At 52.8% G+C, this 52995-nt stretch overlaps 3 protein-coding genes across 5 annotated transcripts; all 3 read right to left on the bottom strand.

The window, feature by feature from the left end:
- Positions 1–2636: 2636 nt before the first annotated feature.
- Positions 2637–17550, bottom strand: TOR4A (torsin family 4 member A). Of its 2 annotated transcripts, none has more exons than XM_074923964.1 (2): positions 15679–17550; positions 2637–5466 (listed from the first exon to the last, which is right to left on the bottom strand). In XM_074923964.1, exon 2 carries the CDS (start codon positions 5425–5427, stop codon positions 3859–3861), a length of 1569 nt encoding a protein of 522 aa, XP_074780065.1. In that variant the 5' UTR covers positions 5428–5466; positions 15679–17550; the 3' UTR covers positions 2637–3858. The 2 variants fall into 2 exon arrangements, with proteins under 2 accessions (XP_074780065.1, XP_074780064.1); XM_074923963.1 differs by lacking the exon at positions 15679–17550 and adding an exon at positions 9359–9450.
- Positions 17551–17685: 135 nt separating this feature from the next.
- On the bottom strand, positions 17686–29212 carry ANAPC2 (anaphase promoting complex subunit 2). The gene is made up of 13 exons (XM_074923960.1): positions 28756–29212; positions 27504–28126; positions 26854–26986; positions 24393–24567; positions 24126–24245; positions 23050–23167; positions 22787–22968; positions 22496–22637; positions 21002–21077; positions 20208–20411; positions 19383–19512; positions 18848–19083; positions 17686–18160 (listed from the first exon to the last, which is right to left on the bottom strand). Exons 1-13 carry the CDS (start codon positions 29182–29184, stop codon positions 17948–17950), a joined length of 2781 nt encoding a protein of 926 aa, XP_074780061.1. The 5' UTR covers positions 29185–29212; the 3' UTR covers positions 17686–17947.
- Positions 29213–30211: 999 nt separating this feature from the next.
- Positions 30212–51229, bottom strand: TPRN (taperin). Of its 2 annotated transcripts, none has more exons than XM_074923962.1 (4): positions 49120–51229; positions 34807–34987; positions 34422–34549; positions 30212–34051 (listed from the first exon to the last, which is right to left on the bottom strand). In XM_074923962.1, exons 1-4 carry the CDS (start codon positions 51154–51156, stop codon positions 33989–33991), a joined length of 2409 nt encoding a protein of 802 aa, XP_074780063.1. In that variant the 5' UTR covers positions 51157–51229; the 3' UTR covers positions 30212–33988. The 2 variants fall into 2 exon arrangements, with proteins under 2 accessions (XP_074780063.1, XP_074780062.1); XM_074923961.1 differs by having other exon boundaries at positions 34422–34552.
- Between the last annotated feature and the right edge of the window lie 1766 nt (positions 51230–52995).

Raw genomic sequence — 52995 nt, forward strand, 5'->3', positions numbered from 1 at the left:
GACCTCTGACCTGAGCCCAGCCCCAGGAAAGCCTTCAGCACAGACCAGGCCAATGTGGTCACAGGTTCCATCCTGTGCCACACACTCACTATTTCAGATTTACTTTTAGCATCCGTTATCATTGCTGTGCTCTCGTGGGCAGGAACAAGCAGCTGTTCCCACATCCTCACTACAGACCTGTTTGGAATCACTCTGCACATTCCCCAGGGTAGATGTAAAAAGGGAATTTGGCCTAAACACCACTCTGGCTCTGGGATGCAGCTGCAGGGTGCAGAGTACCTGCTGGTCTCCCCATGAGCCTCAGCCGGCCCGTGGCAGGGAACAGTTATTCCAGTGCTGCTTTAGTTACAGAACCAGCCGTGTTTTGCTCAAGGCCAAATGCAATGCCATGCCCCCAGCGGGGCAGGAGCTGCTTTCCAGAAATCACACAACTGGAAGGTGTGCCTGACTCAGGAAGACCTCCTGCCAGCTGAAGAAGCCTTTCCAGTGCCACCTAGAGCCACCTCTATAGCAGATGTATGTGGCAGCTCCCACATGCCAGCCAGCCCCCATTCACCTGAGGGATCCAGAGGAGCTGGATGAAGGCACAGAACAGATGTGCAGCCACAGCAGTTATTTTTATCCCTAGCAATATCTCCTACAAAGTTGTATTTCTACATCTTTTGATTACAAAGAAGCTATTGAGAGTAAAGAAAGGCTGAAGAGATCCCTTACAGATGGGTGAGGCTATGGACAACACACTCTGCAGTCCCCTACTCTGTTGGGTGTTGTACCCCCTCCTGAGTGCACAGTACATTAGGAAGCAAGGGTTAGCAAAAGGAGGGTGACCCGTCCCAGTGGACTGATGTCTAAGCTGGGATCTTGGGGGAGACTGGGGTTGGGGACAATCCGAAGAGCCATTTGAGCTGGGATCCAAGTCCTGGGGCAAGTTGAGACTGGGGACAACCCAGTCAGACAGCCTTATCTTCTGGCAGGGGAATTCCTCTCCATGGCCTGGAGGTTCCTGTGCTTTCTGATGAAGGCCTCCAGAGGTACAAGATGCCACATGGGCTGGGAGTGTGGGGAGACACATGTGCATCACTGGGCAGATTGAACTCTCTAGAACTGACCGAGAGATCAGGAGGTCTTCATGCAGCAGAAAGCTGAGCCCCACTTCTTAGCACTGAGGAGCTTTTTGGAAGGCAAATACCTTGGCAAGTTTTCAAGGTGCACAGGGCAACTGTGCACCCCATGCCTTTTGCAAAATAGTCTGGACAGCTTTGCTTTGGGAGGGAGTTGATGTGCAGAAGTGGGGTGAGATGGAGGGAAGCAAGATGGCACAATATGTCCCCCATCTCTCCGAGCAGAGATTTGAAGGGCCTTACACTGCTGAGCCTAAGGGTGCTGAGCTGCTCACGGTGAGCCCAGAGCAACCCAGCATGCAGCTTGTGGGGGATATGAAGGCACGGGCTGGTGTCTCAGTAAAACTCAGGCAGGGGTTGGGACCCCTTGTTTAGGGCAGGTGAATCTTAGAGGGATGAAAACAAGCTCTGCAGATGCTCAGCTGCACTCGAAGTCACCCTCCCCTCTTGCACGGGGTGATGGTTTGTGCAGAGGCACCCAGGGACCTCTGCCACAACTAAACACCCTGTGGGTGGACGGCAAGTACCAACATCCAAAACCAAGTCTAAATCCCCTCCAAAACATCTCAGGCATCCCCACAGTTCTTACAGCCCCTTGCATAGCCCTTGGAAGGCTGAAATCCTCCCTTGTGAAGGCAGCACTGCCGTCAGCTCTGCTGCCTGTCCTGACACCATGACAAAAGCCATCTGCAACCCGACGCCCATGGGTGCCTGCTTCAGCAGCGCCCCTGCAGCACCGCGCTACAAACACTGGTGACATTTTCAGCTCCCAAGCCCAGGCAGTGTGGGTGACGCTTCTTACCTCTCCTGGCATACGCCTGGGCTCCTCTCCCAGAAAGGAGACCTTGGTAGAAGAAACCAGAAATAACCCCTGTCCCTCTCTCAGATGGAAGAGGAGGAGAATCCTGATCCCTGAGTTGCTCCTGTTTCTTATCCAGGATAAAAACATATTAACTGTCCTTGTAGTAAAGTCTCACTAAGCTACAGAAACCAGCTCACACACATGGCTCTTTGTGAACACTTGCATCTAGGAGGTGGCTTAGTTTCATTCAGAGCCCTTCCCCTAAGCCATGCAAGAAGCCTTCCCTGCTCTCTGCCCAGCTGCTCTCATGGGCTATTCTGTAGAGAAAAAAGGCTTCTTCACTGGATAATTTCAAGAGAAGAAACCATGACAGGCTTTCCAGCCCAGCATCATCTCAGACAAGACGCTTCCCCCGTCTCCAGCCTAGTCCCTGCTGTGCCGCTCTGGGGGATGGAGGAGCTGTGTGACACACAGCTTTTGGCACCGCTGCACTGTGTGGGTTTTGGATCTGGCTTACCATGAGCGTACCTCGAGGAGCTGCACACACACTGCATCAAGCTGGTCTGAAAAAAACTTGCAACAAAGCTGTAGCCCTTGCTCCCAAGCCAAGTCACTGGGAAACACAGGCATAGCAGTGAAGCTACATTGGTCCAGAATAGAAATTTCGGAGGAAAACCACATTTCAGTCAAATAAAGGAAATGTACTTTGAATTATTTTATTCAGGATAGTTTGGATTTATTCCTGACAATAGCTCTGGAAGGAGGAGTTTGTGATGGAAGTCTTTGGAGACAAACAATTAGAAAGAGGCAAATCAAACAACCAGTGCAAACATCCACAGGATTATGTGTCTGATAATTCACAGCAAATTGTAGAAGGGCATTTAGGCACAAAACCAAAACCTGAAAAAGCAATGTTATAAATACCTGCTCAGTTTGCCTGCTCAAAACAAGGGCGTGTGCTTTTCCTGAGGTGCTCCCAGGCAGCATGCTCTCCCTGGGGTCGCAGTGGCAAAGAGCCTCTTCTTGGCCTTGCAGGACTGGGAACAAGCCCAGGATTCCCACTGCACTCAGCCCAGACAGCCCAAACTGTCTTTTCCAGTGTGTGTTGCTTAATATATGTCAGTTGCTATTTCGGGCTTTCTAGATAATGAGCGTGGTGAAGTGTACCCAGAAACAAAAAGCAGAAGAGCCCTCAGGAAGAGTTGCCACCACCAGACCTGAAACAATCCGATGGTTATTTCTGCACCAGCTGGCACAGACAGGCAGTCTTCAAGACGAGCCCAAACAGACTTGCATGGCAGAAATCTCGCTGGAGGTGCCAAAGGTGAGCTCAGGTATGAGCTCAGAAAAGCAAGAACTCAGGAATGGGTCCAGAAAGCTGTCTCTGGAGTGTGCAGTCACGTAGGAGGCTAGCTGTAGCTCTGACTGCCCACGCATTTGGGGGACAAGAAGTCACAAATTATCTCAATTCTTCCAGTGTCCAGTATGGCCTCTGCTCTGCACATCACCAGCCTGGACCAAGAAAAGCAAAGAGCTGAAGACTGTGAGCTTGGAGAAGGAGTGAGACACAGCAACGTGTACTGCAGGGACAGTTAACCCAGTTACCATTTCCTATTCCTATTTATCGGAGCATCTCACAACTCCTTAATGACAAAGTAGCACGTGAGGAACAAAGCATCTCACAGTTAATGGGAGGTTGCCTGAGCTTCGTTCCCCACCTTATTCACAGAACATTAGGAACAAGTGAAGCATCTGGAGGAGAACAGAGACCATGTTGCAGAGGAGCCCAGGCTGCTGTCCCTCTACCTTGACAAGGACAGAGTCAGTGCAGGCCTGAGAAGGGACACCTTGACCACAGCCTGCTGTAACGCACTCCTCCATAAGCCCAGAATTTTGTAAATCCTGAGAGCAGCAATTAGCCTCTGCAGAAAATCACTACAACAGGTTGACTTTGGCCACAACCTGCTTGCAGCCCATCTTGGAGTACTGCTTGTCCCCTGTAGTGTAGTAACTGAGTTGACTTGCTAAATTTTCAATATGCTTCTGGTCGGGATACAGCCCTTCTCCCCTCATCTCCTCTAGGAAGCAGTTTATGACGTGACTCTTCTCTAGAAGAACAAATGGGACGATGTCTGCAGATTTCCAGAGGGGGTGGGCATCAATCAGTAGAGGCTGGATGATGCTCAGCAGTTCTTCAACTCCCCTTTGCTGTTGCAGAAGCTCAGCAGATGCATTTTGGATAACAAACTTTGTTATTTCACCACCTCCTATGTTGCTTATTAAAATGTAGATGGCATTGAGGAACTCATTGGTTTGATTGGGTTCAAAGAATCGGCTGAGAGAATCCAGCAGGACTGGAGACATGAGTTCAACCTCATCCAGAATAAACAAGGGTATCTTCTCTTCCATTTCAGCTCTTGTAACCATGTCAGAAATCTTCTTAGACAAATCTGTTTCACAAGTAAGAGGAGCCACCCCATTAGGGCAGTGATGCATAACAAAGTACTGAAGCACAAAGTCATTGTCCATGACAGAAAGAAAATGTTTGGCCAGCAGCCAGCCAACATGACTCTTCCCAACTCCTGTTGGGCCATTTAAAGAGATTACTAGAGGCTTGTTGTGTATATGGGTAGCCAGATAGTCTTTCAGTAATTCCATAATACTTTCCACAGCAAGCTTCTGGCCAAATACTTCCCGGTGCATTGTTTTCTCCAAACCATCTAGGTCATATTTTTGGAGGTTATCATCCAGGTTCTCTATTGCATTGAGAATCTGGAAGAAGATAATGACAATGAGCAAGAGAAGGCAGCGTTTTGCCTTGCTCTTCTCCTCTGTTGGAAGGTATCTTTTTGTTTTATCTGGATACAGAACTATCCTAGATTTCCTTCGATTCTTTTTCCGCCTGCATTTTTTCATAGCATACTGCTCCACAGATGTGTCAAAGGTGAAGTACTGGGAAGTTTCAAAGCTGGTCTGATTAAAGAAAGACATAGAGGGGCCATACAGGCTAGCGCGGTTCAGTGAAAGCTGCCTTTGAAGCACCCTCGCATGCACAAGCTCTGAAGACTTTTCTCGAGGGAGCTCGAAATGCAGACGACTTTTCTTTTGCACCCGGTATTGTCGTCTCAGGCGGATGATTGCCCGCAAGGAAGAAGAAATAGAAGATATTTTCTTTGAAACAGCAGGGATTTCAGTATCCGGTAATTCTTCCCCGTCACTCTCACAGCAAGATGCCTCTCCTTTTGCATCACTCTTGGCACAGGGCATTTCCCCTTCCTCATCACTGTCAGTGCCGCGCAGCTCTCCTTCCACACTGCTCTCAACACAAGGTGCCTCTTCTTCTGCGTTGGTCTCAGCACAGGCCATCCCTCCTTCTGCATCACTCTCAGCACTGGACACGTCTCCTTCCATATCACTCTCCACACAGGGCCTCTGTCCTCCCAGATCCTCCATAGCAGAGGACACTTCTCCATCCACCTCAGAACAGGGCAGATCTCCATCCATCTCATCCGGTTCTTACAGCCCATTCACATAATCTTCATTCTGAAAAGAAAAAAAAAATGTATAATTAATCTTTGCAAGATCAGTGACCAACCACACTGAAATTAGGCAGGTATCCCACTGTCTAACTGGCAGAACGATTACCTGTAGCAATCAGCAATTGATTGCTGAGGTGGCAGAGAGAGACTTTCAGACCTAAGCTAACTTTCTGGAAGATGCTCTAGACATGCAAAACTACAGATGAAATTCAGTGTAAATAAACGCTAATCAATGCATATCACAAAACCAACCCTGCCTTCACATACACAAGGAAAGTTTGGAGCTGGCTGGAGCCAAAGCTGGGGGCTCTGCTACGTGTTGCCATGAGCGCGAGGCAGGACACTGAGCAGACAGAGCCACGCTCAGAACCAGAGCTGCCCAGTCCTGTTTCCTTACATCTGCTAAATTAAAGCAAGACACAAAACCACACCTCTGTGCCAGCATACACACACACACACACGCATGCACGTCCACACCCCTACAGGAAACAGTCACTCGTACACCCACAGAGACCTTTCAGGGTGTGGGAGTGTGTGCGGGAGTAACTCCCTGTGGGAACGCTCTCGCCACGCAGGTTGTGGTGGCATGGCATCATCTCCTAGGGTGAACTTCTCCTGGCCCTGCCGACGAGCACGCCAGGCGGAGCCAGGCACTGCAGGCAGGGAGAGGTGAGGGCAGCGTCCAGCCAGTGCTCAGCCCTCGGCCCGCGGCTCCCCAGGCTGCACCCGGACGGGTTGCAGAGAACCAACGTGGTTGTGGCTAAGCCTGCCAGCAGTACATGGCTGTGGGGAGAGGAGGGCACTGCCCCACAGCACCCTGACCCTCCTAACCCTTCCCTGCCCCCTGTGCCCACTCACTCGCACCCCTGGACATGGGGTGTCCTTCCCAGACGAGACCCTGGAGCCATGCAGGAGAGCGCAGGACATGAGCACCCCTGGGAATAACCATCTGCACGGAAAATGCGTGGACAAACCTTAGTCAGCAAAGGAGGAGGAGGAGAGGCTGTGCTCTGGCAGCAGGACCTGATGACAAGAGGCACGGACCCAGCAAGGAAGCCCCCAGGAGAAAACAGCTCTGCAGGCCTGGAAGCAGCCACGCGGCGCAGGACCCCGCACACAACCACCCCCACGTGCTGCAGTGCCAGGGATGGCTCCGTCCCTGCCCGGCACCAAGCTGGTGGTGGCAGGAGCTGTGTCACGGTGGGAGGGCATTTCCCCAACGCCTCCAAACCGCAGCGGCACTGACGCAAGGGGCAGTTCTGCTCTGACACTGCCAACCCCGAGAGCAAGAAGCCAGCACAGGCAGGACAAGGAAAAGCTGCTTTCGTCAGCCGCCCAGAAAAATCAACCCTAGGTCTTGCCAAAAGCACCACATCTCTGGGGAGGAGGAGGAGGTCCCCAAAGGGTTTGTTATTAACTCGCTTCAGTTCAGCAGGAAGTTACCAACCTGCAAAATGTCATGGTCCAGCGAAGGTTTTACTTCCCCCACCATGAGGCTGACGCAAGCAGCTGCCCACCAGCACGTAGCGAGGGAAAGGGCGGCTGGGGAAGCTGCGTGGGGAGTGAAAGGCACTGGGAAACGCTCCAGGCCACCTCCTCACTTCACCCCGCTCCTTTCCCAGCTCCTCTGAAACGCGGGGACACGCCAAGCAAAGCCTTTGCCTCTGCCCCGGTGACAAGGTGATTTCTGGCCCATGTGCCAGCAGCCGGCGCACTGTGGGAATTGAGCCGAGCGAGCGGCTCCCAGTGCTAATCACTGATGAGCTGTTGCTGTGCTGCAATTAACCTCGAGTGCTAATTGCAGACCATGTGCAGGATTTGGCCGTGCCCAGAGCAAAACCAGCCAGACAAGATTCCTGCAAGCAGGCACAGAGGCAGCAGGGGCAGGAGGGCTGGGGGCCACCACCACCCAGGATGCCACCAACACAGATGCCACCGGGAACCCCGGGCTGTCCCCACACCACTCTGGGGTCACACCCTCGCTTCTCCCCATCTTGCACCCTGCCTTGATCACACAGTGCCCAAAGGTTCCCAAAGGCTGTCCCCAGACCAGCACCAGCCATGGTCCCCAGGGAGCAGGGCTTGGGGACAGGACAACCCTCCGGGCCATCCACACAAACACACAAGGAAGCTTTCTCAGCTCCAAACCTATGCAGGTGTAGAGGGGGTTGATTAAATGCCAGGGGGATCTGCGGGAGTTTGCAGGAAAGGGTTTAGGGAGCAGAAGGATGTTGGTAGGGAAGGATGAGCCATCCCCAACACTGCCCCACAGATGCTGCCGGCACGCAGCGGGGTGCTGCCCCCCACCCTGCCTGCAGCCCCAGCTGAGGCACGAAGCAGTTTGGCTCCTCGCAGCTCAGAGCTGACTCTCCTACCACCACTGTGTCTGCGCAGGGAGCCCGAGGGCCCTGCAAGGCCTGTGGAAAACAGCGAGGACCAAGCACTCGTTAACCAGGAGATGCTCAAGACCCTCTTTCCCAAAAGCCAAGAGCCCAAACAGCACATCCATCCCACAGCATGGGGTGCCCAACCCTCCAGATGAGCTGAGCAAGGCAGGGTGGAGGGACCAAATCCCATTCTCAGCAAGACATCTGTCCAGTCACACATATAATAATCCTATTAATACCATGACTCAGTTCCTAATACCTGCTGGTATTTATAGAGGACTCAGATTTTGTCAAGAGCAGCCCCCACTTGCTCAGCATCAGATCAAGGCCGGGTCAGGCACCTGTGCCAGCCTGGTGGCACTGCCAGCCTGCAGAGATGCCTTTTTGGCAGCTTAATTAGATATTTGGTGAAAACAACAGGGAAAAGAACCCAACAATTAGGTCTGCAGCATCACAAGTGCTGGTGTAAACACCGTTAGCCGCTGCTCTGCTCCAAGTCCAGCTACACCACGGGAAGACTTGCACTCAGCTCTTGGAAACACTCCTGAAACACCTCCAGTTTTCTTCCTTTAGTTCTTCCCTTAACATTTGCATTCGCATATCACCCTGCTCCTACCAAAACAAGGTTTCCGCAGCAGACGAGCCTGCATGAGCAGAGGGAGGCAGCCGGGCCGGGAGGGGAGCGGGCCGGGGCAGACAGCGTTCAGGGACAGAAAGTGCCCGGTTTGCAAGAGACGTCAGCCCCACACCAGCTGGAGAAATATACCTCCGGTTAAAGTGCCAGCTGCTGAATCCCGGGGAGAGCCTTAGAGAAGAGGGAACTGCACCCCAAACTCTGGCTCTTTGGGGTTAGCAAAGCTGCTGGGAAAAGGGACCAGCTGGAAAATCCCGAAGGCTGATCCCCTCCCCAGCTGGAAGCCAACCCCCTCCATCCAAGCCTGAGCGTTTCCACGGGGAAAGCAGAGGCAAACAGCTCCCTGCAACGGGGGCCATGGATCGAGGGGGGTCAGTGGCTGGGAGCAGAAACCCTGGATGCTGGCAGAGGCACCCCAAGTCGCAGCTCCCCAGGAGCACCGCTTGGAAACAGCCTGAGAAACATGGTTTGCTTCACAGCTCAAGCTCAGGGTGTGCTGACGTTCACTCTCCCCCAAAAAAACAGCACAAGGGTGACAGCCAGGGCAATGCAAAACCACCCCCCCGCCACCCCGAAAGCCTGCTTGCCACTGAACCCCACCAGCCCCGCTCCCAGCCCAAAGCGTCGGCCAGGCCCCAAAGACGGAGACCGACGGGAAAGGCAACGAAAAGAGGGGAAGAGCCCAGAGCATCTGAAATCGGTGGGAACAGGAGGGTCCCACAAAACTGGGGCAGTTTTTGGTGGAAGGGGGCCATCGGGGACAAGCAGGAGGCAGTGGTGGGGACAGAGCTCGAAGTGGCCGAGGCCAAGGGGTGCCCCAGTGACCCCCTGCGGATTGGGGAGAGGAACAGGGGAGCGGAACCAAGCACAGTTACCCGCAACGTCTCCCTCAGGGCCAGCTGCTGGTGCTCCCCTTCAGGCGCCGAGCCCAGCCTTGGACGGGCCAGCTGCTCCTCTGCCCTCTCCTCTCTTACCCGTATAAAAACTCGACTGCGGAGAGGAAATGGCGAGGAGGAGTGGCCCACAGCAGCACTTCCTTCTCCCTGTGCTGCAGGACAGCCGCCGCTGCCTGGTTTTCTCTCCCCCTCTTGCTCAAAGCCCTCCTTGGCAGCTGCCGTCACGGCGGCATCGTGCGAAGAAACACGAATCCTGGGCAGCCGCAGCAGGACAGAGACAGGGCAGAAGGATGAGCTCATCACCCACGCAGCCTCGAAAGCCCTGAGTTTGGGTAAAACATCCCCACCCTCTGGGGTGTAATTAGCCCAGAGACTGTGACTGGTAAAGGTCAAAGTGGTGATGCTGTGAAGAGGTTACATGGGCTGACCCAGTGCTGGTGCAGCTCAGGGACAAGGTTCCTGGCCAGCAGGAAAAACACGGAGAACAGAAAATAGAGCAAATCTAGGAAAAAATAGCGAATCCATTAAAAAAATAGTGAGCATTGAAAAAAATAGCTTGTCCAGAGCAGTTGATTTGCCTGTCCTTGGGTAGGTCCCTGCACTGCAGCAGCTCCTGCTGTCCCTGGCCGCTCCAGCCCCACTGAGGTTTCTGGCCCCTTGGCAGCCCCCAGCCCCGCGGCAGAGGGAGGGGGGAATAGCTGGGCCAGGCTGCACGGCTGCTGTGGGACCGACCTCTGGAAGAGGCGGTGTGGGCACCCCGAGCCATCGCTGCACAAAAACTCCTTGGGGAAAAACCGCTTCTTCCATCAGCTGTGCTAACAGAGGGAAGAAGGAAGCAGCAGGGTTCTTCTGGGCCCAGCAGTGCCAAGTCTCATCATGGTGGCTCCTTCTCACATCCATCTGCAGCTCAACTTTCCTTTAGCCCTAACAAACCCACCTCGACCCCCCTCCAACCTCTCACCTGCGCTTTCACAACCTAGCCAAGGCTTTTCCATGAAAAACAAGTCTATTTGGGAAAGCCAGAGCATCCCCAAAGTGACCTCTTACTGGTCTTTCCAGCTCCTAGTTTTGGATAAACCCCCAGCTGGAACCACTCCCCGCAAAAGCAGCTGCCCAAAAAAAGGGGGAAAAAAACCCAACTTGGGGTGTTTTGGAGCATCACAGCACAGATCCCACCCTGGCTGCGATGCACACCAAGGTCCCTGCATGGTCCCCCCAGTCCAGACATGCAACATATCTCCGACCCTGTGCCAGGCAGCTGGATGTGCCTCCACTGTGGCCAGGGGGATTTGCCTAACAAATCCTTGCAAATGTGGGGATTTCTGTGTCACGAAGGCGCAGGAGCTCAGCTGGAGGACAGCCATCGGCACGGAGCAGCCGGGAGCTGCTCTCAGAGTTGAGAAGCCCAGCAGGGCTGACCCCAAGCTGGAGGTGCCCTCCAGAGGAGCTCAGGCAGATATTTCAGGAAAAGACATGAAAATAGATGTTTTTCTGGCTAATTCAGATTTTTGCAAAGGAAGAGCTCCAAACAGCATGGTTGAAAACCATTTAAAAAAAAAAAATTAAAATTACCCCCAAACTCTAAAAAAAGCAATTAGAGGAACAAGAAGCTCCCAGCCACCACGCAAGGTCTGTTAGGACAGCCCAGAACAAAATGGATTGCTGTAACTGTGAAGGAGCGTGACCTGTCCCCAGTGTCCCGTGGGCAGCTGGGAGGGCAGAGGGGCTGTAGGAAGCCTCCAAAACGCAGCAGGGGCGCCCTGCTTATGCAATGAGGTTTCTAAACCCCTCCCAAGCCGTGGGGACGGAGGGAGATGCTGGGGACCATGGGCAGCGCTGGGGGTGATGAGCTCCTGGTTACAGTGGGGACGCAGGACAGACCCGTGCAGGTGCCAGGGCGATGCACGCAGGGTGCTGCAGGGCTGGCATGGTGTCACCACCAACCAGCCTCCGGAATCATCAGCTCACTCTGGGGCAGCTGCCAAAAAAAGCCAGAGTGGAGCAGAAGGGAAGGGCAGGGGCATTGCTGACACCAAGAGGTGTCCCACATGGGCATGTCCCTCTGGGGTGGCACATCAGGGAGGTGGGACAAGGGGGGCAGGACCATGGAAAACAGCCCCGGCTCATGCTGCTGGCCAAAATACAGCTTGTGCTGCTGCTGCCCCTGCCACAGCCCTGGGGTAGGGGATGTGTACCCCCCCGCAAGGATTTGGGGACCTCTGGCACCCCAAAGCAGAGGGAGCAGGCTGCTGTGCCACTGCGTGCCATGGGGAGGGGACATCCTCACACCTCAGTTACTGGGCTCAGTTTTGGGCCCCTCACCCCAAAAAGGCCATTGAATGACTCGAGCGTGGCCAGAGAAGGGCAACGGAGCTGGGGCAGGGTCTGGAGCACAGGTCTGCTGGGGAGCGGCTGGGGGAACTGGGGGGGTTCAGTCTGGAGAAGAGGAGGCTGAGGGGAGACCTCCTGGCCCTCTGCAACTCCCTGACAGGAGGGTGCAGAGAGGGGGGATGAGTCTCTGGAGCCAAGGCCCCAGCGCCAGGCCCCGAGGGAATGGCCTCAAGCTGCCCAGGGCAGGGTCAGGCTGGCTCTGAGGAAGGATTTCTGTGCAGAAGGGGCTGTTGGGCGTTGGAATGGGCTGCCCAGGGCAGGGGGGAGTCCCCATCCCTGGAGGGGTTGAAGAGTCGGGCTGAGCCAGCGCTGAGGGATCTGGGGGAGTTGGGAACGGTCGGGGTGAGGGTCATGGTTGGACTGGAGGAGCTTCAAGGGCTTTTCCAACCTGGATGATTCTGGGATTCTGTGACCCTAGGGCGAGGACGCATATGCAGGCAGTGGGGCAAAATGCAATTATGGGGGGCTGTATGTGGGGGGCAATGCAATGCAGTGGGGGTTGCATGGGGGGCAGTGCAATGGGGGGCTACGTGCAGGTGTGGGGGGAGTACATTGGGGGGAGCCCATGTGCAATGGGGATGGCTGCACACAGGGAGGGGCTGTGCAAGGGGGGGCACGTGTGGGCATCAGGGCAGGGCAATGGGGGAGCCCTGGTGGGGGGAGGCATTGCACTGGGGGGGACCACGTGTGAGCAGAGCAGCAGCGGGGGGCAGGGGGCATGCCTGTGCAGTGGGGCAGTGCAAGGGGGTGGGGGCTGTACGCATGCAGGGTAGGAGGGGTGTGCATTGGGACCCCCCCAACCCCGGTCACCCCCTCACCTTGGGGCCATGAGCTCTGTGCCCAGGACGGGCCCCCCCAGCCAGGCCCCACGCAGGGAGGAAACAGTGGCTGGGCCGGGAGCGGGTGCCACGGCCCTTCCTGCAGAGCCACCAATGCAAATCCTGCACAAACACGGTGCTGCCCCGCCACGGGGCACCCGAGGGAAAGGGGCAAGAAAGGCCCGGCGATGGGGAGGCGGTGACCTCTGAGCCGAGATTTTGGTACCAGTCACTGACTGGTACCCACGGATTTAGGTGATGGGCACCCCCTCGGTTTTGACACCCACCAGAAAAACATCAGCAGGGGTTGGGGCAGCTGCATGGTCCCTTGTTGGACAATTTTAGTTTTTTCCTCCATTTTTTGGTAGGAAACACCTCCAGGACCGATTAGTAGCAGCTGCATCCCAGACATATGCAAACACCCCCGGCCCCTCTGCTCCCTTGAGAAGCAAGAATAAGGCAACTGAACCCCTGGGGCTGGCAGATCCCTTTGGGGAGGCTCTGGGTGCCCAGACCCCAGAATGGGTCCAGGGTGAGCCCCGGGGCAACCCCAGGACAGAGAGTGTGGGGGGTATGACCCCCAGCACTGGTTGTGCCCAGAGAAACTGCAAAAAAAGGAGGAAATCTGTCAAAAAAGAAGCTAAAGGCAGCTAAAAATGTCATAGGCTTGGAGCCACCAGGAAAATGGTCATACAGATCTGATATATGTCCCATGGTTGCAAAGCCCAGGGCAGGCAGGGAGCAGGCAGGGAGCCCCAAAACTAGAAGTGAGAGTCTGCAAGTGGAGAAGGGGAAACGGTGCTGGCGTGGGGATACAGAAACCCCCAAGCAGCCTTGTGGGCCCTGACCTTGGAGCTGGCCCCTCCTGCAGCCCCAAAAAGGGAAGAACAGAAGCATATAATAGAATAATCTGATCCGTAGTGGGCAGCAGCTCCCTTGGCGTGGGGCTGCCCATGCAGGACGGTGCCAGCAGCCCCTGGCAGCCATCGCCCACAGGACCCGGCCCCGCAGGGTCATTTCCAGTCCTTTTTCCGAGCATCGAGCTGCCCTTTTTGCAGCATGGCCACCCACCTCCCCACTCCACAGCCGCATTAGCAATGGCTTGGGCTGTTGGATGAGGTTTTTTTCCTTTTATATCACCCACCTTGTGTTGATCTGCCCCGAATTTCTGTGGCTGCTCCAGCCCCTTGCTCCCACTGGGTCCCTCCGCACCCGTCAGCCCTCCTGCATCCCAAAGCCGGTGTATCCGCAAGGAGCAAAACAGCAGCAAGGTCAGTGTAAAACCAGGAGCAGATCAGTGACTCCCTGGGCAGGATGTGGTCCTGGGGCCGTTGAGCTGGATCCTGTGCTCTTCCCAATCTCCTTCTTAGCAAAAATTTCCAACCTTCGTAAGCAGCTCTGCTTTAACACATCCTAAATAACCCAAACAGTTTATCTGTGGGCCGAGGAACGTCCCCTGTAGGGACGCCGCATCCTGCTTGGGTTATCGTGGCCCTTCTAAACAGTTTATAAATAGACCAAGGTAAATGAGGACTATGACTCTTTTTGAAGGAAAGCAAGGATTTTTATCTAATTTCTTTTTTTTAAAGCCATTCAAGGAGTGCTGGTCCAGATGATCGCTCCTCAAACCCAATTTAAATTCGCTGCTTCTTTCTCCTCCAGCTGAGCTCCATCCCTACCTCACTCAAACAATTTTAAAAAGGAAAAAAACAAAGAAAAGTAGGTTTGGCAGCTTCACCCCCTCACATGCCAGCCTTGGTGGCAGCACGAGGCTGCCAGAAAGGTCATGGTCACACCACAGGGCACCGGCCGGGCTCAGTGCTGGGGGGGACAGTGGGGTGGGTGCCGGGGCTGGCGCTGGGAGAGGGAAGGGAGCAGCCACCCGTGCTGCTGTGCCTGGGAGGCTTCAGGGTCACACTGCTTTTTAAAGTGGAAAATTGGGGAGAAAATATGGAAAATTTGGGAAAATAATTTGGAAAAGATGGAGAGCAGTGAGTGCCCAGAGCCGTTCCTCCTGCAGCAGGCAGAACAGCCCCTCCGCAGCGCCCTGCCAGTGCGGGAGTATCAACTCATTTCACAAGCGGGGATCAGAGAAAATCACTGTAACACTTTCCCGTGTAAAGGAGAATTCACAGAAAGGGTTTACATCACTCAGCAAGGGTGTCTGTAAAATCCAAAGCAACGGAAGCCATTCCCAAACATCTAAGTAAAGAAACAGGACTTTATGTGCATTTTCAAGCTATTTTTTTTTTTCTTTCTTTCCTCTAAAAGTGGAAGTGATTTGCAAAGGCAAGGGACCCTTCACCTCGACCAGGAAACGCAGCTCCAGCCCGAAGCAATGTGGCTGCATGGCAAATGGTGCAGGGAAGAGACCAAAGCCCTTTCTTTCCCTCCAGCTTCTTCCATTCAGGCTGAAAAACTGCATTTCCAGCTTGTTTCAATTAATTTTAAGACTTTTACATTCCATAAAAGCTGAAGCACTCATTAAACCAGTTTTTCCTATTGTAACACTTTGAAACAACCACACTGCAGCTCAGCCGGTGCTCTGGCTGAGCCATGCTGGGACCTCCCACAGAGAGAGAAGCGATTCCGGGTCCCCTCCAGCTCAGGATTGACAAACTCATCACACCCCACGGGTCTATCCCATGGGGCAGCATCAGGGCAGCTGGGAAAAGTCAGGGCAGGAAAGATGCTCATCCTGTGCCCTGCCCTGACCTCCACAGCACCGTGGGGCTTCAGGCACGGCAGTGAGGGCTGGATGCAGCCCTCATCTCATCCCGGGGACGGGGTACATCTAGGGCATGCTTGCACCCACAGCACCCTGCCTTGGGGGTGAGGAAGCACCTTTGGAGGAATATATCTACCTGCACCCATACATAGATCAATATTTTTAGCATCTATACATTTTTTTGCATCTCTAAACACAGCAGAACCAGCCGGGGTGCTGGAGTCACTCACAGTCATGTTCCCTGTTGCAGTAGCCGGCCCCAGCTCCATTGGTGGCCGGGGACAGCCCTGGCTGCCAGCAGCCCCGCTGCAAAGCTGGAGGTTTCTTTGATCTCAAAAGATCAAAAAGAGACATTTCCTCACCCTGTCGCAGCCGCAGGGCGCCCAGACGTCCCATGGTCAGCCACAAAGTGCGGAGCGGGACGTGCCGTGGAACAGCCCAGGCCCCCGTGCCCGGCAGACGCTGCCCCCGCAGCTGCCGACCTTTCCAGATGATTCCCTGTGCTCGGTTTTCTTTCCTGAAAAATAAAACTAAACTAAGTAAGAGAAGCTGTGTAATGCAGCCCTGGGGCTCTGCACCTGCAGCACATACAGGAGAGGTATCCTCCAGGGATGTCCGCACAACCTGCACACAACTTGCTCCCCTTCGCCCTCCCAGGGCATTTGGGTTTTGGATGGAGCTCAGGCACTTGTGGTCTGGTTTGATTTATTCAGTGGCACATCAGCTGAGCAAGAGCTGAGCAAGGGCACGAGCTGAGCAGCCTTTGGGGGAACGTGGAGAAGTTCCCAGGTGTTTTCTGCAAGGGAAAACCCACCAGGACCTGGTGCAGGAGCACCCAGCAGGCAGCAGAGACCTCGGCCTGGGGTTAAACGAGCTGTGGTTCAGCAAGATTGTGTGTCTCATGTCCTCGACATGTGGGTCCCAGGAGTGGCTCCCAGGGATGTCCCCAGCCACATCCTATGCTGGGCGCAGTGATGACGAGGCCAGTGCCATGTCCTGCCCAACCTCAAACAACAACAGATCCAGCCACGGCTCCTACCAGGGTCTGGTGGGGATCCTCACACGTTTGGGCATGGATTTCCCTGCCCTGCCTGCTGTGATTCAGGATTAGCTGCTGTTCATCTTTCTTGGCTTTACCTGGAGTAATATTCTACACGTTCATGGATCAGGGGTTATTTAGTTATTGCCAGAGTCCCCGCAGCACAAGGAACATTTTAAGCTTCACAACAGAACACGCCAACCAGCTCCTAGTGCCACACCACCACCAGCCTGGAGTAAAGTGCCACAGGGAAACAAGAACATGTGCTCTCACCCACAGAGGAAAAAAAGTAAATGTGCACAAGGGGGAGGTGAGCACTGTGCTCCACTGCCTGCAGCTTCACGAAGGATGCCCACAGTGTGGGACTTCTGGGCCTTTGGGCACTAAAAAACAAGGTTCAGTGTTAAATAGAGGTTGTTTTTGGTGTTCCACAAGTCTCTCGTGCACCCGGATCCACAGCCAGGGTTGCTCTGGTGTTTTATGTGTGGCACTTCGGTGTCCTCAGTTCTAGCTGCCACAATGCCCCAGGGCTGGGATAGACTCAGCAGAGGAGGGGAAAGACTCCATGCACTGTGGAAACTCATTCTTTGCTTCTCAGAAAGCAAATTTTCAGTAAAAGCCAGATTTCCCCAGCATATTCCTCCTGATGAACAAAACCCAGCCAGAAAGCAGGACTGAGGAAGCCTGAATGCTATTAAGTGGAGACGGAATACAATCCTGAAACCCACTGCTTGATACCCAGGTTGGGGGCACGATGTTTCACCAATGGAGCTCAGGGATTATCCCAGCTGCCACACTGACCTCTGAACTCTGAAGCACACCAGGACGATGCGCCCTCGAGAGCAGCAGCCAGGGAGCTGGAAGGGAGACGTGTATTCATGCTGGAGTAAAGCAAACCCACCAGTGCCCAGATAATCCACTTATCCTCCAGGACCTGCCCTGAAGAACTGCTATGTCTCATCCATCTAACGCATTCTTCATCTCACAACAGAATTATTCCACACGATTTAGGAGTCCCAAACAAGGGTAAGCAGACCCTGGAGTCTTCCTCCCACATGAGCCAAAGGAGACAGTGTGAACACTTGCTTTTGTGTAGGGTCTTGCTCATCACAGCCAGCTGCAAGACACTGCTTCAGCCACACAGAGAGACCCAGAGAGCAACTGGAGCTAACAGCCCCTCCTCCCGAAACCTCCTGGGGCTACAGATGGAGACCCAACAGAAGGGAGACAGTGCCTGGCAGACTAGGGAGTTTCCTGCCTGCCCTTTCAGCATGGGCAGGCTGATGCCACGAGTGCTCTGCCGAGGGGAAAGAAAGGAGTTGGTACCATCTGAAAAAAGGAGACTGCTGTTTTTTATTAACCAGTGAAGTGGGCCCAAACACTCACATGTGAAAGGAAAAGCAATGGGGGGAGCAGACCCAAGCATAGCCCAGGCTGCTGCTGAGCTGCCTCCATGTGGAAAAGGACACCCTTTTGGGGAAGGGGGCACAGCAAACCCCCAGGGCAGAGAAATACCCAGAAGGATGAGGGGAGCTGGGTGGCACTCAGGAGCTGAGCACAGGCACGGAGAGGAAAGCAGGGATGCTCACAGTCTAGTTGCAGTTCTTGGGCAGGCGATAGACACCTCCCGAGTAGATGAGTTGCTGGTCCCGGACCTTTTTCTGAAGAAAACCCTGCAGCTCTTGTATATCGATTTCTGTCACCACTGGGCCCGTCATCACAAACATCTTCAGCATGCTGTGAATCCTCTCCAAGGACAGGCTCTCGAGGTTGGTCAGCATAGCCTGGATGTATGTCCAGAATAGCTGTGGAGGGGGACACGTAAGCACCAGTAAACCACACTGACAACCATACCATGAAGAAAAGGGGTGCCTTAGCACCCCGCACCTCAAAAGCGGAGCAGGGCTGTGGCTGGCAGTAAGTTCTGCGCTCAGCCATGAGGCAATACCCAAGAACAGCATCAGGTGTTGGGACACACAGCTAGAAAGAAGGATTTGACGTGCAGTACATGCATGACCCTCAGTGGATGAACACCAGTATGACACCTCCGTGTTGCAACAGTGACACAACACACACACAACATGACACACGGGTAGGAAAAGCACTGGAAGTGACCAGGAACCACAACCCAGAGAAGGCAAAGGTCTAGCTGCTTGCGTGAATCCAAGTAAGTTATGATTATTTTCAGTTATGAAATCACGTCTCAGACTTTCTCTTTTTTTCAGACTGAAAAAACAGATTTAGAGATGTCCAAATGGTTGCCTGGCTCAGCAGCCCGGTACTTTTCTGGAGGGATGGCTGCAATTCAGCACCTACACCAGTGAGCATTAATCAAGAGATATCCACTGCAGAAAACTCTCATGCTGTGGAAAATGCAAATCCAAAGTTCAAATTGAATCCGTCACCTTAATAAGATTCCCCAAAACCAAAAGCACGGGGTGTTTGCATTGTCCTGTCAGCTTGGCAAGCAGCCAAGACACACGGATGGGTACCTGCAGCTCTTCCTCTTTCTGGTCAGCCTGCGATGCCATGGCAGAGTCCCCCTCCTCATCGCTGTCTATCAGAACGACCTTCTCCACCTGATCCTTCTGCTCCTCCTCAATCACGGTGAAGGTGCCTTGGGGCTCTTCCCGCAGGACCCCCTGCTGCAGCCACAGTGTCATCTTCCGCTTCAGCGATGTCACGGGCACCTTCAGCACTTCGCTCAGCTCCGTCAGCGTCCACGTACCTGCAGAGAGGGCGGGAAAGGGAGCACGGCGCAGGACACCCACCCGCCTCCGCGCCCGGGAGCGAGCGGCCGTGCGCAGCACCTGCCCGAAAGCAGCCCAGGTGCTGAGCTGTGGCCCCACTGGGTGCTGTCTCCTACCAGAGCTGGCTGAGCCCAGTGGTAGATCCAAGCCCACAGAGGGGTCTTGGTCCTGCTGCCAGAGCTCTCAGAGCCTTCAGGCACCCGAGGGCCACGGCCCTCCCACCCGCCCACGGGAAGAGCACAGACACGGGTGGTAACGCCCAGTCTCTGCCACTCACTCTTGCTCTGGAAGTGCAGGATGATGGCAGCATGCACAGGAGAGACGGACAGGGAGAGGGTGCGATCTGCCAGCTCCACCTCCAAGCTCACCAGGCCCAGGTGGTACTTCCAGTTCAGGGTCCTCATGGCCTGGAAAAGGGAGAAGCAGCCACTCACAGCAGATCTTCTACCAGGAACCACTAAGTGCTGCACTACTGTAAATGTCCCTCTACCACGAGGGCCAGCTGCAGTCACAGAACCCCAAAATCACCTCAGTTGGAAAAGCCCCTGAAGCTCCTCCAGTCCAACCATGAACCTCACCCTGACCGTTCCCAACTCCACCAGATCCCTCAGCGCTGGCTCAGCCCGACTCTTCAACCCCTCCAGGGATGGGGACTCCCCCCCCTGCCCTGGGCAGCCCATTCCAACGCCCAACAGCCCCTTCTGCACAGAAATCCTTCCTCAGAGCCAGCCTGACCCTGCCCTGGGCAGCTTGAGGCCATTCCCTCTGGGCCTGGTGCTGGTTCCTTGGCTCCAGAGACTCATCCCCCCTCTCTGCACCCTCCTGTCAGGGAGTTGCAGAGGGCCAGGAGGTCTCCCCTCAGCCTCCTCTTTCCTGACTGCAATCACCGTGATGACCCAGGCACCCCATACAGAGACAAACCCTTCTTTTGGCAATAACTAGCACAGCTTCTAACCCCGATTCAAAGCTGAAGGACTTGGGGATTCCACCATAACCGTGTGGTGTAGTAGCAACTAAAATTTAAGGCATGTTAAAAACCATTGCTATGTAACAAAGTCTGAACAGCATACATCTTTTTTAAGGATAGTTAAGGTTGTCTCACCTTTAATTTTTCATACTTCTTGGAATAGGCTTCCATGGCTTCCTTCACCTGCTCTGGAAGCTCTAGCTTCTCCTCTTTCAGTGGTGGCCAGAACTCACTTGACAGGATAACGGCAACGAGGCTGAATGGTGGCCTCTCCTCCTCTGGGAGCTTCTCTTCCTCATCACGAATGTTGGCATTAATGCGTCGCGAGTCAGCCATATCCTGGAAAAAGCAGAGGGAGCTAAAGTAGCTCCTTCTCTTCCAAGTCAGAGCCAACTCTTAGTAAAGGAGAAGCTTAAACTGTCTAGTGCTGTCTCCAAATGATGATGATGTTGGTGACACTGGAAAGGACATGATCATGTGTGTCTACTAGAAAGTCTTCTACATACCCAGAAACATTTGTGGGGACATTGAGGAAGAACTTAAAGCTCAACACTATTCTACATTGGAGTCCCTCCAGGACTGTGTTCTTCCCACAGTGCTCCAAGTGAATTAAACTCCAGAGACCCAACCCTAGAGGTGCTGGAAGAGCCCAGCTCTTCAGTGCCAGAATACTGCACTGCAGAAAAGGCAGGTGAGGCAACAGCACCAGAGCAACCATCCCCCTGCATCAACAACCCAACCCACAGGGCTTAAAAAACAGACAGGATTTTGAATGCATTTTGCCTGTCACAAATCAGCCTCCTCACTGGCATTTCGGGAATCCCACTTTCCTAAAAGACCCTTTTTGGGTCACTCCTCAAGTCTCTCCCCTTCTCCAGTGAGCTAAAACACCCTGGACTTGAATTTAATAATAAATAAAAAAAAGTTACTTTTAACATGACTTCACAATAGTGCATCTGAGCTTCACCAAACCGCAGCTTCAGCAGCTCCACGTTGCGGATTTCCCTGATAAGAGAAACAAGAGCTCAGACACAGCTCCCTCAGACAGAGCAGCCTGGCTTGGCCTCCACCCCTTGTAACTCAGCCAATAAAGGAATCCCTGGCACAAAGGTGCTTGCTCCTCCTAGGAAGCCTTGCAAGGTGCATTATCTGAACAGGACACTTTTTGGCATTTAAGTGAGGAACAGTCACTTCCTCTGTGGGCCAGCAGCTCTCTGAAGGCTCCGCATCCCTTTCATTTGGACGAGCACAGCACGGAGCCATCCCCCTCGACAGCACAGTGCGCCCTCAGCACTTGGCCAGCCACTTGCCTGAGACTGCCCGTCCCAGACGTGGCTCACACTGGCTGTGTTTCACAGAAAGGAAAACCACCGCAACTGTTGAATCAAGAGATGTAGCTGGGTTGTAAATGAGGTTTCCTGATGCTTCATCCCTTTTTCTTACTTTCACAGTTTCTGCTGACCCTAAGCAGCCTGTGCAGGTTGCGAGGGTCACCAGAACACATGGGATGGAGCTAAGAGGGTATTGGTGCCTCCAATTTCCTACATGCTGCCCTATTAGTGCAAACCCAGGGCAGGACTGTGTGGGAAGCAACCCAAGAAGAGGTGAGCACATGAAATTCTAGATGAAAACCCAAAGCTGCAGAGAAAATGGCCAAAACCACTCCTGGCCCCAGAAGCAGACATTCATAGGACCAAGTCTGAAGTGCACCTTTATCAGGTGATTTTACCATGGAAAATTCCTGGCTGAACAGGAGCCAGCAGTGTGCCCGGGAGGCCAAGAAGGCCAATGGCATCCTGGCTTGTATCAGCAACAGCGTGGCCAGCAGGGACAGGGAAAGGATCTGAGCCCTGTGCTCGGCACTGGTGAGGCCGCCCCTCGATTCCTGTGTTCAGTTTTGGGCCCCTCACCCCAAAAAGGCCATTGAATGACTCGAGCATGGCCAGAGAAGGGCAACGGAGCTGGTGCAGGGTCTGGAGCACAGGTCTGATGGGGAGCGGCTGGGGGAACTGGGGGGGTTTAGTCTGGAGAAGAGGAGACTGAGGGGAGACCTCCTGGCCCTCTACAGCTCCCTGACAGGAGGGTGCAGAGAGGGGGGATGAGTCTCTGGAGCCAAGGAACAAGTGCCAGGACAGGAGGGAATGGCCTCAAGCTGCCCAGGGCAGGGTCAGACTGGCTCTGAGGAAGTATTTCTGTGCAGAAGGGGCTGTTGGGCGTTGGAATGGGCTGCCCAGGGCAGGGGGGGAGTCCCCATCCCTGAAGGGGTTGAAGAGTCGGGCTGAGCCAGCGCTGAGGGATCTGGTGGAGTTGGGAACGGTCAGGGTGAGGTTCATGGTTGGGCTGGAGGAGCTTCAAGGGCTTTTCCAACCTGGATGATTCTGGGATTCTGTGGAAAGGCCTGGGGTGGGGTGTTTGAACCTCACCTCTCAGCACTGTAGTTGAACTGATGTAGTAGGCGGTCAGCCAAAAGTGTGCGGTATTCGTTGATAAACAGGTCCTTGCTGCCATAGATGCTCACCAGCAGGCTGATGATGTCTGAGGACCGACGCTTGGAACTTGATTTTCCTAGTGAAATCCAGCAGACAACAGTGTGAGATTAACAGAGACCTGCCGCAGCCCAGCTCAGCTCTGGAGGCCGAGGAGATGAGTCGCTCAGGACTACAGCCCACCAGGGAAAACTGCAGGCTGCCAGACTTCTGGTCCTGGCATCTAACCTGGATCTGCATCAACTGGGTCAGGAACCCAGTCCCCTGGTTCAGAGATGTCATCGTCACTCTCCTGGCCGTTCTCCAGGGTCACCGGGTCAGCTTTTGAGAGCTCGTTTGCAAGATCACCAGAGCCCTCAGCATCCCCTGTGAGACCAGCCACAATCTGCCGCACCGTGTCTTCCCGAGTCCTGCCAACAGGCAAGAGTAACAGCAAGTGGAAGGAAGAGGAGGGAAAGCGGATGCTTAAGACCACCCTGCAAGCCTCTTACCTCAGATACTTCCTGATGGGCTCACAGGCAACTTCCAGGATAACCATAGAGGGGTCAAGCTCCCGCAAGGCCTTGATGGCCGAGATATACAGAGTGATGATGTCGGATGTGTTGACTCCTAGAGGAGACGGGCAGAGGCAGTCAGAGGACCAGAGCACAGACTGAGGGCTTTAAAGCAAGGGGCCTGGCCACTCCGACCCCTCTGTTCAATCTATGGAGTCAGAGATGAAGGGCTTGCTGCCCTGCTGCCCCAGCCAAAGAGAGAGATCAGATCTGTTTGTCTGAGAAACCAGTTCCAACCATGAACACAGGCTCAGAGACTACTATAAACCAGCTGAGCCCAGATTTCACTTCAGGAGCTCAGATGACACATAGCAGAGAAGCCTTTTACTCACCTGGACCAAAGCTAAACTTCCAGCTCAGCTTCTCACCATACTGCAGAAATGAGGCAGGAAGGGGCTGGGATATAATCAGCTACTGCTGCCCACACATGCTCCAACACAGAGAGCACGTGATGTGCAGAGCCTGGTTGCCCCTCACTCTTTTAAACACAAAATCAGGTGATGGCTCCCAGTAGATCCCCACTCATGCCCAGGATCACAGAACCCTAAAATCATGTCAGTTGGAAAAGCCCTTGAAGATCCTCCAGCCCAACCATGAACCTCACCCTGACCGTTCCCAACTCCACCAGACCCCTCAGCGCTGGCTCAGCCCGACTCTTCAACCCTCCAGGGACGGGGACTCCCCCCCTGCCCTGGGCAGCCCATTCCAACACCCAACAGCCCCTTCTGCACAGAAATCCTTCCTCAGAGCCAGCCTGACCCTGCCCTGGGCAGCTTGAGGCCATTCCCTCTTGTCCTGGCACTGGTTCCTTGGCTCAAGAGACTCATCCCCCCTCTCTGCACCCTCCTGTCAGGCAGCTGTAGAAGGCCAGGAGGTCTCCCCTCAGCCTCTTCTTCTCCAGACTAACCCCCCCCAGTTCCCTCAGCCGCTCCCCATCAGACCTGTGCTCCAGACCCTGCACCAGCTCCGTTGCCCTTACAGTGTTATGACATAGGCAGGGATGTAAAACCCACCAGGATGCAGAAGTCGCATTTCCAGAGCACTTTTCAAGGAGCTGAGCAGCTGCTGCCTCTGATTAGTCCTTTCCAGGCAGAACTTGAGGTCCTCCACAGCAGGCTTCGATTCTGGGAAATCTAGAAATGAAGGAGGGATTAGAAACAGTGCCATGCTCTGTGGGAAGGCAAGAGGAGACAGCATGGCATGTCAGGAGATGGAAACAGATCTATCATTCATCCAATCCACATCCAAGAGTGAAAGAATGCTGAACAGGTCACACCTACCTCGAATAATGCTGAAGAGCTCTTCGATGCGCATGCTGGCGTAGATGCGGTAGAAGAACCTTTGGACGTGGCACCGCCAGCGCTTCAAGGTGCCGCTGGCTTCTGGAGAGGAGCGCGCCAAGGGACCGTCTTGCAGAAAAACCCTGCTGAGCCAGCCTATCACCTTCTCAATCCACTGCACAGAGAGGGAGAGCACAGAGAAGGTGAACACCACAGCTGGACGCGCAACCACCTCCCACACTTCCCCCATCAGCAGGCAGCTACCACAGCAAGCAGGAACGAGCAGCTACGCAAGGACAGCACTACCCCCAGCTGCTCTTCAAATGCACCCTGGCCTGGTCATAGCTGGGGACAGCCTAGCTGAAAGACTATGAACTTGAACTAAAGATACAGGATATAGACTACGCAGATGTGTACGAGAAGATAAGGGCTGACTTGAGGACTGTACATAGACACTGGGCTCCAAAAAGGATAAGGTATATTCAAAAATGTGCAGACTCGTCTATTCTTGCAAATTCAATTCCATTCTATACTTGCAGAACTATTCTTTTTATGAGAATATGAGCAAATTGTCCATCACACCATCCTTGGCCCAAAATTTCTGATTCCTGAAATCAGTGAAGAGCAAGCAAGCCACCCCAAGGACTCACAGACAGACCAACTAATCTCACACATTTGAAACCAAGACCCCAAAAACCAGCCTAGTCACTGAATAAAACCCTGAACAGAGAGTATCAGAAGGTTAATTTTTTTATATTTGACATTGAGTTTTCTGCAGAGAAATGTGTAATTGTCAAACTTCAAATGCACCCAACTACAATATCCAGGTATTAAAAAGAAATGCTTTTTAAAAATTTTATTTTTCCTGTAAGGTGGCAAACATGTAGCACTTCCTGGGATAGTATTTGAGTACTAATAGCTAGTAAATACTAAACTTTTTTGATAACTGGATTTGGACAGCCTGAAACAAAAATGCTACGTACAGATCTGGTTTGATTATGTTAATTTTTAATAATCTACTCAACTGAGGAAACACTGAAGGAATGTACAAGTTCTGCTAATTACAAGGCAGGACAAACCTGAGAACTACAGAATACCTGGGCATCGATCTGGGCAAAACTGTGGAAAAGCTGATAAAGAATTGTCCTAAAGAACAAAAGGAAAAGACCGTAACTGATGCAAAGCAACTCAGTTTTGGAGTACAGTTATCACCAAACTAACCCATTCTTCCCCAGGGGTTTATCTTCCCTGCGTGCTCCTGCTATAGCCTGATTAGTGACCAACACTCCACACTGCTGCTGATGTGTCTGAAAAGGGGGTTTGCTGTCAGCACTTGGTACTTTTACCAAGCTGTTTCACAAACTTCTCCTATTTTACATTTAGCTTGCCAGGCTTCTGCTTTTTTTCTTTTTTTTGAAATATCTTCCCAATTTGGATACCAGTTCTACTTTTTTTTTTTTTTTTTTTTTAAACCATCTCTTCCTAAATCTGCAATGTTCCAATACTCTGTGGCCAAACACTGATGTTTCTGGAGAGGTGGGAGCAAGGGGACCTTTGGCAAGGTCTGACAAGCGGAATGCAGTTGCATTTTCTCCAGTGACCTTAAAATGCCCTTAAACAATCTCCAGGTCATCCAAAAGCATTTCACACTAGGTCAAATAAAGAAAGTGTTGCACAGCAACTAAAGGGAAGTAAATATAAAATGACTGCCAATGTTTGCAGATGACAAAAATGTCCAGCATGGCAAACAGCAAGGAAACCATAGAGCGGTCTGGTTTGCATGGCAACCTGGCTTCACGCATTGTTCTTCAACAGGCAAAGGCAAGGTCACACATGGAGGAACAAAGAGTGCAAGACAAGCCTCAGAGCCAGGACTGTATCCCAGAACAGCCATAACCCGGAGAAGAATTTTATTTTATGGTCATACTGAGTAAACAGCCCAACACAAACTCAGTTTAAGGTAGCCATAAAACAACTGGGTGGTTCCAAGGAAGGATTTTAATTCTGCGTGGCCCACTGGTAAGATAGTACCAGAGTATAATGTCCCATCCTCACTTCCTATTTTAAGGGGTGCTGAAAAATTGGAAAGAGGACAGCAAACAGCCACACAAATTCTAATTACAGGCCCACCTACACACAAGGAGGGTCCTCTGCAGGCTAGGCAGCACTACCTGTTCTTTTAGTTTTTAAAACAGAACCACAGAAATTCCCTCACTACCAGGGACATCTCCAGGTGAAATACAGTGGTCCATTATGCACAGGCCAGAGCAAACCTTCCCCTCTTGAATAAATCAAAACAGGGTGTTTTAACCACCTCTTCTGCCAGGGATGGTGGGAGTCATAACCCTGGATCAGGTGTTTTCAGGTAGAATCTGCTTTTAGCCTGAGCTGCTAAACCAGTAAGAGGAGCAGCTGCACATCTCCAAAGGAATGGCCTTCGCTGCCCGCATACCTTCCTTACCTCCTGGAACTCATTCAGGAAGGAGTGCTCGTATTCCCCCCTGCATCTTTGCTCCATCCTCTCCTCGATCATGCGGTGCAAGATGGTGGTGACGGCATCGGCGCTCACTCTCTCCAGCAAATTCAGCCGGCGGCTACAAACACAGACAGTGACCGATTCAGAGCGTACAGAAGCAAAGGTACAAGCAAATAAAGAAAACCTAACTAGCTGAAGGCACCTTCCTCCCCGTATGCTCCACAGATAGAGGCCTAACTCTTACTTTAAGTGCTCTAATAGCCCACATAGATGCACTACATATAACACGACACTACTGCTATCCCATCTTCCTTAGAAACATTATTTTCTAGCCATCAAAAGCTTTTCCATTTAGAAGAGTTTGCTTCTTTGAGGACAGATGGCCTTAGAGCAAGAGGTAGATATTCTTATATCCAGAGAGAGAAACTTTCTGTCTATAGATCTGTTCTAGTTCAACCACCAGTTGGGAACCAGCTGCAGAAACCCTGTGTCAGGTTCTTTACCTGGTACCACGATACAGCCTGACCTCAAGGGTAACTCCTCCTGTTTTCAGATATCAAGAAAACCTGCTGCTGCTCCCCATCCGGACCATCTGCTTGTTCTGAGTGACAGCCACTGCCCCGTAACCTACGTACAGAATGTCATTGAGCTGCTGAAACTGCTCCATGGCTTTGGGGCACCAGCACTGCTCTCTCCTGCTGCTGCAGCCTGAGCACAGCGGGCCCTCTCCTCCGCCCTCCTCCGTGTCGCTCTCCTGTTCGGTCTCACTCATGCTGCTCTCGCCCTCGTTGGTTCCATCTTCTCCTTTCTTCCACTGCCGCATGTATATCCTGAAAGTGCGGCTGTAGAACTGCTGGATCATCTCCTGGAAGGATTTGGTAGTGGAGAAGAAGAGGATAGCTTTGAACATGGTGTAGACCTTCTCCTGCAGCATCTGCGCGCCTGTCCCCAGGAGCAAGCCCGCCCTGGTCCAGCGCTCCAGCAGCTCCAGGCTGTTCAGGTAGGGGTCCAGGCGGCACTTGAGAAGGCAGAAGGCGTCCAGGAGGAGCGAGGAGCACTGGGGCTCCTCGGCCGTGTTTTCATACTGGCCGATGCAGTTCCAGAACTCGGGACCTATATTTGCCTGAAGGTCCGTCTGCAGCACCTCGATGAACCACTCCTCCACCACCGAGTGCAAGTCGTAACAGCGCAGCACGTCCAGGGCTGCCCGCAGGTCGCCATCCTTCAGCGGCCCCGCGGCGTCCGGCCTCGGCGCTGCCTGAGGAGCGGAGGGGACAGCGGGTCAAGCGCAGGCACCGACCGCTCGGGGACCTGCGGCAGAAGAGACCGCGAAGCGCCCCAAGGCGCGGGGCCCAACCGTGCGCGGGCTCGGCCGACGCCCGGTGCCCCGCGGAGACCCGCCGGGGTCTCTGGCACCCGCTCACCGCCCGCCGCGGCCCACGGGCTGGCGCGAACGCCACGAGCCGCCCCGGGGTCCCCGCAACACCAGGCTCTGGGGCAAACCCCTCCCTGGCCCGCGTCGGGCCGCAGCAGGGCGGCGGGAAGCGGCGCCTCCTCCTGTCCCGTACTGCCGCGATGGGGGCGAGGGTCACGGCTGGGACCCCCGGCCCCTCCCGGGCAGCCCCCCAGCCGCCGCACCGCCAGCTCCCCCCTGCCCCGCGGCGGCACCGGAACCCAGGAGCGGAGGGGACCGGCCGGGCCGGGGCCGCCTCAGCCACCCCGGGGCGTGGCGCGGAGCCGGAGGCCGGCGGGGTCGAGGCCTGCCCCGGGCCCACGGGGGCGGCCGGAGCCGGCCGGGCCCAGAGACCCGCGGGCGGCGGCGTGGGGGGAGCGGGGAGCGGCGCGTCCCCCCCCGGCCCCCCCTCGCCTCCCGGCCCCCCCGCTCACCAGCCCCAGGGCAGCGGGCGGCACCAGGGCGGTGCTGAGCGTGTGCCAGGCGGCAGAGAGCCCCGCGCCCGCCGGCGGCTCCATGCGGGCCGCGCAGCAGGAAGAGGCGGAGCGCGGCGGGACGCGGGGCCGCGGCGATGAGCGGGCCGGGGGCCGCGCTGCGGGGGTACAACGCGGAGCTGCGGGAGGGTGAGCGGGGCCGGGGCCGGCGGCGGGGCCCGGGTCGGGGCCGCGGCTGACGGGCCGGTACCGCGCAGGGCTGGCGGAGCTGCGCGCCCGGCGGGAGGAGCTGAGCGGGCGGATCCGCGCGGAGGAGGCGGAGCGCGGGCGGCTGCAGGCCCGGATCGCGGCGCTGAGCGAGCGGCTGGCCCGCACCAGCGAGAGCCTGGCGGGGCACCTGGTCGCCCGCGGCGAGCTCGACAGGACCATCGCCGAGACCGAGGCAGCCTACGGCAAGGTACCGCGGCTCCCACCGCCCGGCCCGGCCGAGCCCCTTAACGCGGCCGGGGGGTGTTTCGGTGCGGCGCCGGGGACCCCCGCATCGCCCCCCCGGGAGCGAGTCCCGCGGAGCCCGGCCCAAGCACCGCGGAGAGGACAGGGGGAAGCGTACTGGGGCCTCAGAGCCAGGGGGGCAGAACTGGAGCTGAAGTTAAAGCATATTGTAAAATACATCAACATGTTCCTTGGAATGGACCCCTAGGGAAAGACCCGCTTGCAAACCGCCGCTGGGGGGGGGGGGGGGGGGGGGGGCGGGTGGAAGCCAGAAGCAAGACGTTGACCAGAAGACGGTGAATTCACACAGGTAACAACAAACTGATGACAGAGCTGTCGACCCACTAGACACTTTTTGCCCAACTTTTCATGTAATTTCTTCCATCTTTAATGGAATTATATCATGATAATACCAATAAAAAAGGTAGAAATGTTGGATCGGGGAAGGAGGGGAATGGTGCAAGGGCTGGTACTGTTACCCCAGTTACTGGAATGGCTCAGCCCTCTCCTGAGGGACTGCTTCATTCAGTGTATAGGGTAGCAGCTGAAATCACTTTAGAATTACACACCAATGAGCTTTTCAAAAAATAGAAGTATCTTTCCAGCCCACTTCCTGATAAGCAGTGATCTTCCCTCCGTTGGTAACAAGGAGCTGTTTAGTCCAAGAGCACTCCTTCCCGTTAGCTGCTGCCTCTGGTCTCCTTTTTCCATGCATTTTTTTTTAACATGCGCTCTAGTGTGTATCAGATCTTCATCTCCCAAAGTCAGTACTTACCAGGAATTACTATTTTTCAGATGAACTGGAGCTGTTTTCTCAGCCTACTTCAAGAACTGATGGTTTGGGGTGAAGGGGAGAACTTGCATAAAGATTTAACAGCTTAGAAACCATGCTGTAAAGCTATATGAACAAACAGCACCTTTTAAAGGAAACCTTTCCTGAGATACAAGTCACAACCCCCCAGCCTACAAATGAATTAATGTTTATTGAAATTAGAAGACAGTCACAGTAGGTAAAAAGCAGAGGTGGTTAGGAGAGGAAATGCAGTGGTCCTGCAAGCAGAAACAAGTAACAAAGTTCCTTTCCTGTGATGTACATCTCTTGTCTGTTATCGCACTCCTTGTCTTTTCCCAGACCCTGACAGTCACAGGCCTCCACCTTCCTTCACAAACCAGACTTCAGGATCCCAACAACACGATGTACCAGCATCTCACCCCGTGGGGCACTTACCTTCATCTCTTCTCTGACCACTTAGTGATTTCCACAGGTTCACAGGAACATAAATGAGCTTTGGGAATACAACCCTACTACCCCACTTTGTTACAGTAGTGCACTGTGTTAAAACTTCAACGTGGCAAGACGGACAGGCAACAAAATCTCCTAAACCTGCTGCAGCCTTGTTTCCTAGACAACAACAAGTGGCAATGTTAGATTATCTACAACATAAACTAAAAATAGGAGAAAATGAATAAAAGGAAATATTTAGTCTGACTTGAAGACTAACTCAACTCCACAATGACCTTAAGCAAGAAACTTAAAAGCATGAAGGGGAAGACAGTTGAAACTGGGTCATCTGAGCACAATTTAATACTGATCTGAAAAGCCCAGGTATCAACTCCCTTAAAAAAAAACCCAAACCAAACACAAAGCCACAACTGAAGTTCACCCCACAGCCTGCTTCAGGAAGTTGCCTGCCTCATGTTCCAAGGCAGATAAACTGCTTAAGGTGTTTTGTATTCAGAATATGGGCACGAACCAGAGAAATTCCCACAGTGAGATAGGATAATACATCACCAAGAATTAGATAACTGTAAGGGCTGGAGAATCCCTCTTGCTGCAAGGTAGGTCAGCAGAATTCAAAGGGAACTCATAAGAGTTTATGTAAAAATAAGTATTTTTATTTCTTTCCCAGATTCTGGAGAGTTCTCAAACATTGCTAGATGTCCTGAAGGGAAAAATTGAAAATGCTGGTGAAGCCAGTGACCCACAAAGCACTTCAAAAGAAAAAAAAGCACGTGGACAAAAGCATTCCTAAACCTGTTCTTCAACCTGGAAAGTCCTGTTGGTCTGGGATAGCTGCTATTCTGGTACAAGGATGACATGCATTTAATAAAAGTCTGTTTTGCAGAAGTAAATTTTCCTTTCATATACACTTTGGTATTAGCTAGAGATTTCTTAAAGTTAATTCCTAAATGCTAGAGATGAGGGTAGGTATCCTATAAAAAAAATACTTTGAGCACAGTGATACTGAAGCATATCCCAGAAGATGACTTATCAGCTAATGCTTCTGCCTTCAAAACAGCACTCACCTTGCTGTGCCATGAACCAGCTAAGAGTTCATGTGGTACAGACTGGGATTAGAGTACAAAGCCAGGAAGAGAGAAGGCAGCACTCATCGAGGCGTAGATCACAGCTACAAGGTAGAGCAGGCAAACTAGAAGGAGCAGAGAAGTCAGCAGCACACCAGGGCACCACGTGCTCCTCTTGAGAAGCACACTCTGCACTCACACACCACTGAGCCTGTCCTAACCAGAGGAGTTGTAGGCACAGAGCTCACTCACTGGGAACAGCACGCACAGTACCAGAGCAGCATTTCAGTTGGCTGAAGTCAGTGGAACGAGCTGCAGGACGTTGCTGGCTTTAGCACTCCTCGTTGATCCACAGCAGAATGAAGTCAGGACTAGTTCAGACACCTTGTCCCTAACTTCAATTGCAAGCAGCTTTTGCTTCACCACCTCCAGCTTTGTTTAGTTGCAAATCTAGAGATAGAGCTGCCTTAAACTGGGCTGAGCTTTTCCATAGGGCAAGATGCTCACTGGGACCTTTTCTGCTAGAAAAGCTGTGCATAACCTTTTCTTCAGCCATGGTCCCCAGTCCCTTTTGGCTGTGTGCACAGCTACTGGCCATGGGCACTGCTCACTGTTTAACTCCACCTATCCAATAACTTACTCATCCCTTAAATTTGGCAGTTACTAGCAGTCCTGCGTTCTTCCTCATTGTACCCCAGTTTCAGCATCATGTCCTGAAGTGTTTCATCAGTGGGAAAAGCCTCAGCACATGGGATTCACTGCTCTTTCCACTGTATTTGTGTGGTATAACAGGCAGATGTGCTGCCAGCCACACACTGCTCCTGGGAGGTCACGCAGGGAGCGGATCTCGAGTTAGCTTGGAAAGGACAAGCCTTAGAATTACAAGGAGATGGAAAGTGTTCCTTTGTGGCCCCTCCAGCCAACATCTAACAAGTTGCTGAGTCTCATTTTTTTGCACTATCTTTCCAGAAATATTTAGGCACCCAGGGCAAGAAGAGAAGAACAGCTAGAAGTATATCCTAACATTTAGCCCTGATCATATTTTTCAGCAGAACAACCTTCTTCCTGCTGCTACAACATACACCAAAGCAAGTGCAAGGCATGCAGAGCATATTCAGTTCATAGACCAGTGTCAGCTTGACTAGACAGTCATCATCTATCTGTAGTAGACAAACCAATAAAAGTACCAAATTTAATCAAAGATACCAGCCTGTTCCTTTTGATAGAGCCACACATGGGTACCACTCATTTCATAAAGCCCAAAGAGGCTGTATCTATTCCAACTGCGTCTCTTTTAATCCCAGAAGTACAAATCACATTAGCAGCAGTGTTCCATCTTTTCCAGAGTGCAATTTTGACCCTGAGTTTACAGTAGTAGAAAACTTATATGGAAATCTAGCAGATTCCTTTGCATATTGGCTGCATTAAACAATGACAACAGAACTATAAAAATCCTAGAAAAAAAAAACATATTCCTTGTTCAAGTTCCACAGAAGAAAGGAGTGAAATTGCCCTCCTGTGCTTTGCATTAGAGGAGCAGAGCAAGCACGGCTAATAGGAAACCTCCCTGCCAACCAAGATGGATAAATCTTGGGCCTGGCCCCATTAGATGCTGCAACAAAGCAACAAAAGGAACTGGCAAACAAGCACAATCAGCAGTTACTAGAAACTGGATGCCAGAGTTGGGTAGGGACAGCTCAAAACTATGGCCAATATTTGGGAATCTTCAAGAGGTTCAAGCCAGTCTGGACAGTTGGTTACAGGTTAGTGCAAAAATGACACCTAAAGCTATAGGCATTTATTCCCCTTCCCATCCCTCACACGGTGCATTCAGCTGCCTTCACAAGGACATAACTGGCACGTTAATTCCAGGATGGTAAGTGAAACTAGACCCAGAGACAGGCCAAGAACAAACCACAAACCTTCAGTGGTTTTACAAACTGACACCCAAGCTAGCTGACAAATCACAACCACTTCTGTACTGCCCCGGTACTCCCAGGGCTCCAACTCCAGAACCATTCCTCAGTAGGGCCTCTGATGGGAGAAGTGTTACAAAAGCTGTCCAGACCCCATGCAGTGCCTGGAGGAGTGGACTCAGATAAGCACTGAGAGAATCTACATCCATCCCAGGATTACAGACCTGTTCTTAAAACGCTTGCCTAATCGGCAGCTGATCTTGAACAAGGAATATGTAAGGCCACAGGTAGAACAAATCATACGCCTTAAAAGTAGTAGTTAGGTCCCAGAATCCAGTGCAAATATTCTCCGAAGATGCCCGATAGCATCTAGTCCACCCTTGGCATGAGGATCCAATGAAAACTGTGGTGAGGAAGGGACCCAGAGGCTTATTTCCACGGTGCTTGCGTGGACTTGCGGAAGGTGCACTGACATGTTTTGTCCAGCAGCCGCTGCTGCAGGCTAGAAGATGAAGTGATCAAAAATAAAGAGCAGGCTCGCTGCTGAAATCGGATAGTCCACCTTTCTCTGCTGGGGTGAGCTGTGGAGAAAGCAGAGTTGACAGGGAGGTGTCATCAAACCCAAAGCAAATGAGTACCCACACCTCTGAACAGTGAAGGCTGCAGTGGCACCTTGCCCAGGGCTAACGAATGCATTTACTTAGCCCCTCCAAACATGCCCTGGAGCGCAAAGCGTGCCAGCTGCCTTTAGTCTCCTCTACACATACAGGGAGAGGTAGGCATGCAGTGGGACCGTGTGCTGGTCCCTTTGTGAGCAGTGGGATGCCTCCCTGGGCAGCAAACACAAACACGGGTGTTTATTGAAAAGCACGTTCTGTCCATCCCGACCAACCCAAGCACGGGATAACAGCACAGCAGGCAAAGCCAAGACTTGCTTATTTAAAGTCTCACCATGACCTCGTTCCCATGGGAATCGGCTTCCTTCAGGAGGGGTCCCTCTGTGGCAGGCATCTCCTCATACTTCTGCTCCTGCCACTCGCTGAACTTCACGGAGTGCTTTGGGGTGTAGCTGGATAAATCTGCTGGAAGGGCAAAGCTGACGTAAATATTTCTCACCATCCCAAAAGGAAGTGGGATCAAGATGCTGGCAGGGAGAGCTGCCCATCTGCATTTCCCTGTTCTGGTTCGAGCCCCGTCCCCGCTAAGCCCCAGTTCTGCCATCAGCTGGCAGAAGTCACTTCCCCGAGCATTTCCACCTGTGTGGAGCCCTGTAAGGGTCTGTAGGAAACACAGACAGTGTCAAGCACCACCAGTAACCCCACAGTGCCTGGCTCACCTGAGTTAGGTGTACTGGGGTGCAAAGTGCTATTTGGACGTGGAATGTAAAAGGTGCCAGATTTGTCCTCCTCTGTTTCAGAAGCATGTCCTTCCTCTTCTTCCTCCTCTTCTGCCAGTGAGCTCTCTGATGGGTACTCAAACATAGTCTGCAGACTTGTCTCATTGAAAGAGATCTTCATCTAGACAACAGTGAAGGAGAATTATTAGAAAGCAGCACAAGAAACCATTGATCCCAATGCTTGCTCTGGCAAAGGCCACCTCCCACACCAGGCTTCAGCCTGGTTTAAAGGAGCTGTGGCATATCCCCTCACCGTTCCATATATGCCTTGCTGAATCTCTTACCACGCTGAGAGAAACCACAAAGGCAGATAGCCAAATAGATGGGATGGAGGCAGGAGGCTGGGAGGCCGAGAGTATCTCTGGCTTTTTGCCCTGGCACATACTTGCCATCATCGAACCCTGATGCCCAGCAGCCAGGAGGAGCTGCCAGTGTGTCCCTCAAGAGGGTCAGTGTTGCCAAGGAGGAAAGGAAAGCATCCACATGTTGTAAAGGTGACTTGTTAGTGCCTGCCAACTAGTTTGTGTACCCATGCTCTAGACAACAAAAACATCAGTGATCAGGACAACATTTCTGTGAGGACATCCTGGCAAAAAAGCTATTTAAACTAGATAAAACCAGAGTTTAATACCAGATGTGAGAAGATGGAAGCAGCTAAAGGAGAGATAGTAGTAGTAGAAGAAAAATGCTGGACAAGTGGGAGGTCCTTAAAGGTTCTGCTTTGAAACTGGTTTTATAGAGTATTCTCATTAATGACCTTTGCACAGTAACTGTGAGACTGAGAAATGAAGATGACTCCTACATGGGAGTTCATCAAGGGAAAAGCAGATTTTTATGGGTCATTCAGAAAATTGGAAAGCAAGAACACCAGAATGATGTTCAAGGCCAACTTTTGCTCTAAGAGAAGCTCATCACCTGTCAATATCTCAGAAAGAAAATTTTGGATTGGCTACAGTCATCATTTAGGATGCTGCTTAAATAAACCAGGAATAGAGCAAGGTGTTTCCACTGGAAAGAGGGACTGCCTGGCTCCATCCTCCCTGTAACACCCAGCAGGTAGCAGAAGGCAGCAACTGGACTCCCCCCTTCTCTCATCCAGGCTAAACAAACCAGCTCTCTCAGCTTTTTCTCATATGCCATTTCCTCAATCCCCAGGAGCACTTTAGTAGCCTCTAGTGGACTTGCTCCAGTTTCTCCATCTGTAGCAGGACACCCAAATTCAGACACGGTAACTCCAGATATGCTGTTCAGAGTAAAAGCTGAGGGAAGGGATTGTCCCCTGAAGCCTTACACGTCCTAATCATTATCCAGCGTTCTGCTTAGAAGACCTGGTTGCAAGTCACCTCAACAGGTGGAGATGAGATTCAGCCTGTTCACACCAGCAAAAATGAACGTTGAGAAAAAGTGTAACAGCTCTTTGTAAGTACTCCAAGAAAATAAACACCAAGGCGCAGAGAAGAATGGCTGATGCCAGCACACAACAGACAAACAAGGAGGGTAAGTTGCCAGGAATAAGTTTATGCCAAAAGTAAGGAAGTATCTAGCCAATGCAGATCAAGGTTCAGGAGCAGCTGCCTAAAAGGGTGTTGTGATCCCTTTACTTCCAACTACATTTAAAATGGAGCTAATAGGGTTATGAACAGAATTAAAAGGGCATGGTTGCTTGTGACGGGCAGCAGGAGCTGGGTGGTTCAGAAAATCTCTTCTGATGCTGTGTAATAGTAACCATCAAGAAGAAAGTGCAGCACATTTTCCCCATGTGCCACATTTGCAGTTTCCCTCATATACAAAATACTCCGCAGGCTGAGAAACAGCACATAGCCCCAAGCAGCTATCAAGCAACCACACTGCTGCCCAGATGCACGGGTTTCTTGAACTCTCTGCATCTCCTGCACGCAGAGCTCCAGTGTGATGCTGCTGCTGCTGCCAGAGGGGTTTTCTGAAGCCCATCCTGCAACTGCCCAGAGACTGGAGCCTGCAACCAGGAGCCGGCCTGTTACTGTGCTCTCCTGTTCTGCCCAGACACACACGCTGGAGCTGTGCAGGGTGATAAGGGTTTTCAAAAGAAGCACTGGGGCAAGACAGTGAGTATTTCACTGCTGCTTTATAGAAATGCTTGGATCAAACTCGGGTAACAGAGTGACAGAGACCCTCTGCACTGCAAATAAGCATGATGGAGCTGTGTGCTACACTGCCTGAGTGCAGGATGTACCTCAGGCACAGGCTGTCTCCCGTCCCCACGCTCCCAGAAGACAGGATGGAAATAGCAGAGAAGGCAATCAGCTGCCCTGCCTTTCCCCATTCCCTGCCCCAGCCCTGGCCAGAGCCACTCTGACCTTCTCCAGATGACACATGGGGAGAGTAATAGTTATATTTCAGAGAAAAGGGGTTGGAATAAAATGGCCCTGAAGATCAGAGCATTCCAGTTGCTGTTCCCTGAATTTCTCACCCCTGCTGCTGGCCTAGATGCTCCCTGATCCGAGCCAGACAGCGGAGTGGGCAGTGATGGCTCACAATGTGGTGTCTGTACTGCAGGGATGAGCCATGCTGCCAGGCACGAAGACCATGAGGGTGGAGGAGCCCAGGGCTCCTGGAAGCTCAGAAACTATCCCAGAACCAGAGACTGCACGCAGGCTGCTGACCAGTGCTCCAAGTGCGCTCAAGGGCAAGGAGTACTTGGCTAAAGACAGAAAAAAACGGGACAGGAGAGATAGGCCTTGGTTTTAAAATATAAGGTTGGGAGATTGAACTAAGTTTTCCTGGTTTTCTGCTGTCAAGAGGAAATCTCTAAGAAAAATTTCTTTGAGTTCAATTTGGACCAAAGCTGCATGTAGAGCAGGAGCAGAAAACAGCTTCACCAGGGAGTAAACCCAAAGAGTAAAAAGCAGCAGAAATGACCAGGAGACACCCACACACAGTGCCCAGAGGCAACACGCCAACAGCCCAGCCTAAGCCTGAAACTAAAACAGCTCCTACTTGCCCACAGTCAATTCAACTTGGGCCACACTCACTGCTGGAGCTGGGCTTGGGTGTCCTGCAGAACGCTCTGCCACCAGGGTTTCTCAGGTACCTGCTGTAGAGAGGCCCCAACGCTGTAGGAGGCAATGTTGGAGCTATTCAGGAAGAGCAATCATTAACCACAGAGCACCAGTACCGGACACACAGGGCCCCAGCCTGGAGGAGAGCTCATAAACAAGATAATTTGCTGCTTCAGCAACACCTCCAGTTGGGGCAGCGCAGCCTACGCGAAGGCTGACACCAGGCAGTCCTGCTTGGCATGGGTGCACCCCGGCACAAGTCCCCACTCCCAAAACCACATTGGTTTACTCTACAGCAGCGTCCTCCCCCCCGCCCCGTACCCAGTGTGCTGCTGCCAAGAAGCAAGAGGAGCCCCACGGCCGCTCTGCAGTAACACACTGGGACGCACCCAGGCAAAGCAAACACCGGAGGAACAACAGGCAAACAGGCTCCGCACCAGCGGCCGCCTTCCCTGCACATGTACACACCCCCGGGCACTCGGTCAACCCTGCCCACACAGAGCGAGAGCCCCAAATGCTGCCTCAAGACTCAAAGTGATAAACCTGCCGTGGCATGGCCTGGGCTCCCTCATGAGCTCCCCTCCCCAAGCACGAGGTGGTTTCAGGGGAATCACAAAGCAACTCTGCTTGATCCAGCAGCAGATGGAGGGAAACTTATTCAAGCAAAACGAGGGGACACGTGGGTCAACATAACTGCCTTAAGAAACCCTCTGCTAATGAGCAGAGCTGAGCACTGTGTGTAGGGAACACAGGCAGATTCAGGCCCAGGAACCATCTGGAAAAAAACTAACTCAAGAACCCAGTAGTGGCACAGACAACAGGTTTGCACAGCCTGCAGCCTCTTGCCAGACCATATAAACTTTTATAGAAACACAAAAGGCCGAAGAGGTCATTTCCTTTAGAAGAAAAATGTATTCTAGAAGAGCCAAGCGCACTCGAGCTCAGCCAGAGAGCTCTGCTCATTGGGTCTCAGCAGCGGTTCCTCTGTTTCTGCCCCAGCAGTTGTGGAAAGGAAGAATTTTGCATCCTTCTGCTGTGGATGTTTGCAGGGATTTGTCATTATTTGCTCAGCTGAATGCTTCACCCAGAACTGCGTCACAAAACCAAGGTACAACCCAAAGCCATATATCGATATATTAATACTCTGCCCAGCAATCAGAGCCACACTGGGAAGAATAAGGCAGGCTTTACAGGGAATATTGTGCTGTTCAGCTACCACATTCTTGTTGCCATAGCAAAAATCATTTACTTATTTGCTAGAATTTGAACAGTAATGAGTAATAGAGTACCCAGGAAATAGAAGCCAGGGTAAACATTACCTAGCAAGCACAAATCTGAGTTCAACCCTGTTTCAGGGGATGCAGGCTGTCAGGACCCAGTCTGCACCCAGATCAACCACAAAAGAGTCCCCATGTACAGAGACATATTAGAAATAAAAATAAACAGTTTACAGGAACCAACCTGTGACATGAACAATGAAAGTCAGCAGATACCTCGCCTCCAAGAGCTGAGGTGGGAAAGTGTGCAAGACTCTGTAGTTAATGAAAGAGCAAATGCCCAATTGCTTCTCACAAATCAGGGATATCACTGTACGTCTCAGGAGAGAACCATGGGGTTAGTCTGCATCAACTCCAGAAGCAGTCTCTAGTGTGGCTTTTCTCCACCCCTTATCACATTTGCTTCTTGGCAAATGTGGCAGCATGTGATAATGTAGGGTGGTTTATACCTTTTAAACAGGAACCTCTTCGGCAATCCAAATCCTCACCTCATAAGGGGAAAAAAAAACATTCTACGCATTAAAAAAAGAGAACAATAGTCACCCTTTAACTATATTACAGCAAGTAGAGTCAGAATATCGATTCCCATCATAGCAGCCTCTAGTGGGACTGAAAACGACTGAGCCCATTTCCCCATCCCCGCAGAGCGACTGCGAGCAGCCGTCTCCCAAACCCGTGGCTCTTTCAGGAGGCTGCAAGGGGCACCACTGCTGTCCCCGCTCGGTGTGCGGAGGAGCCAGATGGGATGGCAAGTTGTGACACACCAGCTGGGAGTTTATTCCTCCCCTGCTAACATCACACAGTACCTCCAGCACATGCTGCAGACTAGGTAAGCGGGCAGCGGCTGCTGCACGGCGACAAGAGGGCCACAGCAATTTTTTGTTAATGTGGTTATGCTACCCAAGTACTTCACAAGATCCAAACAGCTGAGTAGCACCAGGGATCAGTATTTGCTCTTTTCAGATACTATTCTTCCTCTAATCATCCTCTCTCCCAAGCAATATAATCCTGAAGTGACAAAATTAGAGACTGCACGGACTCCCTAGGACGTGCATGGGCTGCCACTGTGCTGCTGGGTGTGATTTAAAGCAGCTTTTCACACCTGGTCAATCAAATGCCTCCTCCTTTCTCAGCAACAGCAGCAGCAGGAGGCTTTCAGCTGACATCTGCAGGAAGGGTGGACAATGATTCAGCATGAATACAAAAGAGCAAGTGACTGATCTCTCCGAGAGAACAAGCATGAACAAAATCAGTGTACTGCACAAAATCAGTGTTCTGAAGAACCTTGCACTTTTGTGCGGTCTTACACTGAGCTTTGCTACATTTGCTGCTACACTGGTTGTCTAAGGATTTGGTCAATGAGACAAAAGGACAAGACAGCCCACCAGATACCTGAAAACTGCAGCAGCTGGGAGTGCATCAGGCAGCCTGTCAATATAGAGCATCCCATACAGGGTTGCAAGAAACAGCCCCCAAACTGGGCAGGAAAGCTCCTAAAACACCAAAACCCACTCGGTAGGTTGGTGAAGGCTCTGCCCAGCGGAGCTCAGGATCTGTGCAAAGAGGTGGGGGGGTCTCTCAACACTGAACAAGCTTCCAGCTCCACAATGCTTTGGGATGAAAGGGAAGGTGCCTGCACAAATAACTGTGAGACTGGAACAGAGGTTATAAGCAGGTATTTTATGGTGGACAAATATCCCCAAAGGGTTCACCCTAGTCCTTCCATCTGACCCAGTCTAACCATTCTCACAGGTCAGCAGATTCCGTAAAAGGAGGTGGTGGAGCCGTTCATAAACTGCATAACTCTGCAGGGACCTCAATTTCTTTCATTACAACCTGCAGTCAGTGATCTAGACAACTCCCATGTGATGCACTTTTCTCTCTGAAACTTTTAGATAAGGCATTTTTTGGGAGAATGAGCCATTTCACAGGAGTTAGCAATAAGCTTATCTATGTGCCTGTACATGTCCTGAAAACACAGCCATGTGTCAGCCCAAATTGTTGAGTAATTCCAGGCAAAATCTCTATGCATAGCAGACCAAAATAGTATCCTGGGGGCTGCAGTAGTATCAGAATATTACCAATGCATTTGCTAGCATTCAGAAGATAAGGAGCTTTTGTACCAATAAAGCATTTCCTTGGCACAGGAAGAAAAGAGTTTTTCCCTGACAAGTACCCCTAGGAATAGAGGGGAGTGAGGCTTGGTTCCTATATCAAATTAACTCTGTACTGCTATGGCTGAAGCAGCCCAAATATGCCCAGAACTGCAGATAACACTACAGAAGCGTACCTTTCTGTCATTCTGTACAAAAAGTTAAGTTTTGGGGCACAGGAGTTGACTGCTCCACCATAGGCTGGATCTTGAGCAATCAGGCATTTCCAAGAAGCGTTTCCCGAGAGTAACAGAGTTATGCTCAACTATTAACTGCATCACAGAGTTACTGAATAGAGCTAGCAGCACTAAAGATTTACAGCAGCAGCATGTCAGGGAAGGACTGTGTTGCTGGCAAAGGAGAGGCTGCCTCCAGGATCGCATCCCAGCTCCCGAGCCACAAGGCAAAACAAGAAAGTCTCCATTTACAAGGCAACCCACAAAGCCAGCTCTGTGTAATCAATATGCTGAAGCACATGGCAGATAGGAGCAATGCATGGAGATTCGAAATATTAAACTCCTTGTACAAGACACGGGGAAGTTTCAAATTCCTGATGAGAAGTGACAGGGTAGGGACAGTCCCTGAGAGCATGACAGGGCAGGCGGCTTTGTTAACTCTTCCCTTGATGTGTTGGACAAGAAGAGATTCCAGCGCCCAAACAACCACAGGGCAGTTGGAGTCCCAGTCTGACACAGTACAAAGCAGCTATTCACCCAAGGATCCCTTCATTCCTTCGCACATCTGCAGGCAGACAGGCTAGAGCCTTCCACAGTTTAACAAGCAATTTAACTATTACTTACTTGGCTCACAAGAATTGGACAAATCTCCCTACATATACAAAACAAATCTCATCTGAATACACAAAGAGAGCAGGCATAAACAAGATACAATTAGTGTCAAGACTTGGTATCTTCACAGACACCATACAAAACTCCCGAACAGCAGAGGATTCTGCTTTACAGGGAACTCAGCATACAATTTGTGGCTACAAGGCACTGGGAGGTGCCACCCACAAACATTTCTGTGCAGTCAAGACTGACCAGAGCAGTCCAGACAAATACCTCGGTTTGGTGCAAGTGAACAGTCTCCAGCTGGAATGGGACAGATGGAGCATCATTTCCCAGGAAACATGGGGAGGTTGGGAACAGAATTACTTCCCACCTTGGCAAGGAGCTCATTCTAGACTTCAGGACCAAATGGCTTCTGTGATGTGAACAGTCTTAGCTGCACGACAGAGTTCATGTCTCTCTTGCCTTTTTTCTGTACTACTAATATGCAAAGATACTTCCTCAAGAGAAGTGATTAAGTGCAGAAAGTTCACCACGAGGCTTATGGATATGCCCTCAAACCTGCATTTTCACTAGCTGCTAGCTATACAATTTCTCTAATCACACAAGTGTTTTGCTTTCATAATGTCAAAGGTATTTTCTTCAGCTTGCCTGTAGTCTTTCAAATGCTTACAAAACCAGCAGCCCTGTCCTGCCAAGTTCCCAAGATCATCTGAAGGGCACTTCTCAGAAAACATCAGCACCAAGTTCCTTCAGTCCAGATTTTCCCAGGATGTTTGTGAATTTTCTTGGTGCGATACAGATGCCTCACGTGACTCTTCCTACACAAACTGTCCAAACAGGGAAACCATTACAGCTTGATGGCATACCCGTGTCCCACTGCAGTCACTAGGAAGACTCTGGGTTTGTAAATAGATTTTAAATTGCCCAGGTTTCACTCAGGAGGGGAGTGAGAACAACCAGAGGTGAAGGAGATGCTCCTGCTGCAGCAACTCTGAGATTTCTTTCACTGCCACTGAACCTGGAAACTAAAAGTTTTAATTTTTCCTACCATATCCCACATAAAAGACAGACAAGCGGGACCTCTGCCCTAGCCATCCCACTGTGTACTTCCTCAGCTATTCTCCAGAACACTATGACCATGTACTGGAAAAAGCAAGAGTGGGGATGACAACCCAAACCCAGGGCAACCTGAATACTTGAGATGGAGGAAAATTATAAACCACCTCCAATCTGGTCCACAGATTAAGGAGATTAAGATAACATTAACTGTAATCCACATGATCTGAATTCAGAGCGCAAAGCACTCCAAATCTCCTCTCAAGCTCTGGCAAGGGCTGAGCCCTGGGCACATCCTAACCAGCTTCAAAGGCAGGCTCGTCTCTTATTTGCGTAAGAGTTTCTATTTTAGCTCTTCTGTCCCATTCCCTGTGCTGCCAACAGCAGCAGGCAAGAAGGAGACTGGGGGAAGAGAACCTGGGGGGAATTTGGGAGCAGCTCAGACTGTGGCTGCGGCATGAGGCGAAGCATGGGAGCAGTGAGGCCACGGAGATCTCAGTCGCAGAAAATTTCCCACTATGGAGATGAGATAAATATGACTCATCCACTCTGCCAGGGGTTTAGTACAATGAAGCACCAGTACTTCAAGGAGCTGGCAGGCAGTGAGGAAACAAAAAACAACCTACATCCCCACCAATAGCCTTAGGGCCAGCTTGTGAGGTGGTTTAAAAAACTGTAACTACAACAAGATTCTGATTTCTAGAGTCTTCAGCTGTCAACATCATAGGCTAAATCAGCAGAATTAGAAGTGGGCAGGAAAATCACACCATCTGGGTGAAACAGGCTGCTCACACCTGCCAGCTAGTGGAAATCACCTCTGCAGGGAAGGGACCACGCCTGAGCATCCAAGACATGTATTTTCTGAGCTGACTTGTCACTGCTGACCTCATCCACCAAAAAATGCAATACATCCATGTCAGATATGTACTAGAGCCCCTCCTTAAAGTGCCAGATGTATTTGCCCCAGAGAGCGCAGCCACAAGGCAGAAAATAGACCAGGAACACGCAGTGCTCCTAGAACTAAACAACACAAATCTTTGTTCTGACCCCTCCAAAACACAGAGATGAGGGAATCTAAGTAATCTTTGCTTCTACCACCAGGTTAGTTTACTTCTGTTATGCTTAGGTTACACATTGAAAAAAACTACTTCAGGCAGCCACCAGTATTTAGATTCCACACTGTGCAGACTTGCTCCAAACAGGTCTGGGCAATAGCTGGAAGTGTTCATCCCTGCCAACATCTCAAGCCTACACCTAGTTCTCACAGGAGACCATCTCCAGCAGAACTGACAGATGGAAAGCTACAGAGCAAGAAGTTCAGCAGGTTAAACTAACAAAACTGCTGCCCAATCCAGCCCATGATGAAAAGCTGATGGATGTTTAGAAAAAATTTTAACAGACATTTCAGTGGGCATTTGGAAGCCATATTCAGGCATCATGCAGTTCAAAACTAGAAAATGGACCATGCTGAAGTCCACATAAACTGGAACTTCCTGAAGTTCAGCTGAAGCTGAACATCTCTGAAGACAATTTTGCAAAGGAGCAGGAAAGCATTAGCCTCCAGCTGATTGGAGCCCACCAACCTTATTCTTGAAAGCCCTGTCACACAAGGCTGCAGCTCACCTTCCAGCACTCAGCAAACTGCCAACTGCAACAAGCAAAAAACATTAAAACCATCAACAATCTGATGTCTGTTGGCTCTCAAGTCTTGTTACTTATAGGACTTTGGGTGGCCTGGCCAGAAGCCACCTTTCCTGCAGAATCCCCAAGAGGTTCCAGGGCCTGGAGAGTACAAACATACAGTGACTCGGGATGAACTGCAGGAGTAACAAGACATAAGGAAGGAGCACAATCAGAGCAAATTCTGTACACACAGGACCGTCATGGCAGAGTCCAGACTCCAGCAAGGAGAGAACATGAAGCCTAGGGACAGATAACTACTTGTCGGACACCAGCTGGATCAGCAGCTCGAAGTCCTTTCCAATCACTCACTCCAACATGCCAGTCACATGTTTTATAGAAACCTAGATTTCTATCTCACTGACAACTTTATTGTACGTTATTCTGGCAGGTAACCAAACCAAGATTTGCTCAGATGAGCTAGGTTTTATCCTCTGAGATCCCCAAGATCCACATCCTGCGGCAAAGCCTTCCCTTCCTCCTGGAGCTGCCATCAGGCTGAAGCGTCTTTACTTCGTCTGCAATAACAGAGTATGAAGACGAGCACTGAACAGAGGTCACCAACAGCGCTTTGCATCCTCTCCCCTACTCCCTGTTTAGCATGAAGGTCAGTAGGTCTCCTTCCACTCCTGCACATGTATCCTGTCCTCACGGTCAGAGCTGGCGGCTCAGCCAGCCGCTTCCAGCAGCTGCCCAGTGCTCTGCTTGAAACCCAGCACATCCGTTCAAGGCTGCAAACCTCCACTTAAGTTTTCAAACTGAAGTCACACCCTGGGACAAGCACAGCTGGGGCTCTGCCCTCCATCTGCAGATTTTGATCATGTCCCATCACACACAACCCCATGTTCACCTTCACAGCCCTGGGTGAACAACAACTGTCCCACTGCAGCAGCTCTAGTTGTACAAGAGAGCTGGGAACCCGTTTTTTTTATTCTGACACAGGAACAGCATTTCTCTCTCTCCCTCATCAGCTCAAGATCCAGCTCCAACCCCAAAACAAACAGCTGCTTCACATATTTGAAGTGTCTGGAAGGAGCAATAAAGCTATCGTTCCTGAAGGGCCTTAAACACCAGCAGGCCACAGCAAAGTCACAACTATAACCCGGTCCCGCAGTCGCGCAGCTGAGAGCAGGGGGCTGGAGCTCCCTCCACACAGACCACAGCAACACTGGAACCCAATCCCACCCTGTCCCAGCCACCTTCCCATTCCAAAAAGCCCCAGAGGATGGGGACTGGAGGACATGGACTGAATCAGCTCCATTTTGCTGGAATCTCTACCACTGTCAGGCAACCAGTGGCCAGACAAGGCGACAGGGAAGGGAAATCAAATTTCCACATTTGAAGAAAAATACAATTTCCATCTCACAGAACAGTCAAAGTGCCACAACCGCCCCTCGCCCTCCTAATAAATCATGAGCCCTGACTGTAAGCACAGACACTGGCTGATCTGCAGGAACCCAGAATTCCCAGTCTGTGCTAGACCTGATATTTATCTTGCTCAGATTCCCGCTGGGTATCAGCAAGCACACCAAGTTTTCAAAGTCATTGAAGTCTCACTGAACGCCAGTTTCTTGAGCCTGGAGCACACTTAAAGACCTTTCAGCAAATTCAAGGCAAGGTTTGGAAAGGAAGATGCTCAGCAGAAGGTGGCCTTATCCAGCAGGTCTGCCCGGAGAGAATCACCCCAAAAGACCCAGGTAGCTGCTCACTGAAACCAGCATCAGGTTTGATTTCGCTACCCCCAAAAGTGAAAGGGACATTGGTTTTACCAAAGAACTGCAGCTTCCAGCTCACAGGAAATGTCTGCTTCTGCCCAATTCAGGCCAAAATAAAGTTTCTGAAAACCCCGACATAGCTACAAAACAGAACCCTGGTTTTGGCCGGTTGCCTTGGCAACACACAGCAATCTCTTGGGAAGAAACCAAGGAATGCGTCCTAATGCTAGCTCCTTCCTTTTCAGGCATCAACACTCAGCCTTATTACCCAGAGTAAAAGCCACAAACATCCTCTAGGTTAAGAGTAAACAGAAATCTTTCCATTTGCTACAGCGTCAGCATCTTCTAAACCCTGGCTACAAAGTCAAACTCCATGCTTGTCACCCCTAGCAGGAAGGGAACTGAAACAAAACCTGGTGCTTCTCCCACTATATTGCCTCATTTAATTTCACATAGGAACCTGTGTCTCCACTACTTCTCCTTAAGCTGGATCTTATTTTCTGAAGGGTCCCCATTTGTTTCAGACTCCTGAGTCACATAACACGCAGTTCCTCCTTTGCCTTTTAGTATCTTCTCTTTATCTAAGTTCTCATGCCAGACATCACCCCCATATAATTCTTAGCAAACACTGTTACAGTTGTATGTGCATCCTGCAGTATTTAGCACACTTCATCTTCAAAGTGCCTGCAGAGTGGGACAGCTAATGCTATTAAGCTGGTAAGAACATAGGTGGAGAACATAGCTACATGACCTGAACAGACAAAACAGTTGTTAACCTACTTCAAAGGATCATATGATATTTTAGGTTGGGAAAGGACCTCTGCAGGTCTGACTTGATCAGTTGCTCAAGGCTCTCCCCAGGCAAGTTTTGAGCAGCTCCAAGGATGCCACTATTTCTCTGGGCTCCCATTCCAGAGTTTGACCAACCTTAAACAATTCAGTTGCTGCACCAGCCCTGTCCTCATCTCCCTCCCTCCTTTTTGTACCATTAAGGATGGCTTCCACTGCACACCATTTAATTGGTTTTGCTTACTTGAGCCTTTTATTCTTTTACCAGCAAGTCTGCTGCCCCAACAGCACCACCCTGCACAGAGAAACCAGCTCCTCCAGCTGCATCAGAAGCCGGACTTATCTAAGTGTGTCTGTCCTGAAAGGTTTCCTCTGTTTTCTGCATTATCCTAAAAGTACCCGTAACTGTAACACATTGTCTTGGTATTTTCACCATTTATACCACACACCTGATTTGGTGTAAATCCAATTAATACCCCAAACTGAACAGAGCCAAGGAAACAGCTGGAATGAGTGTAAACCAGTGGGTACTGAAGCAGCAGAACAATTCCAGTCTGCTCAAGCATTTCTTCGTACGAGGACAAGGAAAAACTGCAGGAGCACCGAGCGAGAATCAACACTCCTGCTTATTTGCTCATTCTGGATATCATGGTGCTCACACTCCACATCTGCTACCTGCAACAGTCATGATCAAATTAATAAAGACTGTGTGCTCTGATGAAGGAATTTAACACGTTAAACCACTACAGACAGCACTCCCTGCCTCCCTTCTAAATGAGATGCACCCTTTTCAAAGGATTTCCTCAAATTATAATGCTCAGTGCCTCAGGCACTCGTGTGGATTCAGTCCATCAAATATTTAGTCGAATTTAGGTAACGGAACATCAAACAACTCTTCCCGCTATGGGAAAACATGTCACGTCGCAGACCTAGAAATCGGGATTTGTCACCTTGGCGTGCTGCTTGCAGAGCCAAACAATTCACGCCTACTCCTCCGGCACAACAAAATAACCTGCTCTTTCAGCATGACTGTGTCTTTATCACATCCAGGTGCATTTCACCAAGCCATACAGAGATTAATTCTCAATTTAAGGCTTACAAAGATCTAAGTGAGATCCCAAGCGGTGAGAAAACTGGGCATTCGCTCTGAAGACACTTGGAGCAACTGACATCTCACAGATCGTCAGAGGTGTAGGTGCACATCCAGAACGAGCAGACAGGTGGTATAATCTTATCAAGGGGGGTTAAGTTGTTGCTGATCTCTTTCTGCCTAATAGAGACCTAATTCTTGAGCCTCTATCAATAGATCACTAATGCAAGGAACTAATGACGCCAGCACCACACCGCCCGCTGTACCGTGTCACAAGCCAGGCAGTGACCACAGGGAGCTCAACACAGCCAACACCCACCAGACACAGCGAGAGGGGCTGGAGAGGGGGCAAGTCCACAGCTTGTTTGAACCATGTGACTCACCTCAAATTTTCTAAATACCTGAAATATTTTACTTTCCATTATCATACCTCCAAGAAGCAACTGTGGGAGAGGCCCTGTAGTTATCACAGGTCATATCCCACCCTCATCTACTTACTTGGTGGAAGAGCACCCAATGCCCCAGGGCAAGCCTCTGGCTCTCAAAAGGACCAGAAAAACACTGCCCATCTTCCCACCCAGTGCCTCATGGAAAGACAAGCCAAAAGTAGTACCGAGCAACTTTCAGCCTGGCTGTTGGGCGCAGAGGTGCCCCAGGCAGTTACCTTCTTGCGGCGGGAGCCCGTCTTGCTCATGCAGGACCTCTCCAGGGACAGGTACCCGCCAATCACTTCAATCTCGTTCACCGTGGGGTAGCGCTTTTTATGGGACACCCCCGCTTGAGGCCCATCAGCCTTCTCCACGGCTTTGCCTTTTCCCTTGCTCTCCTCCTCCTCCTCCTCTTCCTCCTGCTGCGGTCTTCCGCTGGCATCAGTGAGAGTCTGCAGCCCCGAGGCAACGGGCTTCCTTTTGGGCACGACAGTAAAGGTGCTGCCTCCCCGCTGGTGGGGGGCAGAGTGTGGTCTGTACAGGGGCACGGAGGAAAACTCCATCTCCAGCTCAGGGCCAGCTCCTCCAGGCTGATCCACCAAGCTCCGTGTCCTCGCAGCCGAGCTGGCCCTAGGAGAAACCTCCCCACTGTCCGGCTCCACAATGTCATCGATATAAGTCACAGGTACCAACGGATCCAGAGGCGCCGGTGGGGAAGCGACAGGCTCTTCCTGCTCCGGGGCGGAAGCCCTCGGGGGCTCCTTCGGTGCCTTCTCCTCCAAGGACGGTGGCGGCCCTGGCCTGGCGCTCTGGGCCGGGGGCAGAGCAGGGCTGCCCTCCCGGCGGGGCACGAAGAGGAAGGAATTGCGTGAATTCAGGCGCAGCTTGGCCAAGGCCTGGGCCTGCAGGTCGTGGGCTGGGATGGCAGCCAGGTCGGGCTTGGGGGCCGGGTGGATTTCGAAGGAGCCCCCGGCCCTGGGGGCAGAGGCGGAGAGCGGCTGGGTAGGGCCGGTGGCACTGGGGGCCAGACTGGCACTGGGTGGGGGCGACACGGCCGCTTCGGCCTCCTCCGGCTTTGGCCTCCTGGCGTTGGCTCTGGCGTGGGGAGCGCTGGCGGATGGCACTGGCGGCCCCTTGGGCAGCGTGGGGCGGCCGGCAGGGACGGTGCCGGCCTCGGGGATGCGGCTGCCGGGGGGCAGGCCCCGGGGGGTGACGGTGAAGGAGTTGGAGCCGATCTTGTGGAGGAAGCAGTTGGCCTGGGGGGCCGCTGCGGCCTTGGGGGCGGCTGGGACCGCCTGGGGGGCTGCGGCCCCGGGGGAGGCCGGGGCTGCCTGGGGGGCCGCGGGCTGCGGGGTGACGGCCCGGGGGGGAGCTGGGGCCGGCTGGGGGGCCGCGGGCTGCGGGGGAGCAGCCGGCTGCGAGACAGCAGGCTGGGGGGTAGCCGGCGCCGCCGGGGGGGCGGCAGCCCGGGGGGGAGCCGGCAGCGGCTGGGGGGCGGCCGGCACCGCCTGCGGAGAGCCCGCCCTCGCCTTCGGGGCCGAGACCCGCGGGGAGCCGGGTCCCCTCTGGAGGGGCGCCGCGGCTCGGGGGGAGCCCGGTCCCACCTGCGGAGGCGCGGCCGCCCCGCCTGGCACGGCGCCGGGCCCGGGCCCGGTCAGCACCTCCCCGCCGCGGCGTCGGCGGCCCCGCGGCCGCTGTCCGAACTTCTCCAGGAGGCGGCTGACGGTGCCCGGCTCGGCCGCCTCGGGCGGCTCGGCCGCCTCGTAGATGACGACCTGGTCAGCGCGGATCTCGGCGAGCGCGGCGCCCCGGCGGGCCAGCAGCTCCCGCAGCGGGTCGGGGCGGCGCGGCGGTGAGGAGCCGGCGGCCGGGTCCCGGCGGCGGCCGGGCAGCGCGTCCCCCTCGGCGAAGCAGGCGGCGGCGTCGGGCTGGGACTCGATGATGAGGATGTTGTCGGCGCGGATGGTGCGGATGCCGGGCACGGCGCTGTACAGCTCCAGCAGCTGCTGCAGCGGCCGCGCCCCGCCGGGGCCGTGCCCGGGCAGCCCCTGCCGCAGCCGCCGCCGCTCGCTCTCCAGCCGCATGAAGGGGTTCTCGCGGAGCGGGCCCAGGCTCTCCGCCACCACCAGCCGCTCCCCCGCCGGGGGCTCCGGCTCGCCGCCGCCGCAGCCGCCCGCCCCGGCCAGCTTGGCCCGCTTCCGCTCCAGGATCTCCCGCTTCCAGGCGGGCTGCGCCCGCGGCCCGGCCCCGAGCGGCGGCTCCGCGCTGCTCATGGCGGCGGCACCGGGAGCACTGCGCGGCCGACCCGCCGCCGCCGCCGCATCCACCCGCCGCACCTGAGCAGGCCCCGCCGCCGGCCGCGGCACCGCCCCCGGGCCGCCCTCCGCGGGGCGGCGGGAGCGGGGCGGGCCGGGCGCCATGACAGGGCCGGCGGCCGAGGGCGGCCCGCGGCGGGGGGGCGGTCGCCGGCGGCTCGCTGAGGCCGTGGCCCGCTCCGCGCCCCGTCCGGCGCCGGGGCCGGTGTCGGGGAGATCCGCCCCTGCGGGGCCGTGGCAGGCGCTGCCCGGCCGGGAGAGCCCCGCGGCGGCCCCGGGAAGCGGCTGGGCTTTGGCCCGGGCGGTGTTACCGGACACGGCCTCGGGGCACGGCCGGCCCTGCCCCCCGGCGGTGCCCTCACCGCCCCCCCCAGGCCTTGGGGACAGGCCCCGCGGGGTCTTCAGCCTGCCAGGAGCCACCGCGACCCGCATCACCCAAAAACCCCTGATCTGCGCTTTCCCCCCATCCTGGACGGGCCCGTGTGGCACCAGCCGAGGAGGGGAGCGACAATCGCTTCTTGGGGTCCCCCAACATGAGCTCGGCCGTGGTCTGGGGAAGAGCCGGTGTCTGGGCATGAGCAGCCACGGCGGGCAGGGAACAAGCCAGTGGCACCGAGCAACGTCTTGTCGGGGCTGTCAGAGAATTATTTCAAGGAGAGACAAGTGGGGGCTTCCACGGCACACAGCAGCGGAGTGGGAAAGCATTTTTCCCACCAGCCTCGCTCTTGGGCAACGGCTGCTTGTTGGGCACAGAGCACGGGGAGAAGTGGCTTCTTCCCAGGCAGTGCCTGTTACCAACCGCCAGCAGGTTTCTTGGGGAAGTCTGTGCAATCAGGAAACCATCACACGACAGCTCAGGACTTTCCACGCCTCTGATAACCCTGAAATTCTCAGCCCGAGAGGTGCAGGGGACGTGGAACGCTGTGACGTAAATAACCTTTGGCCAGAACTTGCTGAGGTCCAGCCTGCCCGAGGGCTGCAGAGCCGCACCCCGCCGTGCCAGGCTGCTTCGACGTCGGGGATTTCACCTGCTTCAGCCGGGCTGCTGAAAACACAGGTGTGGGTTTACGGGAAGGAGCACCGGGCTGCTGAAAACACAGGTGTGTGTTTACGGGAAGGAGCACCGTATCCTGCTGACAAGGGTCTTACCTTTGCACTCCCAAGCCAGGACAGAGCAATTGCACCTTCTTCAAATGATACCTGTAAATGATACTATCAAAAATACTATTTTGTTGCCAAAGTTGCCTTTGTGCCATGAACTGTGTGCTGTGTGCCCCGAGGAGCTGCTCTGCCGAGGGCCAGCAAACCAGGGCTAAATGGAAGGAGGCAGGTCTCTGCAATTCAGCTTAAATAACACAAGGGTGATTTAAGGTTTACACATGACCCAGTGTACTCGGCTGAAGCACAGGTCCGTGATGCACCATCCCGTGTCCTGGCCCTTGCCAGGCCTCGCAGCGGGTGCCCGGGGTTGAGGATAAAGACCCAACATTTCCCCGCCTCTGGTGACTCATGGCTCAGGCACGTACAGAGCCAACAATGTGCCTTTGTATTCCAGAGATCTCAATGGATTTCACTTTCGTGGTCTTGTCTGGTTGGCTTTTGAGCCCGTGTAAAGCCCATAAATCCTGAAATAATGAATCCCACAGTTTATCTGCACCTGGTGCAAAGAAAACGCCTCCCTTTGTGGGGATTGAACCTGACATCTGCTAGTTTCACTGCATGCCTGCCTGCCTTTATAACAAAAAAATAAATCCAACCATTATTCATTTCCTCCCCTGCCAGTCAAGATTTGGGAGC

This window comes from Athene noctua, chromosome 20 (genome assembly GCF_965140245.1).
Source record: "Athene noctua chromosome 20, bAthNoc1.hap1.1, whole genome shotgun sequence".
Lineage (NCBI taxonomy): Eukaryota > Metazoa > Chordata > Aves > Strigiformes > Strigidae > Athene > Athene noctua.

Excerpts from the sequence above, each read along its gene's own strand:
- ANAPC2 (XM_074923960.1), bottom strand. The coding sequence starts at position 29,184 with ATGGTCCTGTCGAGCTCGCCGCGGGCGACCAGGTGCCCCGCCAGGCTC. Across the intron at positions 24,568-26,853 it reads TCCTGAATGAGTTCCAGGAG|TGGATTGAGAAGGTGATAGG; the intron begins GTAAGGAAGGTA and ends CTCTCTGTGCAG. Across the intron at positions 22,638-22,786 it reads CCCAGTTGATGCAGATCCAG|GAAAATCAAGTTCCAAGCGT; the intron begins GTTAGATGCCAG and ends GGATTTCACTAG.
- TOR4A (XM_074923964.1), bottom strand. The coding sequence starts at position 5,427 with ATGGATGGAGATCTGCCCTGTTCTGAGGTGGATGGAGAAGTGTCCTCT.
- TPRN (XM_074923961.1), bottom strand. The coding sequence starts at position 51,156 with ATGAGCAGCGCGGAGCCGCCGCTCGGGGCCGGGCCGCGGGCGCAGCCC. Across the intron at positions 34,988-49,119 it reads CGGGCTCCCGCCGCAAGAAG|ATGAAGATCTCTTTCAATGA; the intron begins GTAACTGCCTGG and ends ACTGTTGTCTAG. Across the intron at positions 34,052-34,421 it reads CCCATGGGAACGAGGTCATG|CTCACCCCAGCAGAGAAAGG; the intron begins GTGAGACTTTAA and ends CTTTCTCCACAG.